We start from the raw sequence: 72,089 nt of genomic DNA, 5'->3' as shown, positions 1-72,089 counted from the left end.
TGGTTCTACCGAAGGTCCCTACAGCTTAAAAGTATGGGGGGGGGGCGTTTTCCACTTGGCGCTTCTATAATGGTTCTGCCGAAGGTCCCTACCGGGGGGGGGGGAGAGGGGACGGCATTTTCTGGGTCACGTTTTGAACGCGATACAGCCAAAGGTCCTAATCGATGAAAGACCATCGATAACAACTTTATTTAGCAAATTCATCAATGTCAGGATCTACAAAATCTTTATACCAATGACTAAAGCCAAATTGAAAGGCTATGCCTTGGCTGGCATGAAAAGGCATAATTGGATCCAAGGGTGATCCAATATAATTAGATGAAGTGGTAAACGAAGATGTAGCCAAGGCGCTCATGCTTTCGTCATGTCGTACTATTTGCGAAGGCCCTTGGCGGTAGCAAAATTGAAACTGATGGGGTAGAGATTCATGATTATCGTCTTCTGGCTCAGACTTCGGATCGACGAACATATGCAGAGGCTCAAACTCTTCGCGCACAATCCTGCGGCCTTGCGCTTAGCCCTTCGGGTCTCTAAAACCGAAGGGTTAAGCGACTTCCATAACACTTTGGAGCCAGCATTCCTTAAATCATAGGACATGCGCTTCGCTCTCCAGTACCTCTCGAAATCAATAGCTAGGTGGCGACGGTGAAAGGAGTCCCAGCACGACCAAGACATAAAAAAATTGTCCCGCATCACAGTGATAAGAACAACATCTTCAGCTACCTGTGTAGTGTTCGAAGCGAGGACCTGCATAGGGAGCGAAGGCGGTCAAAACAATTGACAATAAATAAAAGCGTATATATTACAATATGTTTTGATTGGTAACCAAACTTTCAAAACCAAAAACAACACTTCGTGCATTCTTCACACCTTCCCTTTCTCTTCGACCGCCTTGGTTGTCGCTTTGGTGGAAGGATCATCTTTTGATTTTGCCTGGAGGACAAAGCGTTCATGAATACGCGTGGCAAAATCTTGAAAGTAGAACCAAAAAAATACATACTCGTTAGTGGTTGATTTCCGCCTCCCGGAGGGTGAGTTTGCGGCCATGCTTACACCAATAGTTGGTGGTGAATGCTCATGCAGTGGCCTTCGATGCTCTTGACATAGCCGACGTTGACATATCCAAAGGATAGCAGAAGGTTGTTTTTTGGAGTGCGGCATGATGGTCACAGCTAGTCATCTCAATTGACTGGACTAAACTCCTTGCTGAGACCATGGTGCAGAAGTCATCGTATAGCTGAACCATGGGCAAAAGGATACCGCTGGTTTCGCAGATCCATCCAATAAGTCCACCCAACCCGACAAGGTCAAGCGCTGGAGGAGTGGCCGAACCACCGATTCCATTGAAGGTGTTGTTAATTGCTTTGCAAGCTGCAACGGCCTTCAGCTCCAGTTCTCCTAGCACAGAGAGGATGTCATCGGATAGCGCCTTCGCCTCGTCCAGCTCTTCCCACAGTCGCTGCATTTTAGTTTTTTTGCGGTGCAGTGGGCTTGTAGCTCTGAAACCTGAGCTTCGGACGCCATTAGATTCTGGCAAAGATAGGTGATCTCTTCTTCCATGCTCTATTTGCCTGAGCAAAGGGAGCTCACTTCTTTTTCAAGCTGCTGCAAGCGCAATTCTGCCTCCCTCGCTCATCGCGCAAACTCCCTTTTATGAGCCTCGGCCTTCTCCGCCCGGGCCTAAAACATGGCCCTTGTGCCTCCGCATTCTTCACGTGGGCCTCGGAGTGCTCTGCCTGCTTGCGCTACGCGCGCGAAATGAGCATAGCGTGCAATAGCTCATAGGTGTCAGCACAAGTAAGCAAAGAGAAGCTGAAGTCGTGATGCGAAATACCTTTGCATGGCCACATCGGAGGCATCGATGAGCTCAACAGCGGGCTTTCGCACTAGAGAAATCTCAAGCTCGGGGAGAACGAAGCTGCCAAACATCTTCGTTGCGTCATTGACTTGCCCCGAGCGTGTCTCAAATGAAGAACTTTTGAAGGCTTCAGTGTCAATAGCCTTCGCGTCGAGTAGGCTGCTGTGACTCATAAGCCCCTTTTCGCCATGATGCGTCAAGGGTGGCGAGGTATTTTCCTCTTCGATCTCTGTGGCCCTATGGCCTCCGGACGAGCTATCCTTAGATGAAGAGCTCGAAGATGAAGAAGAAGAGGTTGATTCAGCTCCAGCTTCTTCGACAATTTTTACTCCTTCGGCCCCCTCAGCTTCCCTTCCCCCCGCTATCTCGGCAGTAGTGCGCAGATTAGAAAGTTCGTCTTCCTCGTCACTAAGAATTAGCATGGCAAGGTCCACGCATGCAAAAAAGGCAGGCTTCGGCGAGGAGGGAGGATCCTGAATGCTCTTTGGAGGCTCCTGTCGAAGGGGCACAACTCGAATGGCAATTGAGCCTTCGGGGGTCATTTCCTCACCCAAGATGTCGAGGGCCATTTCACGAGATCTTTTCTTCAGGGCAAGCACCTTCTTCTTTTTACCCGCTTGCTACGAAGGGTTGGCGATTTTCCCCTTCCTTTGGCTGCCACCAGCAGACTCTCCACTGGCCTCAGCGTTCAGGGAGCCTTCTCCTTCGCCTTGACTTGAAGAGAGCATAGTCACCTTCGGCCTGTCTTTATAGGCAAGGCCTCGTGACTCGAAAATAGGCTTAAGTCACTGACCAAGCCCCTAATTAGCGCAAATTTGGGTTTCTCCCTGAGTAAATTTCCCAAGAAGAAGGGTGGCCTTAGTCTCCACTTCAGCCACCGTCAAGTCTGCCACAAAGTAAACAATGTAAGGAAATAACAGAACCTAAGTGCAGTTAACAACATGATAAAAGAGAATACCTGTGAAGCCTCATAACTATGGAAGGGGATAGTGGAGTCCCTCCGAGCCCTTGTCACCAAATTTTGGGATGATCCAGCCCCGTCTAAGGGGCCACACCCCGGACGCCACGAACTCTTCGACGAGATCGCGCGTGGTCAGAAGCTTCGCGCACCTGGTAAAGGCCTTAAATGCCGAGTTCTGGGAGGCCTTCAGCTGAACATCAGGGGCACAGTTCCCCTTCACCTCTTCGCACTTGGACACGAGAAACTCCTCTCGGTCCACCTTGTGGTAGAACCACCACTGCGTCTAATCCTTCGGCTATTTGTTTTTGTATGCCACGACTAGCGTGACCAGGCCAACACGAAAAGTGAAGTTCAGGCAGCCATAGTGGGCTTCACTTTGCACGTTACGCATGAAAACCTGCTTCGGTTGATGATGGAGCCTGTGGACTGCAACGAAGGCCCTGGCCAATGCTTTCATTCCTTTGGAATGTGCCACCCAAGCGAAAAGGTCGAGCCGAACGATGACATTCGGCGTCAGCTGATGGAGACAGATTTCAAAAAGCTTCAGAAACTTGGGCACCATTTCATCACAAGGAAAGCGAAGCCTTGCTCGAAAGTAGTCGACGAAGACAATGGCTTCGTCATGTTTAGGCTCCAGAGTCTCTTGGCCCTTCGGGAGCCTAACTTTCAAAACATCACTTATCAAACCCTCCTTCACTAGTCCCACAAGGACTTCTTCATTAACCTTGGATTTCCCAATCCAGTAGGTCTTCGGGCGACTTGTCTTGCATCTCGAAGCCATCCGCACTAGGCTTCAGAAAGAAGTGTGACTGCGAGGGTCTTCGTACGGGAGCTGCAACTTTAGCAGATTCAAGCGGTGAAAATTGAAGCAATTGGTGGAGCACTTTTATAGCGGTGAAAAAGCGTTAACGTTGGTTGAAACGAGATGGGTCAAAAATTGAACCATTGCCATAAAAGACGATTCAGCTTGAGACAAAGACACCTAGCGTCATCGAGCCCTGATCGTTGTTTGGGGGCATAATGGTCATAACCTCACATATATAAAATTAGTTAAATAATAATAAAAAATAAAAGGATGATGAGCATGCAGTGGCTATCTGCTAAAAGGTAAAATGAGCCCTCAGAGGTCTTTGATGGGCCAAAGGGGACGGCGTTCAACTATATTATTTGATTCACAGGTTCGGCCCATCAAAGATAAACCTTACTTGTAGGGGGCTACTGTTCGGGAATGATCTTACGCGCCCCTTCGGATCCTGAGGTGGAGTTCCCTGGTGGCTGTCCAATGATGAATAATACAGTTGTGTTTCAGGAAGTACAGGCGAAGCCTCTCGTGGGCTTTCACATGGAGACCGAAGGTCGACCCGTGGCACCAAGTATCAGTGTAGGTGCAGCCTCCGGTGGGACTTCGACGGAGATCGAAGGTCGACCAGCGATGCCAAGTATTAGTGCAAGCGAAGCCTCTAGTGGGCCTTCGGGCGGAGACCGAAGGGTTACTCGAGACGCAGCTCCGAGGCTGGTCGAAGGTGCCCTAAGAGCTTGTGTAGCGGTCTGGGTATAATTTTAAATGTGCAAATGTACCCGATGGTACCAAAACTGTTTCTGTTTACTTGAGCTAATTCTTTACCCCCCGAATATGCCGAGAATGTGGCAGTTAGAGGGGTAATGCTGTAAATTATGGCACAGAGTGGTTGAGTACGGGCTATAAATAGGCTAACACTGTAACTGATGGGATAGAGAACAATTAGTTTACTCATCTCCCCATAAATACGTGTTGCGTCTCGCCGCCTTCGGCTCCTTCTCTCTCTGGACCGAAGGCTTCCCCTGGTTTGGTGACTTCGACTACCAACAGCAGGTATCATGGACCATTTTGACTATATATGTGATATTCTTGGTAATGCCTCAACTAATATGGAATACAAGTATCAGTGTGTTAATTTTTTTATTGGTATTTTTTAAAACTAATGTTTTACTATCCTGTTCTTCGATTCACTATGATTGTAACTCTACCAACTGTAGTGGAAGTGCTTTGAGATGAATCTCTTGATTTTTTATGCAACTTTGTTTCTCACGTGAAGCTCCTTATCTAAATAAGCTTTATATTCTCAATAGTGAGGTGATGCAGATGTGGTGTCGGCTACTAGGACGGTTCTACAGGAACGTGAAGAAGCAACAGAAAAAGATGAGGAGTATAACTGATAATGGTAAGATCTCAAACTAAAAAAGATCTTTATGTCTCTTGAAATTTTTATTTGTCTTCTGTTCTTTCTGCGTTGAAAACTATATTAATCTCTTGGTTACTTGAATTCGATTGGTGGCGAGCAATAGCTATATCTAACTTTCCTCTATTCCTTCAGGTTCATGCATGAACCTTGTTATCTATGTTCAACTTATGGAAAGAGGAAAATTGTATTGGTTTGTGTAGCCTTATACTCTTTCTTGGTTTGTTCAAGGATTTTGTAATGAAGGTGCATTCTGTACTTAATATTGCAACCGTGTAGTGTTGATCCTTATTCAAGTAATTTGATTTTTTTTGCTTTACTCATGCATTTGTCAAATACATAGGATTGCTCATTATAAGAGCATTGACGATAGAGATTTTTCCACTGTACTAACACTCTACATATGGGGAACCATGTAAGACTTTACCCAGTTGCTGCTAACAGAGACAATTTAGTGTGCTATAGGATTTTTCTTTTCTTTCTTTTTTTGGCCTTTCATGACATTCAATTTGTTAGTTGTTGTTTTCAGCTCGAGAAGTAACTTCGTCTGAATAATTTCTCATAATGGGTTCTTCAAATGGCAACTTGAATTCTTGTTCCTGTGTATGTAACTTCAACGTGGATCCACAAATTTTGTCTAGTTACTCATGCTGTTTATTTTGTTGGAACGACTTCTTAGGATCGAGGAAGAGCTTGGCACAGCTGCTGTCTACGAGGTCCAATTTGTTCACATTTGGTCGAGCAGAGCTATGCATCCTGAGCCGTAAGGATTTGTTCTTGCAATCCTATAGTTTTGATCTTTCACACAGCTTGTTTATTTACCTTGCATAAGCATTTTTCAATATTGATTAAATGATTCAGGATTCTATTTCTTATTATGTTCCTCGCTGGGTCATTTTTAGGTGTTGGGGTATGGTATTAGGAGTCTTTTTTGTGTTCTATCAAGATCATTGCTCCCATCGTGGTTAACTTAATGACATTTCCGCCTTATTATGTTCAACACTAACCACTATTTAACCACTAATCAGAATCTCATATCAAAATGAATGAATCTAATACCACTGCGCTTAGCTAACGAGATAGGAACCTTTTTATTTGCTTGAGTACACAACAGGACCTCCTTTTCAAGCTTCAACACCCATCATGTACGTGCTTGACAAAGCGAGAATCATGCCGTGGTAGCAAGATGGCAACGGCTAGATTCTTGTGTGCTCCTTGGTCTCCTAGCGCAGAACCAAGATCAGGTCCAACCACCTTTGTTTAGAACACATCCTGTTGCAAAGTGCAGCAGCAAGGGTACATGCATGGGATTAAATTGTGGTGGTTGCGAGTTTGTGATCAATTTGTTGATATGGTACTGGCACTACGAGTGGGGGATGAGGTGAACACGTATGTTCCTAATAAGAATTGCTTTATTTAGAAATAGTGCTATTAATTTTGCTGTTCCTCAATCTTCAGAAGAAGCCAATATGAACAGTATGGATGGAGAATTGCAGCACATTGTTCAAACTCAGTGGTAGCTGTAGTCATCTCATCTGACTAGATTTGATGTGGCTTTAGGTTTCAATATTTTTGTGTCAGTTAAATCCAAATGGATGGCTGGCTGTTAAATCAAGTTAATTATATACAGTTGTATACCTCAAATTGTGCATAAAAAATCAGTTAGTTGAATTAAGGTATAATGTAGTATTTTATATATCAAGGCTCAGCTTGCAGTCAGCAGTCCCATTTTTTTATTTGAAGTAAATAGAACTTCCATTATTTGAAAAAGGTTTTGGAGGTTCAAGCTAATAATGGATTTAAAAAATTATATCAAGTGGTTTATTTCAAACAAAATGAGTGGTTACAGTTAGATGTTTGAGGAAGTGAATCGCTTCCCATATGGCCAATTGTATCCTTTTCCTTTTTCAAACATTATGGCGTTAAACCCAAGTTACACCATTCTGACCCGCCTTAAATCCAAGCTAGCTGTTAAATCAAGTTAATTATGATGCATGTGCATGATGGCCAAGCATTGAGGAGGCACTTTTTGATCGGCCTATTGACATATGATGGGAATTCACGTCGATATGTAATACCTGCAGATGTACGAGAATATCTTAGCTGCATCGTGGGCAAAACGATTTGAATGAGATAGTTGTGGAAATAAATATATTTCTATGGACTCATTTATTTGCACTCAAAGTTGAGTCGTAGTTGTATTTAGAATCCAAGTTGCAAGCTCTATTTGAAAGCGGTTTTGTTATTTGAGGAGGCACTTTTTGATCGGCCTATTAACATATGATGGGAATTCACGTCGATATGTAATACCTGCGGTGTACGAGAATACCTTAGCTACATCGTGGAAAAAACGATTTGAATGAGATAGTTGTGGAAATAAATATATTTCTATGGACTCATTTATTTGCACATAAAGTTGAGTCATAGTTGTATTTAGAATCCAAGTTGCAAGCTCTATTTGAAAGCGGTTTTGTTATTTTTTATGTGGCAATCCCCTGTGCAATGAGATGAGGACTAACGATGTTTCTTGAAAATTGGTGTGTTGTCGATGACTTGATGGGAGAGCGATTTGGTTGTTTCTGATAATGATCTGTAATAATACATGTATATGATGGGAATATACTGAGGGCTAAGTTATTGATAGATATATTAAAGTACAATGAAAATAAATTGTTTCTGATAATGATCTGTAATAATACATGTACATGTTTCTGGTAGGCCGCAGGCGTGCTACGCCTTGAATTATTTTATTTATATATTTTTTAATTTGCCTTGGCCTCACTCGCTATGACGCTCCCCAAGTCGCACAACTGGGCGGGAACTGAGCACGATTGGTTAGGAACTCAGGATTCTGCCCACCTGGGTTGAATCTCAGACTTAGATACGGGCGTTCATCTTTCTTCTGGAATTAAATATTAGATAGAAAATAATATATGGACATGCGAGTATGTTCAATGGTAATACGTGTGGCGTGATATTTGAGGGTAGATCTTTCGATCTTATTTAGATATATTCTAAAACGCACCCATACTAGTATATGTGGGCGTGCGTATAGTATTTGTGCGTATATATAACTTGTCTTTAAAAAAAAGTTGCACAGTTGGGGCTCCGTCCTCTGGCCTACAAGAAGCACCCACCTCCAACGACTGATTCGTCCGTGGAAATGAGTTAGGAGCGGATGGGCCTAGGCTTCAACAAAATCAGACCGGGTCTGCCACTAAGGTGGGTCACCTTGCTCGGTAGGCATCGGCCATTTGGTGCACGTAGACCTCGGCCCTCGGATGCGCGAGTGGGTATTTGGAAAATACAGTTATTTTGTATTCGATTTTTTCGGTTTATAAAAAATTTGATCTTCAAAAATTGAAAACCTATTTACCCCTTGAAATATAAGAATCTGAGCTTGTTAATCTATTTATTTTTTCAGTTATTACCAAAATCTTCATAGGGGAGGGGCGGAGGATTCGCCATGTAGCGAGGAGCCAGAAAACATGGATCACTTGGGCGAGAGGCAAGGGCAAAGGACAGTGCTTTGCAGGTAAGGGTGAAAACGACTTGGAATGGATTGGAAGAGGGCTTTATTGTATTTGAAACTATATTTTTGTCGAAAATGGATTTGAATATGAAGGTTTGGATATGAATATAATCACAGATAAAGCCAGAAACAAATACAAAATGAATATGGATTGAAAACGAATACGACCGATGAATATTTACCAGAATATGAAAGACTACTCAAATTGTATGAAAGATCATAACAAAAATAAAGAGCATATTTATACTAAAAAGTTACTACACAATAGCTGAGAAAATATAGTTTATACATTTAGTCACTTAGATAAAAAATAACACAATTTAGTTCATCACAACTTCACAAATTCATACGTTATGTTTGATACAAGTTTACACAGACACACAATACTTAGACTTAGTACATATATTTAAACTTAGTTCATCATAAACTCATAAAGTTAGTAAAAGACTAAAAATAACATATAAAAAATAGAAGAAAGGATCTTCTTTAGGTGAGCTTGCTGTCGTATGGACAGCACCCGAACACCAACGTCTAGTAGGATGAGAACCGATAGACAACCATGTCCATACCCTTATCTGCGTCCCATATGTTGGCTAACATCAAGATAAAAACATCCTGTTTAAAAAAGTAAACATGCTACCCTCTAATGGCGACACATTTAAACATAAAAAATATTTCATTTTCTTGACCTCAAAGTTCCAAACACTATCAAAATTATCATGAAAAATTCCGAACAACTTTGGTGATGTAGAGGATGCTATGATTTAGCTCTAAAAAATATTTCAGATAAAAATACGATATGTACAATGAGAAATAAAAAAGACAAATTTCATTATACACACACTACAATGAGAAAAAAAAGACAAATTTCATTATACACCCTGTGTGTATAGATCGTATTTGGAGTTGAAATTTTTAAGTTAGATTATAGGATCCTCTACAACATATATATATATATATATATATATTTTGTGATTATTATATATATATATATAAATATTTTTTGTGATTATTTTAATAAATTTTTGAATTTTTTTAGCATTAGAATGCTGTTTTAGCCCTAGGTTCGGATAATATCCGAACTCAGATAGTCTAGATATTTGATGCCAATACCGTTTCTGTCGGAAATTGCTACGTCAATTCCAAAAAAAAAAAAAAATCCAACATTGATTTTGAGCCAAAAATATTTGATGTCGATTCCGAAAAAACTATTTGCTTTCGGTTCCAACCCGGATCGGCAATAAACTATCCGAACTGTTTTCATCTCTAGTTGTACGCTATGGTGAAAGCAAAGTGGAAGGGGTCATAAAGATTTGGGTATAGCTATTACTTAGACTTATTAGGTTAGATTGAAGGAGTATTTTCTATGGTGCATACATTAACTTAGTTTAGTAGGTTAATTTGATTTTTAGAAATTAAAACTGAATTACCAACAAAAAATTGTTTAGCCTCATTTTAGAAACCGAACCAAAAACCTAATAAAACACAAAATCAGTTATTTCGGTTTTAGGATTATGGGCTTGTTTGGTTTGAGCTCTAATTGGCCCCACCAAAATTTCGAAGTCGCCAAAACGTGGTTGTGGGTGAAAAAAAAAAATGCTATTTGGATTGTGTCATTACTAAGTCACGGGCAATACCAAAACGCGAAGAAAAAATATTGTATGAATTTCAATCTTACCAATTCATGATATATGCGACTCACATGTCATTGTTATTTTCTAACGAAACATACACAAGTGAGATATTATTTTGTATATTTAATGATAAGAAATATAATAGTATAAATTGATCGTAATTTGGATATACTGTTTATTAGATATAACCATTTAAAAATTGTTAATATATGTTTTTAGAATCCGTGCAGCACTGTCTTCCATATGAGCTGCTGCCACTAGCTTTGCTTCCATCGGCTGGCCAGCCAATTCATTGGCATACGATTTCGGCGCCCACGTTTTCGTCGGCACCTGAATGGAAAATGAGCCGCACAAGCTAATTTTTAGTCTCCATCCAAACACACGTCAAAAAGCTTGAACATGACTAATATTTTGGTCAGGCTAGCATTGGCAACAATCCAGAACATGCTTTATTTGCCGATCCCTAGCGGGGGTCTCAACTTTTCCTATATATCGGTCGACTGACTGGGTGGCTCTACCCAGTGAGTGATGTGGAGCGCCATGATTGGTCCGTGAGGATGGCTGGTGAGGTGGTTGAATTGGATTTTGGGTAGTTTTATATTTCAAATGCATTTTTCTCTCAAATCAAAAGTCCATTTTGGAAACTGTTTGCATTATCTTGCTTGTAATTAATGCAACAAAACAAGGTTCAATATGAACATATTTTGATTTTTTTGAAAATTTCAACAATTTGAATGTACTAGATTGACAATTCAAATACACTGTTTCAACAAACCGCATATAAAATGTTGAACATATTATTGTGAATTGTTAAAATAGGTCTCACGAATTATTGAACATGGCTTTTGATAATATTGAATTAGGCCTTTACAATTGTTATATTATGTTTCACAAATTGTTGAACATGGCTTTGGATAATGTTGAATTAGGTCTTTACAAATCTTATATTAGATTTTGCAAATTGTTGACTCAAATCTTTTAAATTGTTAAATGTGTACCAAAATACTAAACTATTATAATTATAAATTATTGATATTAAATAATATATGAAATATGTGCATTCAAGAGATTAAATTATACATGAAATAAAAATGAAAAGGAAAATAGAAAAAAAACTGCTACATGGGTCTGTAGCTGACCGGCCTCCTTATAGGAGTCAGTCACCTGACAGATGGGTTTATTTGGATTACACGGCAGTTTTAAAAAATAACAGTAATAGGCTATCATCGTCCGTTCATCGAGCAGGAGCAAGGTCTCGCCTGTTGGTCTCTGGTTGGCTGGGAATTAAAAAACCGGTGAGTGACATGTGTCACTCGTTCATTGGGAGAGACCTTGTTGAACGGGCAACACCTTTGTCTCACCCGTTGAACTTATGACGGCAAGGTGTCACCCCATGAACGTGCTACACTTTGCTTTGGCTGAAATAATTTAATTTTCATAATAATTTTTTTTTGTTATTGAATCATCCAGTGTTATTAGATGTTTGTGCGATATTTTGGATACTCAGATTTGATGGAAACAAAAAGTTGAACACGATAATTTTAATGGAAAATGCGATATTCACTAGCATTGGCATATACGGTACACGATCATTATGACCTAAACGAGTACAACTCTAAACCTAACATATCTTAGGGAATGTAAACAACATAATTACAATATCTGGCCTACTGAGTGTAACATAAGTACTTTCCCTTCCTCGCCACTTCAGGTTCTGCATCACATGCCTGATGTGCCCTCTCCCGCTTTCTCTCCCTCTCCGCCTCACAGGCCTCCGCCATCATACGGTTATGCTCCTCCCTCATCTTCTGCTGCTTCTCCTGAATGCGCTTGTGCGTAGCCTCCCTCTTCTTGTCGGCTTCCATGTTATGGGATGCGATGCTTAGTATGAAGGAGGAACACATCTGCTTCCGACTACTCAGTATCCAGCCATTGTAAGAAATCACATAGTGGTGGCGGCAAATGCAATAAAGATCAAAATATTATGTGCTAAATCTTAGTTGTTTTTGTCATAGTTTGGCAAGAAGTTATTGCCGGGAGGTGCGAGCCAACATTGGTGCTTCCCTGGGGTGGATCGTACTCGTTGCGACACTTGAAGAACCTCCTTTCATAGCTGTAGGAGAACTCATGGACTTAATCACCCTACAAATATCTCCACACCAACACATGGGAACTTCAACCCCATCAGGCCGAGTATCCGGTATGTATTTCTAGGGGAAAGGATCATATGCCATTTTTGTTGGAGTTGTGGAGGTTGAGGCTAGTAGTTTGGTTGTACATGTGGGCATGAGATCATATATTTATACAACAGAATCGTGCTGGTGAATGGATTAAGTCCGAGAAAATAGTCCCTGGAAAGTGGTTGATTATGTAGTAAGGTGTGGTCATACCAACTGAAAATGCTACTTATGAAAAACCTACTTCTAAAAATCCTACATCTGAAAAGGCCATAGCTGAAAAGGCTAGATCTGAAAAGCCTACTTCTGAAAAACCTAGGTCTTAAAAAGGTGTTCTGAAAAGACTACTGATGAGAAAGCTAATTCCGAAAAGGCTAGGTCTGAAAAGGGTATGTATGAAAATGTAGCACATATTTAGTAATGTGATCAATTCTAATAGTAGCGGTCAATTTTATTATCACGGTTGGATGTGTGTGGGTAACACAAAGTTGACGGTAATATTACATTGGTGTGGATAGGAAAAGGCATCTACTGGATGGATCGGGGATGTCTCCCCCTTCGTTGATGTGCCGCTACACGCTCAGCCTCTTCCTATTGGTGCAGGAGTGCTTCGTACCTTTGTAGGTATTCCTCACGCCTTTGAAGTTCGGCCTCTTGCCTCCTTAGAATATCCTGTCGGAGATGATGTTCGTCCTCATGCCTCTGAAGTTCCTTAGCCTCTCGCTTGAGTTCTTATTCTCAGCATTGATGTTCTTGTTGGCGCTCATGCCTTGCCTCTTCCCGTAGTTGTGCTTTCTCTATCCTAATCTCGTACTCATGTTTTATTTCAGCCTATCTGATGTATCCCCCACAGTATGATGGCCTAACATGGTCGATCTATTCCTTTAAACAACAAGGCTTAGGATAATAAACCCGAAGTTAGAAGTGATTTACTCAAGGTATAATTAGGAGGTATGGACGAAAGCAAAGAGAGAGGCATACCATGAAATCATCGTTAATCTCTGGACACATAAAGAACCTCCTACAAAAAGTCTAGACCTCGAAGGACGTCGACATTCGAGCTCGATCGCCACACTTGCACAATGGATGCTCATGCTATTATGGCACTCCCATAGGGTGGTTCCTCTAGGAATCCATGATGACTTGTTTTGAGGCAGCAAGAAAAGACAATTATTATCACGGTCTGCAAAAGGCTAGGTCTGAAAATTGAGTACATGATTTATTATCATCATTGAATGTGTGCGGATAACACAAATTTGACGATAATATTACGTCGTGGTAAAATGACGTATGCTGCTACAACACATCTATAAAAGGCTCATGTATCTAGACATTGAAGCCACAATGATCAATGAAGCGTAGGAGTGAGAGGAGGCAAGGAAGAAGGGGTTGGGGAGCCCGACAGTGATATGGGAGGGTTCGTTTGTTTCAACTGAGTACGATGAGCCTCTCTACAACTTCCCTTTGCAGGATAGGAGTGATTTTTGTCTTCCAAGTCACCTAAGGATTTATGAGCACTCGAATGAGTGCTGGCCCAAGTGCTCCCATAGGTACGATTGTGTTGTTTAGATGTACGACGAGAGCATTTATAGGGTTCATTGGTTCTTCCAATGTCCTATTGGTAGCTGAGAACTATTCACCATTAACGTCTGTATCCTTTTTAGAAAATATTATACATTATGACCTCCACATTGCTATAGGCCTCCGACGATGACCCCGACAACTTCCAGTACACGAGATGGGTCGATCCTCCTATTTTGTAGCATATCCAAGATTACGTGCACCACCTATGAGACCAAATGTTTGATTTGCAGAGGGAGGTTGATAATATGCCAAGTTCTCCTATAATACACCTGGAGGACACTTTTGTATTGCATCGATCTGTGGTGCACCTGCCTGTGCCACAATAGGGATGTTCCTCGTCCGTCAGCACAATACAATGCTGGAGATTATTGGGACTCAGGAGCCTCATCACAGTTCACTCTAAGTTAGTACGATTAGAACCACTGTTGGGACAGTGTTGTAATTTGTGTATTGTCCCATTGATCTTTGCCCTTTTTACATTCCCTAAGGCATGTTAGGCGAAACTCCGGTACACCACTAGCGGTATCGTATATGCCATTGTACGTTTTGTCAACGTGTTTATTTGATTGTTATGGAATGCTCGTGGTACACCTCGATGGTCCGAATAGAACAACTGTAAGGGAACATATAGGCCATGCTATAGCCTAAAACAAAAAATTTCTACTATATTCACCTAGGAAACCATGTTAGTAGGTGATCATAGATCATTGTTACTAGATGCGCAGCATAGTGAAAGAAGAGTTGGAGTAGACCGATCAAACGTCATGCGCATCATGCTCCTCGACCAGCTCCTCGATCCGCTCCACGACCATCTCCACACTGGTGGTCATGCTCCTCGACCAACTCTGAGTAGGTGCGTCGAGTTCTTGACTAGTTCTGAGTGGTCATGTCGTGTTCCTCGACCAGTTCTGAGTGGTCACATTGTGTTCCTCGACCAGTTCCGAGTGGTCACATCATGCTTTGCGACCAGCACTAAGCAGGTATGTCGACCAACCGAACAAGTCCTCGACGAGCTGAGCAGCAGCGTCGCGATCTTTACGCCGAGGAAATCAGCACCACAATAGCGGCAATGCCTCTACGGTATCCACACATACTGGGCAGGATCACCGTGTGCTGGTGTGCTAGCACCGCACGCACGGCTAGGGATTTTGGAAGATTGTGTGAAGGGTTGCGGCTAGGGTTTTGGAGTGGCTCTCCCTAGCCTCATCCCACGCCTCACCTTATATAGAGCTCGCTAATGGGCTCCCACTTTGAAAGCCCTTTTGTCGAGGGTAAATCTCTGACAGTGATTCCGGGGTATGTCAGATGGTGGGTGCGTGAACGACGTTTCAGGGAGTGAATGTGTTTATGTGTGTAGATGAAGGATTCAGGGACACCGGGGGTTATACAGGTTCAGGTCTCCCAGAGGATAACAACTCTACATCCTGTGTTTTGTGTTATAGTAGATCTCACTTGGTTACAATGGTGTTCTAGTAGATTGCTAGAATTAATCTGTCCTGGTTACAACGGGGTCCTCATCCTTTTATATAGTAGGGAGATGGAGAACTAACATGTGGGCTCTACACAGACGACCTCTGCTTATTCTAATATCTAACTCAAATCATCATTACGGAGTACCATACATGCAACTTGCTCTGACAGCATTGTAAATCGTGTTGCTGCGCGCCATCTTTGTTTAGCCCGTAGAGCCTTATCCTGCTGTATTTAATGCGACAGGACGGAACGGTGCCCTTCTGTACCGTCCCCATATGCTTGCCTCTCCGTGCCGTCCCTGTCCACTTGCCTCTGTCCACCATCCCCATCCACTTGCCTCTGCGCCGTTCCCGTCCACTTGCCTCTCTGCGCCATCTCCATCCACTTTCCCTGCCGGATGGCTGACAACATCCCATCTGTCATGCGGTGCTGCACCGGCCTATAGAGTCTCACTCCGTAGCCTTTAATGCTACAGGATGGGACAACGCCCCCTTGCACCGCCCGCGACCTTATCCGTCGGGGCCGGTGCCTGGTGAAGAGAAACGTCCGAGCAAGTGTCCAATCCAGTCCCGCGACCAGGGGGCTGGTCGTGGGTTTGTGTGAAGGTGTAGCGAGATTGGTCGTTGGAGGCCTTGCACTGGTCAGGGTAGCTCATCGATCGATTAGATTTTTTAGGAGATGTTCCCTTGGCTGTTTGCACCCTTCGTGGGGCCTGTTAGCCGGGATACTCCTTTACTTGATACACCGACACCTTTAGGACTCTAACTCCTCATGGATCACAATCCAATTAAACTCATATACAAATCTAATACGTATGTTTTGTTCCAACCCATTTAGTGTTTGACCCTTTAGGTTCATGTACAAACAGCTACGACTCGGAAACCATTTCTGAATCGAAATCAATAGCGGTTCCTAATAGGACATATTGACTTCTAAATATACACAAAGATCATATCAGTTGAACCTTGACATATGCATGCATCGATCCCTTTGCCTCACGATATCAGTCGAGCTTAAGGCGAGACATGTGGCACCCTTAGGATAGCTCGACATTCACTCGATCAAGTAGTGGATTCATCGTGATTAACTCTTTAATTATATATTTGCATGACCATACACTTTCTCAATCCAACTACCCCCAGAGACATCTCTCCCGTTATCAAGGAGGGGCAAATTCCATCTTGATCGCTCACACCCTATGAACTATTTTATGACAAACCCAAAAACTACCTTTATGACTACCTACTTACAGAATAGCATTTGTCAGCCCCAAAGTATGTCACTACACATTCTGGGAATCAATTATGATCTCAGGTCTAAAGATTCTGCAGGTACACCATTTAAAATAACAACTAATGGCATATCATAAATAACAATTCTCACACTGTCTTAAGGTGGGTCTATCCAACATTATGTTCCCTAACATAAATATTCACATTATTGATTCGATATCTCTATACCTATGATCCGTGAAATATGATCATCAATCAATACATGTACTGACCTTATGAATCATCACAATGATATGTAACCAGGGATCAACTTAGAATAACATCATGTTACAAACTAAGATTTTCACAAACAAGTCACATACTTGCTAATAAATGTAAATAATAATGATTCTTAGGATAACACATTATTCAGAAGTACATAAACATAGACATGATACAATCATCTCTATGATTGTCTCTAGGGCATATCACCATCAAATCACAATACTAAAACACAGTACATGAAAGATATTATGACTAACAATAACATAGTAGCATTAAAAAAATATCATTACACTAATATTAATGTAGTACCATAACACCTACAATACCATAAGACCATGAAACTACCAATAACAGTGCAGTCTATAGGTTACATCCCCTCTTGGGGACGACCCCCTCATTGCATCCGCCCTTGGGACCCTCCACTTTTGTGCTCTCTCCTGGTCAACTAAGTACGTCAGTGGGTCTGTAGTCACGATCGTTCGCATAGGCCGTGCAGCGGGCGGTGGAGTGGTGTAGTTTTCTTAGGAGGGTTGTGTCCCCGTAAATGGCGTGCTAGGTAGCTGCAGTGCACTGAGCTCATCATTATATCTAAAGATGTATGGGTACCTAGGGACCTTACTATCGTCCCTGGTAAGCAACTTCATGTAGCTACCCTACGCCTCTACGTCCCGAAGATCATCAATCTCTGCACATGGAACAATGAAGAAACTATGTTAGCAACGATAAAATGTGACATATGTAACAATTGGTTATGCATGAAATGAGTGTCATAACTGAGCCGGGACGTAAGAACTCGAAGGACCTGGGTTCGCAAAGGAAGGGTGCGTGTCACACCCAGTTTTAACGGACAAAACCATGTGCAACTTATGTGTGTCTAAGAAGTTTAACACATATAAGGACATCACAAAGGAAGTAACAAAAGCAATACTTTAACTTACAACCGTTCAACTTTTACATTAAAGACTTAAACTAAACAAATTTCTTATCTAAACGATGGCAAACTAATCGATGATAGTGGAACAATAGCATCGGCGACCAAGAAACTGCACAGGCATCGACTGGAAGACACACCCCTAGATCACCAGCTCGTCGTCTTGAAAATCTTCAAAGTCCTCCACTAAGCAGTATATGTATTATGGGAGATAGCAAGGGTGAGCACATGGAGTACTCAGTAAGTATAGAAAAATTATGAATGTAGGCTTTCAACAAAAATATGCTAACACATGGTATATTTGTGTAAATACAAGTAAATAAACAGTAATGTAATTCAAAAGCATTAAGCAGTTATTAAATGAATGTAATTAAAAAGACCCAATAACCACCATCCAAAGCTAACCACCTTGTAACCCATAACCATTTAGTACCACCAGACCATAACCATTACCATAACCATAACCAACTAATCATGCGAGGATCCAAATTTCTCATGACCGTGCGCATGGCTGGTATATCATATTTTACACTCTACAAATGTTGTACAACTTTCCTATGAGTCGTAATTTTATCACCTGCAAGCAGATGACTAAAGTCTCCATGTTGTTGTGTCGGTCAAGCAGTTTAGACATTTTGAGGAGTGTTTCTAGGAGATCACTATGAAGCCTTTTTACAGAATCCTCCCAATATATGTCACCATCACTCTAGGTTTCACCATCAGGGTTTATGCGAGTCTAACTCCAACCCAGAAGCCCCCTCTTGTGCCTTTTGGATTATGAGAATTATCTTCTCTCATCCACACCTCTAATCTGGCCCACATAACACTGGGAGAATCCTAATTAATCGGCTAAGCCTACTCATATCAGTTTCACATTTGTACGTAACATCTTGGGTTGTCGCTCCATGAACCAGTCATTATTTAGGTCACTTGAGCAAAGACTAAAACAATGACATATCTATGATCACCGTCATAACCACCTATTTTCTCAAGGCCTAAGGTTCCATGTTGCTCTATCAAATTCATCATCATATTAATCATCATTGTTATATGTTCATTAGTCAAGTATGTGACACTTTCCAACATCTTGACAGCATGACTAATCAAATCTACCCAAAGAATCACACAAACCACCACTAAGGCTTCAAGGAATGTAAGGAAGATCTCGTTAAACCCTAACATAGGTGACTACCCATCAAGTTGACCATGCAATTTTGTAAAACAAAACATTTAAAAACATAGGTTCAATATGATCAAGGACACTTGTCTTCTCCTTGCTGCTACTCAGTGTACTCTAGCCTTTGGTGTTGATGTTCCTCAAACTGATCCGGTGTGTCATCGCACAATTACCAGCAAAGCATATAAACAAAACACACTAAGAACAGTACACAAAACAAGTGAACAACAAGATAAAACCTATCCAGAACGATAAAGCTCAGAAAAATGAATCTAACAACACAAGAATCGTAGAAAAAGGAGCTAGAACAAAAAAGTTATGAGGCTTTTACTAAAATAAGGGCTTTTCTGCAAAAAGGTTAGGGCTAAAATCTAATTTATTAAAGTCCAGGGAGTTTTCTGTAAAAAGGTAGGGCCTAAACTTAATTATTTGCAAGTCTAGGGTGCTTACTGCAAAATTTAGGACCTAGATCTAATTATTTAAACTAACTAGGGACCTATTTGTAAAACTAAGGCTGATTGGGCTCGGTTGTCTTGTGTGGCCCACATGTGGACGCTGACTGGGTTAAAGAGGTAGCACGTGGTGGCTTCTAATTGGCTACCAATGAGGTAAGTTATGGATCTAATGTGGACCACATGCTTAAGATCGGACGGCTCACCTGCTTCTTCTTCTCTTGAGCGAACCGAGCGGCAGTGGCGACTTCCTAGGCAACTGTGACTCGTTAGAGAATGGCTGAAATCGCGCTACAGCCCTAGATCTTCAACGGTGAGCGGCAGAATAGAGGCGCGGGAGCTTGGGAGACTTAGGCACGACGTCAACAGGGCAGCAGAGCACCCGAGAAATCTGGCGATGAGCAGCGGCGGGTTCGAGCATCGGAGCAACACAGAGAAGGCACTACGGTGTTGAAAGTGCATCTAGGCCCCTAAGTGGGTTTTGGTGATAATGACAAAAAAATTAAAGAGCTAATGAGTTTTATGAGTTATAAAAAGGACAGGTATTAGTTCTATCAAGTGAAAATTTGTCACACCCAGTTTTAACGGCCAAAACCAGATACAGCTTATGTGTGCCCAGAATGTTCAACACACATAAGGATATCACAGGTGAAGTATCAAAAGCAATACTCTTATTAAATAAACGTTAAACTCTTACAACAATTGACATATATTGTCTTCTATGAAGATATCTGCAGCGGAATAGATGCATTGGTATCCAACAACACCGCAGGCAACCGACCGGGAGACACGCGCCTAGAACGTCATAACCTCGTCTTGATAGTCTTCAACATCTTTACTTACTGAGCAGCAGCACACATGTCGCATGGTGTAGGGAAAATAGCAAGTGTGAGCACATAGAGTACTCAGCAAGTGGGAAAAAGTAATGATATGCAGGCTTATACCAAAAATAGGCTAACACATGGTATATTTGCATAAATGCGAGTAATGAAAACATATTTGGACTCAAAACCCTAAGCAATTATTGAGTGAATGTAACCATACAGTCCAACACCTAGCATACAAGGCTCCCCACCGTGCACACCAAAACCGTCTAGTACTCCCTGTACTATAACCAAAATCACAACCATCTAGTACTCCCAGTACCAGAACCATAACCACAACCATTTAGTACTCCCTGTACCAGAACCATAACCATAACCATAACCAAATCCCTAACCACAACCCATAATCACAACCCACTAATCATGTGAGGATCCAAGTCTCTCATAACCGTGAGCACGGCTGTTATAACAGTTTTACACTTTGCAGAGGTTTTTCAGCTTTCCCCACGAGTCAGTGAATTTTATGTTGCCGTGTTGCGCAAACACTTAACACACGCCAGTGATGTACCACCAAGAATCACTGTATGACACTTTCCACTAACCAGAGACTAATCCAGTATGTGTCTGCCCACTAGGTTTCACCGCCAGGCTTTACGCGAGTTCAACTTCTAGCCAGAAGCCCCCTTTTGCGCTGACACAACACACACTGGATAGACTCTAATCAGTATATCACGTCTTACCCATATTAGCCTCGTGGTTGGTACGTTACTTCTTGGGTTGTTGCTCCACGAACCAGTCCTTACTTAGGTTACTTGAGCAAACACTAAACCAACATCATAACCATGATAACTATCAAAACCACTTTGCTCAAGGCCTAAGATTCCATGTTGCTAGACCATTAACATATTAACGACCATTGTTGCATTGTTCATTAGTCAAGATTATGACACTTCTCAATATCCCAAAAGCATGGCTAAGCAATCTACCCATAAAAGACACCTAACCATAAACCATCTAGGTTACAATGGATGTTAAGGGAAAATCTAGGGAAAACCCTAACATAGGTGACTACCCATCATATTGACACTGCATACAATTTTGTAAAAAAAAACATTTAAAAACATAGGTTCAAGATGATCAAGGACACTTGCCTTTTTTCAATGCTGGTCAGTGTTGTCGAAATCTTGGTCTTGAAGTTTTTCGAACTGCTCCAGAACGTTATTACCTAATCGCGAGAACAACTGACAAACAAGACAAAGGAAAATACTAAGAACAACATACAAAACACCACCAAAACACTTTAAAAACACTATAGTTGGATAGGGATGATTTTAGAAATGTTTAGATGCAAGAATCGTCTAAATCGGAGTTAAGATGAAAAGAGAACAGCTTTCGAGAGATGGATTAGACTGAAAAGGAAATGCTGATTTTCCGGAACTATCTTATGGGAAAGACATTATTGCACGATCACTATGTCAGGCTTGACAACAATGTTGCGCAATATTCAAGAAGTGTAGGGCAGACTAGACTTCACTGACTAGGCTAAGGATACTGATGTTGTGCTGACTTGGCATGCTATGCAAGTACCATCTTGGATTAAAGAAGGGATACGTGGAGATCTAGTCTCGACCACCTAGGATGGATCAAAAAGGCCAAAGGTTACGCTTCTAGGTTAAGGATACTACTGGTGACTCTATGTAGCGGTGATGGTTCAGTTTTCGTCGAAGATAGCGGTTGGGCACGTGGCCACAAACATCGATGTCGGCTTCAGTGGTGTTTAAGTGAAACGAGGGAAGCATGAAGTAGAACGCGGAAAGACTAACTCAGCGGTTTGGTTGGTTTTTGGAAGGGGTCATCCGAGGTAGCGGCAAAACAGCGATGACTGCTTCTAGGTTTGGTGGTGACCGCGAACAGATTCAGGAACGAAGACGCTAGCGTTCCCAAAGATTGGCTATGAAATTTGAGAAAACGTTCTAACAGAGATGTTCATATAACCCAGGAACACAATGCTATGGCATAGTTTTGGGTAGATCATCCACTGAGAGGAAGCACGATCAACGGAGATGAGACGGGTGATGGCTGCGACATGCTGTGGTTGGCAATGGCGTCCTAGTCGTGTCGCTGCACAAACGGGGATGGGCTCCTAGGGTCACGTAGGAGACTCCATGGGACACGCCAGGGCTAGGGCTTAGCTAGGGACTTAGTATGATGCTAAAACAGTAGTAAGGGAGGAGAAGAAGGGGTCCTCACCTTGCTTTGATGGTCAGAGAAGGAGGATTCGCGGAGAAGACGGCATAGCACATCACGGGCGGCGATGGCTCCGGTGAACGGCGATGCTCCTGCAACACACGGATATGGCAGCAGTGACTTCTAGGGCTTGCGGGCGTGGAATAGAGGTAGGAGAGGGCGTGCAACTCATATTTATAGGGCTAGGGGTGGCTGGTTGAGGTGGAGTCCAAACCGAACACGAATTTGGTATCTCCATCGTCCGGACTTGAAATTGGACGTTTCTTCATTCTAAAATGTAGTACTCGAAAATACCTACAACTTCTGTTGTCATTGGAACTTCTGAAAATGCCATCTTGATTTCCAAAAATGCGCCACAAGATAAAATGTTTGAACTCGTACTTATCTGAGCAGCACTGATTTCGATGGCCATAACTCCTAGCTCCATTATCCAAAAGAGGACTTCCATAGGTTCAAATCAAAGCTCTCGACGAGACCTACAACTTTGGTATTTTCAAGATTTGCATTTGATGCCGTTTTAAATTCCGAAACGTTATGCGAAGATGAGGCTGTCCAGGACTCCGCGAAAATTTACAGATTTCATGGATCCTTTGTTGGACCATCTAGAGGACTTTGCTAAGGGTTTGGACTTGAGCAAGATTGAGCCCAAAGACACTTTAGTTATATCTAGGGTTTAGAAAAGAAACTTTTGCAGAGAAATTTGAATAGGGTTTGAATTTGAATTGAACTTGAAGTGAATTTAAGAGAAATGAAAAAGATGATATTGAACAAGAATAGGAGTTGATAAGGAGTTTGAATTTGGATTTGGATAGAATTTGAGAAAGAGAAGTGATTTGAATTGAACTAGAGAAGGATCAGGTATGATCACGGATTGAATAGATGACGAATTCAAAGATTTTGAATTCCAACCATTAAGATCCTTAACTTATTCACTACTGAGTTTTGTAAAAACTTTTTCAAAATCTTTTTCACTCAAAACAACAAAGAGAAAGAAAAAGAACTCTAATGCATTTACCTAGCTCCTAGCAAAACTCAGCATGCAATGCACACAAAATAATAATCTATATTGACTGATTGATTAAGAAAATAGGTTTTAAACCTATTCTACCGGTGAAGCTATTCAATAATCTTGGAAAATTTTAGAAATTTGAGAAATCTGAAAATCAGGGTGTTACAAAAATGTGACGCGTTGTGAACCCCCCAAAAATGGATAAAGGAAAGCGGCTTGGCTCCTATGCTTTTTAAATTCTTTTATACTTTATATTTGAGTTTAGGATGCCGTACTATAAAGGGGGATATGAAATCTCTTGGTTGTACAGAGATAGTGCTCAAAAGTCCAAACAAACCCATGAGAGTCTTAGAAAGTTAGCCCTAAAACCTTTGTTTAAGAAAAATACAGAAGGTCCGCACTTTTCTGCGGAGTATCCACACTTGTGCTGAAGGTCCGCACTTTTGTGCAGAGGGTCCGCACTTTAGTGTGTTCACGGCTAACTACGGAAGGTCCGCATAAGTGCGGAGGTTCCAGACTTGTGCGGAGGGTCTGCACTTTTCAGAGCATAACGGATAGTTTTTGAGTGTGGAGTATAAAAACCCCACACCCTTCAATGCAACAGCACCTGAGCCCTTTATTTCCGACCAGCTTTGAAACAAAAGGCTTATAGCACATTAAAAGCTTCTTTCCACTCCCCTTTTGTGATTCTTGTTGAGTTCTTTGCTAGGGTTGAGTGAATTTAAGCAAGAGTGCTAGTGAAGTACAAAGCCACCTTTTGAGCACTCGTTTCTTCGTCAAGCCAGTGATTTCAAGTTCTTTACTCTTGGTGGTTTTTCTACCTATACGGCAAGGCGTTGCCCGTTGAGCTCCCAAGATTGTGGTGCCCGACAAGTTGAGTAAGAAACCCGAAGCTCGATCTTTGTGGTCGCTTTGGTGAGGATAGGGTTAGAAAAGACCCGACTCTTTGTGAGCTCCTCAACGGAGATGTAGGCACTTCTTTGTGGAGTGGCCGAACTCCGGTAAACAAATTCCTCTGTCAACTTTGTTCAATTTCTAGCATTTGTTTATAATCTTTCGTTTGAATAAAATTCTAGGGTTTAAACCCGATCTATCTCGCTGCAAAGTTTGTGCTGCAGGTATTTGGTCTTATAGGGTGTTATACATCTACTGATGCTTGGTAACCCATAAACTTGTCACTCATTATCTTAGATTTTGCTCCAGTTCAAACTTTCTCAAAAGTCCGGAGTATCCGCACTTTTCTTCGGAACCTCCGGACAAGTGCGGAGGTTTCGAACAGAAGTACGGAAGCTCTGAACTTTTTTAATCCACTGTTTTTGTTTGCAGAATTTTAGATTTTGCCTATTCACCCCCCCTAGGCGACATTTCAGGCGTCGAACTCGAGTCAACGAGTTGGGGAAAAGTTGTGGCGTGCTTCTGGGAGGGCGTATGGGAACATATATATAGGCGGGGAGGCACAAGAAGGCCAGGGTCAATTCGATTAGGACTCATGGTGGCAGCGGCTCAAATCCAAGTCGAACTCCCTCCTTTGAACCCGACTTGTTGGAGATAGGGCCGACATAAGATAGAGGGGTCCATGGGGACAAGCTTTGGCGAGCTTCTAGAAGAGTTCCCATCCGGGTTGGCGTGGATTCGAGTCAGACTCTAGTGGCGCGATGAAGAAACCGGCTCACAGATGAAGGCGCTAGCGAAGGCGAAAACACACAGGACGTGTTTGGCTGTGGGTGCTTGCGTGGGCTGGCGACCGGGTGTTCGGCCAAAGCGGCTAAGGGGCGGCAACATGCCGGCTCGGGTTAGCGGCCCAAGCTGAGGAAAGAGCTGGTGAGGGAGGGAAGAGAGGGCCGCTGGTGGGTTGGGCCAAAAGGAAGAGAGGGGAGAGAGCCGGCCCGAGTTAGCTTAGATTTCCTTTTTCTTTTCCTTTTTATTCTATTTCTATTCTAAAGCAAAACAAATCACACAAATTGAAATAAAATCCAAATAAACCCTACATGCCTATTAACAGCATGGATGCATTCAAACAAATAATAATAACCTTATTCAAATTTGAATTTTAATTTAGAAAATAGGCCTTTTCTATTCTAATTATTCAACCTATAATCTACTCTTGGAAAATTTTAGAAATTTGCAAAAATTAAAAATCAGGGTGTGACAAATCTACCCCCCTTAATGGAATCTCGCCCTCGAGATTCGGAAGGATTAGAGAAGACGTAGGTGAACTCGGTCTTTAAATTTTTTTTCTCGCTTTCCATATCACTTTTTCTTCTTCTGGGTGGTGACCTTATTGTATTGGCGTTCTTTGATCACTTCTGTTTTGATGGCTTTCTCATCCATCTCAACAAATTTTGATTGATTTATCTAAGTATGTAAGATCTTTCCTGAATATTCCATTTCTAATATCCTCAATGGTTGTAGCTGTCTCCGATGTACTGCTTTGATCTTTTGGCATGTATCACACAAAATCGCATATTCTGCAACATCTCTCTTCATTCCATACCACCGACAACAATCCTTGAGATCTTGATACATCTTTGTGCTTCCTGAACTATCTCCTAAGATTCCGTAACTTTAGCACTCCTGATATTTTCTTCATCTTTAACAATCTTCTCATATGTTAATTGACCTTGGCGGACCTTCTTATCCTTGAAGATTTAATAAGGCCTATCTTAATTCCAAGGAAATGGTACTTGTTCTTGATAGCCATTTGTGATATTGGAGTGTAACTTCTGAGTACTATCTTTTCTTTGGCACACCTTAATTACTCCATTAAACTTGCTGACTAGCCGTTTCCAATATCTGTCTTTGGGTTCCATAACCAAGAGATTGGCTAGAAAGTCTACCCCTTAATTTAAGACTCATTCTATCACACATATACTATGCCATCAGTTCTCCTCCAGGAGAGCTAATAAGTATAGGTTGTTTTATCATAACTTGAGCACCTTGAGCCTCTTCTGTGGTAACATGGTTGACCTTCCCACGGACAAAATTCTGCTGTCCATGATTGTTCTGAATAGAGGGTCTAATTTCTATTACGTGCTTGGGATTGAAACTGAGTAGGCTTCAGAGTGTTGATGTTGACCAGTCTTGGATACTTCTTAGGACACATATTCACATAGTGTCCTACCTCTCCAAAATAGAAACATCCTTTGTTTGCTTGAGGCGGAAGTAGCTGGGTTGTTCTTGGCTTGAGGAGTGGCTGGTGGAGTTGAGCGAGGTGTCTGATAGCTAGGGCGCTGAACAAGTGTTTGAAATTGAGGCCCATACTTATTGATGGAAGGCAACATGGGTCCTTGTTGAGGTGTTTGAGGAACCACACGGGGACGTGCGTTGCTTCCTTGTTCCTAGAATGACATCTTCCTCTTCTTTTCATCCAGCTAACAATGCTTGTATTCAACCACTAGGGCTTTATTTACCATAGCTTGAAAATTGGTGAACTCTTTGGGAAGTAGGGCATACTCAATGGCATCATTTAGACCTTCCAAAAAGCATTCCTCCTTTTTTGCATCCGTATCCACTTCGCCTGGTGCATACCTAGACAACCGAGTAAACTTGGCCACATACTCTCTTACTGTCATTGATCCTGCTTTAGGCTCATGAATTCTTTCTTCTTCAGACGAATTTCTCCTGATGACGTATGGTGAGTGTGGAAACTTTCTTCTTCAGACGAATGTCTCCTCATGACACATGGTGAGTGCGGAAACTGATTTTGAACTCCACCCAGGTGATAGCTGATGGGTTTTCATGTGCAACATAGTATGCTTCCCACCAGTCCAAAGCTTGACCGACGAGTTGGTCCGAAGTATAGAGAACCATCTCTCTGTTAGTGCACTGTGCAACCTGTAGCTTCCTTTCTATAATCCTTCTGCCAATCATCTGCATCCATAGGCTCCACTGCATGACTGAAGACTGGGGGTTGAGTTCTCTTGAATTCTCCAAGTCTTGATGCTTGATGGGGAGGTGGAGGGACATAAGCTGACAGCTGCTGTTGCATCTGCACCATAGTTTGAGCTAAGGCTTGAAAGATCTGAGTTTGCATAGGCATCTGTTGTTCTAAGTTCATTGGAGGAGGCGATGGTGGATTTTGGTTGTTGTTGTTGTCAGCCTAATTGTTGCCACTGGTACTCCTTGTGTTAACCATCTGATTTTGGTTGAGAAGAGAAATAGGAAAGATAAGCGGAATAGAAAAAAGATCTTCCTAAGGGAAAACCCCAGCTATACTATATATTATATATAGTAAGTACTAAAGATGCGACTGTGGACAAGGTGTTAAGGCATTGCACAACACACACCGACACTAAGAAAAAGATCCCAATCACACACTTACCACCATAATAATTCTCACACTATCATTAATTTCCTTAAAAATTACAACAAACGCTCGACTCTAACGTTTTTGAAGAAAAAGGGAAATTCCTCCTATAACTTGAAAAACTAAAAACTGAGAGTAGCACGGAGGTAGATCTTCTTGTATTCAGTGTTGTGGTAGATGATTCTTCCTTGCAGCGAAGGGTCTTCAATTTCGTCATTAGAATCTTCATACGAGGCAGAAGCGTCAAGTCTGATCTTCAAGTGCATCCTTCTCAAACGAAGTAACTGGGATGGTTCAACGGCTAAACTTTTGGAAAGGGGGAGTGTTAAAAATTCATTTTGCTCAATAGATTGGAATAGGAAAGTAGAGAGAGAAAATGAGAGGTCAGAGAAGCATGGGATGAGTTTTTCAAAATAGGCCTTTTAAAATATGACCTTATGACATGACCATTCTATCTAGGTTTACGGTCCTACAGTCAGTATGGCTTTGATACCACCTCTGTCACACTCGATTTTAACGGACAAAACCAAGTACGACTTATATATGTCTAGGAAGTTTAACACACATCAGGACATCACAGGTGTAGTAACAAAAGCAATACTTTAACATATAACTGTTCAACTTTTACATTAAAGACTTAAACTAAACAACTTTATTATCTAAACAATGACAACTAATCAACGACAGTGGAACGGAAGGATCAACGACCAAGAAACTCCACACACACCGACCTGGAAGACACGTTGGTGATCGTCATCTTGAAAATCTTCAAAGTTCTCCACTGAGCAACATATGTATTGTGGGAGATAGAAAAGGTGAATACATGGAGTACTCAGCAAGTGTGGGAAAATAATGAAATGTAGACTTTCAACAAGAATAGGCTAACACATGGTATATTTGTGTAAATACAAGTAAAGAAACAGTAATGTAATTCAAAAGCATTAAGCAGTTATTAAATGAATGTAACCCAAAATACCCAATAACCACCTTCCAAAGCTAACCACGTGATAACCCATAACCATTTAATACCACCAGACCATAACTATAACCATAACCATAACTATAACTATAACCAACTAATCATGTGAGCATCCAAGTCTCTCATGACTGTGAGCATGACTGATATATCAGATTTGACACTCTGTAGAGGTTGTACAACTTTTCCACGAGTCATGATTTCATCACCTGCAAGCAGATGACTAAAGTCTCCACGTTGCAATGCTGGCCAAACACCTTACACATTTTCTAGGTGTGTTGCTAGGAGATCACTACGAAGCCTTTACAAAGAATCCTCCCAGTCTGTGTCACCATCACTCCAGCTATCAACGCCAGGGTTTACGTAAGTTTAACTCCTACCTAGAAGCCCCCTCTTGTGCCTTGTGGATTATGAGAATCATCTTCCCTCATCCACGCCTCCTATTTGGCCCACACAACACTGGAAGAACCCTAATTAATCAGCTAAGCCTACCCATATCAGTCTTGTGTTTGTACGAAATATCTTGAATTGTCGCTCCATAAACCGGTCCTTATTTAGGTCAATTGAGTAAAACTAAACCAACAACATATCTATGATCACCTTTATAACTATCTATTTTCTCAAAGCCTAAGGTTCCATGTTGCTATATCAAATTCATCATCATATTAACCATCATTGTTATATGTTCATTAGTCAAGTATATGATACTTTCCAACATCCCGACAGCATGGCTAAGAAAATCTACCCAAAGACTCATACCAACCACCACTTACGCTTCAAGGAATGTAAAGGAAGATCTAGGTAAACCCTAACATAGGTGATGACAAATCAAGTTGATAGACATTGTATGCAATTTTGTAAAACAAAACATTTAAAAATATAGGTTCAATATGATCAATAACACTTGCCTTCTCCTTGTTGCTGCTCAGTGTACTCTAGCTCTTGGTGTTGATGTTCCTCAAATTGATCCGGGTGTTGACGTCTAATCGCATAATTACTGACAAAGCACATAAATAAAACACACTAAGAATAGTACATAAACCAAGAGAACAACAATATAAACCTATCTATAACGATAGAGCTCGGAAAAATGAATCTAACGGCACAAGAATCACTGAAAAAGGAGCTAGAAAGAAAACGTTATGTGGCTTTTACTAAACAAGGGCTTTTCTGCAAAAAGGTCAGGGCTAAAATCTATTTTATTAAAGTTCAGGGAGTTTTCTGTAAAAAGATAGGGCTTAAACTTAATTATTTGCAAGTCTAGGGTGCTTACTGCAAAATTTAGGACCTAGATCTAATTATTTAAACTAACTAGGGACCTATTTGTAAAACTAAGGTTGACTGGGCTCAGTTGGCTTGCGCGGCGCACACGTGGACGCTGACTAGGTTAAAGAGGTAACACGTGGTGGTTTCTAATTGGCTACCGAAGGGGTAAGTTATAGATCTAATCTGGACCACATGCTCCAGATTGGACGGCTCACCAGCTTCTTCTTCTCTCGAGCGAACCGAGCAACAACGGCAGCTTCTCAGGCTGCGGTGACTCGTTGGAGAACGACCGGAATCGCACTGCAGCCCTGGATCTTCAACGGTGAGTGGCGGAACAGAGGTGTGGGAGCTCAGGAGGGGTGGCAGAGCACCAGAGAAATCTGACTATGAGCGGCGGTGGGTTCGAGTGGTGGAGCAACACGGAGAAGGCACTACGACGTCGAACTCGAGTCGGTTAGTTGGGGAAAAGTTGTGGCATGCTTCGGGAGGGTGTAGGGGCACATATATATAGGTGGGGAGGCACGGGAAGGCCGGGGTCGAGTTCGAGTAGGACTCATGGCCGTGGTGGCTCAAATCTGAGTTGAACTCCCTCATTTGAACCTGACTTGTTGAAGATAGGGCCGGCAAAAGATAGAGGGGTTCATGGGGACAAGCTTTGGCGAGCTTCTAGAAGAGTTCCCATCCGGGTTGGCACGAATTTGAGTCGGACTATGGCGGCGCGATGACGAAATTGACTCGGAGATGAAGGCACTGGCGAAGGCAGAAACACGCGGGGCACATTCAGCTATGGGCGCTTGCATGGGATGGCAACCGGGTGTTGGGCCAAAGCAGCTAAGGGGTAGTAGCAGGCTGACTCGAGCTGGCGGCCCAAGCTAAGGAAAGAGCAGGTGAGGGGGGAAGAGAGGGCTAGCTGGTGGGTTGGGCTGGAAGGAAGAGAGGGGAGAGAGTAGGCCCGGGTTAGGTTAGATTTCCTTTTTGTTTTCTATTTTATTCTATTTCTATTCTAAAGCGAAACCAAATCACACAAAGCCAAAAAAATATCCAAACAAAAAAATCCAAATAAACCCTACATACCTATTAACAGTATGGATACATTCAAACAAATAATAATAACCTTATTCAAATTTGAATTTGAATTTAGAAAAATAGGCTTTTCCTATTCTAATTATTCAACCTATAATCTACTCTTGGAAAATTCTAGAAATTTGCAAAAATTGAAAATCAGGGTGTAAACAGTGCCATGTTCGATCTGTACCTTGGTCGCGTGTGCCTCAACCTCAACCTGGTACAGTATGCCTCAACCCCATCAATTGTAGAAAATGATGAGTAGCATGCTATTATTCGTACCTCAAATGAATGCACCTGGTCCCTGTGCATCGGATACGTGTCGCGAACATCCGGTGCGTGCCGCGAAACATCGATCGATGTGTACGTCACCCGGATCAACGTCCGAGCCACAAACCAGGAGATGTACTCCGCGCAAGCCTCCTCAGAGTGTGGTCGATCCACGCCCATGACGTGCTCGATAGCTTTGTCCACTTTGGCAACCCACGTGTGCACAAAAGAGGCAAACATGCTAGTGATATGAGCCCCTTTGCATGTCAACCTACAAAAACATAAAGATATAAAAAAAGGTGCAGCAACATCTCATATGGAAAATGTAATTACAATGTTACGCACCTGTGTATGTTGGTAGACACCGTCCTAGTCACATGTAGCGGAGACACCTGTAACTTCCTGAACTGCCACATCATGTGATGGAGTGAGTACTGCTCGACGTAGATGTCGCAGATGAGGCCGCACCGCATGAGCCAGTACTCCTAGTCCCGTAATCAGAGCACCAAAAGTCCAAGGGGAGCGCAAGGGGAGCGTGTCAAAGTACCTCATCTTCCGTGTACGGCCTCCAATGGACGACGTTTACCATCAGCTCATCAAACTAGTGAACGAAGTCTGGGTATGCGTGGTGTGTCTACACGCTGGACCAGCTCGGTTGTGCAACCAAACTAAGTTAGAGAAAAAAGAATAAGTGATGAACATATACGTACACAAATACCATAGCACTTACCCTACATCTGCACAACGACCCCATGGTCAGGCCGTCGATGCCATTCGCAGGGAACTAGTATGCGCTATGGTTGACAATGGGCCGGCCGATGGAAGCGCTTGTATGGCTACATCTGAGTCAACAAGGGACACCCGGTGAGGATCGTGTTATTTTTGATCTTCGTGTAGGCAGCGCACATGCCATGGTACATCGCAGCCATCACAGTAGATGCCTAGCTGTACCGTGAGACATTTCCCGGGTCGGCGTCTGCAACCTCTCTGGCGTAGGGGATCATGCTCCTCGAGACCATGTTGCTGTGGGTCTCGATGAACATGACTCACCCCAACAACTACATGAGGTGCGCCTCCAAGTGGTGGGACGCGTCCTCATTGCCTGCTAGTGGGTGGATGTTGTTCGCCTGTCAAAAAAGGAACAATTACAAATATCTTCATCCACTAGTAACGTAAAGGAGATGACAAAACAATACATAATACAAGGTATACGTACCACAAACTGAACAAGAAAGGCCTTCATCGGGCCGTGCTTCTCGGTCCCTGGGAAAGCCCTAAACAGGGCTAGACCTCCCTTCCGTTGAACGACAAAGAAGCGTCCCAGCAGCTCATCGTGCCACACCACGGCCACATCCTTAGCCCCAACAGCGGCACCCACACACAGCAGTCCCATTAGGAGCGAGACATCCTCAAGCGTGGGTTCCATCTTGCTGCACGAGAGGAGGAACATGTGTGTCTTGGGATGCCACCTGGCGACAAGTGCCACGAGCAGGGTCCTGTCATAGCTGAACCACGTGGGCACCTCCAAGTCCCCTCCTATGCGTCCACCTCTACCAGCTGACACAACAGAAGTAGCCCAGCAGCACGCAACCTGCAAATATAATACAATTAGCGATGAATACTGATAACGAGCTGTATAAAATGTTAAATTCAAATTGTACAAACCTCGAGATCCAGCGCATGTCAACCCTCATGAGCTCATCCAGCACACGGGATCATAATTGCGGGAGGAGCTCCTTAGCCTACACGATGATGTGGTACAAATGGTGTCTAACGTCGAGCTGAGGGTCAAGCAGCTCCAGCTGCGCCATACCTACATGTTCATAATTTATTTACATATTTATAAGCAAAACAAACATAGAGTAAGAAGTAAGTTTCCAACATATAACATAACATAATAGATTGTTCAAAGCATACACAAATATGTTAACGAATCCTAACTTAACACATTACAACCTGAAACATGGTCACAATCTCACTACCTCAGCAGTAAACTACAATGTTCTGGACATGAATATTAATCACACCATGAATTACAACATTAATCGAACTCAATGACTCGACAAAGTTGACGATCGACGACCACGAGGACGTCTCCCGTTTTCAGCTGAGCCGGAAGGACCTGCTTCCATGGGGTTCACACTTGGGACACCAACGATGTATTTCTTTTAAGTGTGTCATGTTCTATTGCACTTGCTGCACCATTTCACGTGACGCCCAGCTTCTTCTTCGTCTATGTCATTATGGAGCCACGTAGTCCTGCGCCGTCCCTTCTTCTGCTTCATCTTCTCAGGATCAGGGATGAAAACACAATCGGGCCCAGGTTCCTTTGTGAAAGATCTATAAATCCCGAAACCATAGACCTCGTGGTTCTAGGTGTTGAATAGAGCTTCCTTCTGGAAGTAGTCAGAGACGTACCTCTGAGTCCTCATCCCCATCACAGCACATGTGACAATCACATGTGAGCATGGCTTTTGTAGTAGCATCAGCTTGTAGCAAGTGCAAACACACCTATCATCGAAGATGGTGCACTCTTGGATAACTCTCTAACGCTTGCACCCCCTACTTCCATTGTCCCGCATAGAACTTTGTATCTGTGCTGTGCAGTTCCCATGATACTCACCGGTGTATCTTTACCTTCTCCATCTTATCTTTCATGTACTTAGTCATTTTCATCCTATAAATCAGTTGGGCATCATTCAATGCCATAAGCGCTATTCCATAGTGCTCCCTAAAATACCTGCACGCCCCTTGAAGTATGAACTCTACAATCCCCACAAGCGACAACCCTCACTCCTTTCATCACCCACATGTAAACCTATGCTAAATTTATAATCATAATACCGTAGCTAGCCCCGTTTGTGTCATAGAGCAATACCCACTTCTCATTCGGCTCATTCTCAATGCACTCGCTAAATGACCTGGTATATGATTTGGTCCTCTACATTATGCCAGCTTCATGGTATAGGAATCAGTACCAACTGTTGGTGTTCTCACTCTCTACAAATGCAAAGGCCAACGGTAGAACTTGGTTGTACCCATGAACCCCAATAGCAGTCAGGATCTGTCTCTTGTACATACCGATAAGGAAAGTTCCGTCGATGCACAAGATAGGCCGACAATGGTCAAAAGCTTTGATACATGCTCCTAATGCGAAGAATTATTGCTTTAGGACATACTTTCTAGGTTTGGACAACATTGCGTACTTATCAGTGTCGTCCTCTAGTTCCTTCGAGGAATGGTCTGCAAAAAATGTGGCAGATTGTCATATGACGCTTCATAGGTCTCGAACCTCATCTCAATTGCCTTCATCTTTACCCTCCATGCATTTTTATAGCTGATAGTGTACTTCTACTCCTCCTCAATTTGCCTGATTATGGACCCTGGTTCGTAGTTCAGATTGTTCATAATATGGACGCATATCACATTGGCGGCAAATGCTAAGGTGATGTTCCTGTGGCTAGGCTCAAGTTCGTCCATCATGAAAGTATGGTCGACCACAATCGATACCTCCTAATAGTCAACCTGCTTCCCCTTGAAGCCGTGCACCCGCCACAGGCAATCCTTCTTCACGCACTTCACATCATAGGAGGCCATCCTCTGTGCACAACATCCTATAGTACCTCCTCTAGATGTTTTCCTATAATACTAATGGTCATCTCTTGATCCTCCGGGTCTATTTTGAAACCCGGCATCAACCAAGCGTACAAGTGTCTAATACTTTTGTGCATAGTTCTGGAGATATCCTTGTCCATTGACTGAAATACGAATAGTACTACCCCTTTTAGACCATATAATATTTCACTATCTGCATAAAAAAAAATCCTAAAGTGCTACTGATCTGACATACCTAGCAACCATCGATAAAAACCATAAGATTATTGTGACCAAGCATACAAATTTACTTAAACCTATACCTATAATAATGCAAAATTCATAAAAATATCCTGTGTCGCTATATCAAACATCTCTAAATCCTACATCTACTACCTCAGTTATGCCTACAGTATGTCTAAATCCTAAATTTAATATCTAACATATATTAAAATACTACATCTAATTACTAAAATACATACAAATAGGATGTAGTTTCTAAACTATGTCTAACCGTAATTCTAAGCCTAGATCTACATTCAACCTACGTCTAGTGGTTATCCTACTGGGTTTCTTAAAAAAATTATAGATCTAACCTCTAAGTTATATCAAAACATAGCACTAGTGGCTATCCTATCGAGTTTGTAGAAAAAATAGAGAAAAAAAACATACATCTTTCCTCCGGTAGGGCTTTGTCGCAAAATTTCTCCTCCCCTCCCCCTCTCCTCTCCTCCCTCTCCTCCTCTCCTTCCTCTCTCGGCTTGAGTTGGAAGATGTGAGAAATCTTCCAACTAGTATTCTAATTAATCATCAAGATGATCATTTGCTTAATCACGACTACGATAATTAACCGAAATACCATCTCGGTAGTCCCAACATGTGTTTTGTGCTCAAGATCGGAACACATACCTTTCCAACATATAGAATCACAACAAAGCTTAAGAAAAACCAAGTAATTAAATTATATTGCAAGTTCTTAAGTATTTAACTATTTACAATAATTTACATCAAAAGGAAGCTAGAATGATAAAGAACAGACCACCTCCTAACTAAAACTAGAAACTATGCAGCGGAAGATTAACATCTATGAACCAATAAAGCTAGGTGAAACCATATGCTATTAGGCTCCACCCAAAAGCCTTGCCACACAAGTAGTTTCCACTACTCATTCCCGTCACCGACATCGGCGGGTGTGGAGTAGCCAAACATTAGCTTATCCTCACCGGCAAAACCTGAAAGAGCAGCGTAAGTACGAAGGTACTCGCAAGACTTAATCCATAATGGGTACATATAATAACACGACTCCAAGGATTATGCATTTAAGTCATTAGCAAGGAATAGGCCACAAGGTTAAGTAAATTCATATACGTAAGCAACCTAGATTTCTATGTATGAGCATCTATACTTAATTCAAGACATATCTACCCTGTAACATCAACCTACACATAATTGTAAAATGAACTATCTCATGTAATCAATAACCCTCAACAACCACACCCGACCTACCATACCAATCAACCCAAATCTAGAAACTCTATGACTGATGTGGATGGACAAAAGCGTGGTAATTTAAATTATTTTTACACCCTGCAGAGGGTACAACTTTACCCACACGACTCGGGTTCATCCTCTTGGCCCCCGAGATAACCTTTCTCATACCCAAAACTACCCACTTGCATATACCCATATGGCACCAGGGTTACCGCGAGCGTATCCCGGCCACCTCCGACTCCCCGCCACCTTGCTTCTCCTTTATTTTCTTATGCGTTATAGGGCCACAAGGCAAGCGTCAACGCGACATATGATACTCAGCTCATTCATCCATTATCCGACTATGGGTTGTACAGAAAGTGTTAAAGCCAATAGCACCGACAGACAGTGCTTAAACAATGCAAGCGGTCTATGGCATCCGGACTCCTCTCCTGATCTACCCATAGCACCGCCCACATCTGGCGTCATCCTCACATCTCATACCACCCACATCATTCACGTTGTATTTTGTAAACAATAAGTAAGCCATAATCTCGTGAACACCGACCGAGCCATTGCTCGTCTTCTACTGAGAACCTAAACATTGCTAAGTATTTTGAATAACTCATAAGTTAGACATCAACAATGTTATCAAGGCTACAAGGATATGGATAATCAACAAGTCAAGGTAGAGGTAATCCAAAACAATATAGACTCTACCCATATAAACCCGACATCGACATCACTAAACACGCAAACATACATAAGCGGCAACTTATCAGTTCAGACTCCATTCAATTCAATCTAAAGGGTGCAATATGCTTAGATGCTTACCTTGCTGCTTTGGCAATTACCTGATACTCTCGGCGCAACACTCACAGAACTCCGGTAGATTGGCGTCATCTTCGCTCGCTTGGATCGCTAGCGTAACGCTCTCTAAATAAATTAAGAATGCATTGCATAAATAGTCAAATTGTGAAAAAAGTGTGCATACGATGCATGCTTGAATATTAATAGAAGCCGTGTTTCAAAAAAACATTTATAAAAGACCACCAAATGATTAGAGTTCCAAAGTTTAAAACCCCGAGCAAGGTAACCTAAGTACATACAACCTTGAAGGACTAACGGTCAGACCGACGTGGAGGTGGCGGTCTAATCGTCGGCCTGTAGAAGGTTTTGGTGCCTGGCGGTTAGACCGACGGTATGTCGGCGGTCAGACTGGCCCTAGTGGCAGTCAGATCGCGAGACCCTGCTGGCGCCACTTTGTGAGGCTGCCGACGAAGGGTACCAAAATACTCTATGGGAATAGTAGAGTATTTTTAAAGTGATTTGGATAACATTCACCGAGCTAAACTAAAAATACCCCATGGATAAGCCCTAAGCTCTAGTTAGACTTGGGTCTAAATGGAATGGGGATTAATTAGGGCTCGGGAACAATAGAAAATTGATAGGGGACGTCTCATCTTAGCATAGGGAAACCTTTTATTGGAGGGGATCACTTCGGGGAAGCTCCGATTTGGAGATCGGGCTCCAGGGTGGTTTAGGACTTGAGGTGAAAGAAACGCATATAGGAACTCCCCCGATGAAGAGGATGAAGGGGATGAGCTCGAGGAAGCCTTCGGAGAGCTCGAGTAAGTTCCATCCATCAATCTCCAGTCATCGTGGACATTGAGGTGGTTTCTCCCTCTCTCTTGGTGTGGGTGAATGAGTTAGTAAGAGTGAGAGTGTGTGTGAGAGAGAGTGTGAGAGAGTTGGCTAATTTTCTTAAGTGGAGTCGATCTCTATGTTGTGGTGGTTAGACGCAGGAAGGGTCGATCAGACCGCGGAAAGCTCACATAGCTAGCCTACGTGGCTGCCCCCTGGCGGTTAGATCGTAGGGAATCTTGGCCAGACCGCGAGAGCGGTCTTGCACTGAAAACTTAATTTTATTCCCCCTTTTCTATTCTTCTTCATCTCCGAGACATTTAAGGTTTTTCTAAAAGGCTCTAAACTACCTCCAAGTACTTTTAAAATATGTTTACACTCAAGTTATCAAACGAATACTTATAAACATAATACCATGATAATTATGAAGGCTTAATCACGCGATTAGCATTTTAGGACGTAACAGAAGAAAATAGCCTGTGACGTCGGCAGAGCCACAGCTGACTATTTATATATCTAAAAGGTCTAGCCCACTGTTCGAGTGATACCTTTTGGGTGGGCCCTCCCGGCATCGTAGCGAGAAAATATCACCCGTTTAGCGGGCGAGATCATAATCTGCCAGTCAAGCGAGACCTCAGGGAAAAACATTTAACATGCCCTGCCATTCGAAATCTACAAGGTCTTATCCGTTTATCAGGCAAGATCTTACTCTCGTTAGATGAACATACAACGATAACCTATTACTAATATTTTTTAAAACGATCGTATAATTTTACAAACATTAAAAAACATAAAGACTAAATTCCGAATGCTGGCTATGCATGCACGTCGGAACATAAAGACTAAATTCCGAACGTGCTGGCTATGCATGCACGTCGGATCCGCCGTCCGTTCCGCATCGAATGTTCAGACGGCAGTGCGCCGTTCCACATAGGCGGTCCACATGACATCACAATAGTATTTTTCTCCCCTTCTCTCTATCTCTCTCTCATCAACCACCTTAGATCCACCGAGATGCCACCGGGGCTTTTGAGGCAACAATGACGACGAGGCCTTGGATGCATCTCTGAGGCATAACCTCCGCCCCCACTCCAGGCCGAAGCCATGGAGCAGCCACCTCCCATCATTGACCAAGGCGAGGTACTCTAGGCACCAGCCACATACTCCGTCGTTGTAGCCGTAAAATCCGTGGAGGACAGAAAAGCAGCAGTGTATATGCCGCCATGGCTGCGACACACATGGAGGATCGAGCACCAGTAGGAGACACCGCAACGGTCATAGAGTAGAGGATGCAGCCATGTCCTCCTTGACCACATATGCTCCCTGCCTCCCTCAACACCGCGGTTATCCAGCCGGCTCCACCACGTTCAACTTTCATGTCCTTTGTGGCTCCTCCTCTGCGCCCTCCGCGGCGCACCTCTGCGGCATCCCACATCGCCGGGGGCATCCTTCCAAGTGCCAAACCAAGCAGGCGAGAGGTTGGTGACTCCAGGAGAGCCACAAGGCGGGGTGCTTGAACTGAGTCATGAGCATCTGTTGGTGCTCTCGTGCTGAGCATCAATGTGGAGATGAAATTTGCTTATGGATTGATACCAATTTGGTTAGCAAATGCCTCAAATTGCCTTTATTTTTTCCCCGGCTATCCTAATTAATTTGCTTTCCCGAATTGCCCTTTTTGCCTACAAATTTCCTTTATTTTGCCTTTTTTTCATTTCCGAGTTAGTCAATTTGCCTCCCCAAATAATCCTTTTTTACTTACTGATTTTGCTTTTTTCGCTTTTTTTTGTTGCGTTGATTTGCTTTTCAACCTTAAATTCTAAACTCCGAGTTACCAAGATTTTTGCTCCAAAATTTGCAATTTTCTATTGAATTCGTGATGGTATGCTTCGGAATTGTCTGGTTTTGTTATTTTTCGGATCTTTTGACTTTGCTTTTGAAATGTGTCCAATTTGCTTTCATTTTTACCAATTTTTTGCTTTTTAACATAATGTTAATTTGGCATGCGATTGGAAGGGCGTATTCTGAGGATTTGCATTATCTGACTTCAATAGATAAAACTAGAGAAGAATATGGAATGGGGGAGACAAGAAGCAAGTGTGACCATGTGAGGCGTGCTAAGTTACATAACGAAGCGCGGAGGTTGGAAGTGGAGAGCGCTGATTGTCATTGTTTTTTCTAATTTGGGTGAGCTTTTCCCGCTGGATAACTAACGCATGCACGGTCGGAGTGTAGTCACGTCCTATATAAAAGAAAATTCCAGATGGGTGCCTCTGTGCGGGTGAGCATTGGTCGCTCGTATCTGGGCCTGGGCCTCAGCCTCACGCAGGCCGTCTCGTCCCTGAGGATTTCTCTATGAATTTTAAGGATTTAAATTAAATATGTCTAGTTCTAAGATGACTTAAAATTTGCAAATCACTAAGTCACCCATTCTGAAACATTTTGGGTCTAAAATCCAATTGTCGAGATCAACCCCACCACTCACACCTCTGCCTCTCTCCTTAACATTTCTCCTAATTTTGTCAGATTTAAGTCATCTTAGCAAATTTGTTTAAATTAACCGTGAACTGAATCCTAAATGTTTGGATCGATATCATCCTTGACCCTAAACGATTTCTAAGGCACATATCCAAATCAAGACTCAAGAGTAGAATCTTTTTGAAGACATGGACATATACATCCTTGAACAATTACCCATACACTATGTGCTAGTACTACAGAGTTCGTTAAATCTCGGCAATTTTATGGTATGAAAAAAAGACAACGTCATCTAAGTACAGCTATTCCATCGATCCCAACCCGGCCCTTGTAGCTGGAGATCGAGATCGAAGCACACTCTAAGCTACTTGAAGCTTGTGTCCTTGGCGTCCTCGTCGCCATTCCCATTGCCATGGAAGAGCTCGACCTCCTTGTGGCCCCAGACCGTCTCCAATGGCTTGAAGGTGTAGTACTTGACGCAGACGAAGTAGTAAACGAGATTGAGCACCTGCAGCGCCACGACGAGCCAGTAGTAGTTGCCCAGCTTCCTTCGGTTGAGGTTGTCCTGGAGCCACTGGCCGTTCCGCCGCGTCTTGTCGTGCACGATGGTCACCAGCAGCGTGCCGAGGTAGCTCCCCATTGAATTGGTCTGCCAGTATAGCGCCGCCGCAGTGCTCCGCAGGCTCTCCGGAGCCTGGTCATAGAGGAACTCCGTGCGGCCGACGTCCATGAAGGCGTCGGCCACACCGTGGATGGCGTACTGCGGCACCAACCAGAAGACGCTCATTGGCACGGTGGCCTTGGGGTCGTCCAGCAGCCCGCTCGCAGCGGCAACAGACCTGCGCCTCCGCTCGACGACCGCGGCAACCGCGTTGGCCAGCATGGCGAGGGTCATGCCGACGCCCGTGCGCTGGAGGTGGGTGATGCCGTTCGGCCGGCCAGTGAAGCGGCGGAGCACGGGGACGAGCACGCGGTCGTAGAAGGTGAGGGTGAGCAGCATCGCGAGGTTGGTGAAGATGAGTATGGAGGCCGGCGGGATCTTGAAATGCGGCGTGATGTGGAGTCCACTACCGGAAACTATGTATATACCGAGTGCCTATGTGTATACCGAGTGCATTATATTGGGCACTCGGCAAACAACCACTTACGCCGAGTGCCCGACTAAAGCACTCGGTAAACAACTAAGCACTCGATAAATACCTAAAAAACACTTGGCAAATAATAGCACTCGGCAAAATAGAGAAAAAACACTCGGCGAATTCGGGCACTCGGCAAACAACGCGTCACGTGTCCCTCCGTCGGCGGCTGACGGCGAGTCTCCCTTTTGCCGAGTGTCATCTAACGGACACTCGGCAAACATAAATGTTTGCCGAGTGCGCGATATGAAACACTCGGCAAACTATTTTTTTTCTTTATTTTCTTTTTGGTTTCCTTTTGTTCTCTTTTCTTTCTCATAATAACAACCAACCAAAGGCCACCACACATCGATTCCGGTACTACTACAGTATGGTTTAAGGATGATATTGTTATGAACTTGGAGTTAGAATTCAGTCGTGCTTCAAGATTGAAGATGGAGGGCCGCCGCCCCTTCGTCGCCGCGCCCCTCCGCCGCCTCGGCCCGCCGCCGCCTCAGCCCGCGGCCCAGCGCCGCCGCCCCCCCTCCGCCGCCGCCTCGGCCCTCCGCCGCCGCTGTCGCGCGTTGCCCGACGCCGCCTCCCCCGCGCCGGCCAGCGCCACCCCGCGCCGCCCCCCTCCGACGCCCGGGTATAAGGTACCGCCACACGCCATGCGCCGTTGAAATCATGTGCTCCTCCCTCCTCCGGCCAACCCCTCCTCCGGAGAGTATTGCCATGAGGACTTCATATGTGACTCATGTAATTGTGAGCATATGGGGTCCTCGTGGCAATACTATCTGGGGAATGGGTTGTGAAAGTTGATTCATATTTCAGTCTGGGTTGTCATCTAATTAGTCTTTAGATGGTTGTATCATCCATATTTGTCATGCCTGTGTTGTTGTGTTGGTATGCCTGTGTTGTTATGCCGGTTTTGCTATTTATTACAAAGGAGGTGCCGTCGAAATTTTGAATTTTGGCTAATTTAGGCTTTAGGATGTGCATGTCGCGTAACCTATGCGTCTCCCATTTGAAAGAGTTATGATTACAAATATGCAAGTCTTTGCATATCTATAACCGTAACTGTTTCGAATTGTCCACATTTTTTGGACAGCCCGAGGATGTGTAGATTGGGTTCGTTTCAATGCTCTACTTCGATCCGAGACAGAGTTTTGGCAGCGTCTCCCCGTTGTTCTCCAGATACACATTCTCTTGGCTTTGTTGCCGAGACGTGTATTTGGAGAACAGCGGGGAGGTGCTGCCGAAATTCTGTCTCGGATCGGAGTAGAGCATGAAAACAGCCCAATCTACACATCGTCGGGTGGGATTAGGACCTATCTTTACCTATTAGATAGTTTGATGCATGCCGATTCCCTCTTATGGTAAAACACAAATATTTGATTTTTATATTACTTGCTGAATAAAAAAATATTATATGTGTATGTTTCCCAATATGTTAGAGGATGGATGATCGTGAGTGGCTGTACACTGGCCGCTCTAGTCAGGGTTTTTTGACCGATGAATGGATCCAGAAGACCGACGCGTTCTTGGAATTAGCATTTGCTAGGCCTAAGGGACCTCATGGAACTTGGTGCCCCTGCAGTATTTGTGCAAACGCGCGTCAACAAACAAAGGAGGTCATGGGTCAACACCTTTGTAAGAATGGGTTTATGCCACACTATACCCGGTGGACCTACCATGGTGAGTCCGAACGTGCCAGAGAGGAGGTGGTGCGTCAACGCACCAACGACTATGTCGGGGTCGGAGACATGCTAGATGACTTCCATGACGCACATTTTAATGAAGCACGTATGGAGGAAGTGTCGGAGTCAACCGCAAAGGCCTTTTATGATATGTTGTCTACGGCTCAGCAACCCCTTCACGGGCATTCCAAGGTTTCTCAACTGGATGCTATCGGACGCCTAATGGCTATCAAGTCCCAGTTTAGCTGCAGCCGAGAATCCTTCGATGCAATGCTGACAGTTGTTGGTAGTCTTCTCCCGGAAGGTCACATTCTGCCAAAGAGCATGTACGAGTCGAAGAAAGTCCTCCGTGCACTTAAGATGCCATATGAGCAGATACATGCTTGTCCAAAGGGATGCATCTTATTTAGGAAAGAACACGCGGACGCAAAGTACTGTGTGAAGTGCAATTCCTCTAGGTATCTTGAGGTAGACTCTGGTGATGGTCAGAAGAGGCAGCTCGCAATCCCCGTGAAGATCCTTCGGTATCTTCCATTCGTACCGAGAATCCAACGACTGTATATGACTGTGGGATCTGCTAAACAGATGACATGGCACAAAGATGGGCGTTGATACAATCCTGACAAGCTGGTACATCCATCGGATGGTGAAGCATGGAAGAGGTTCGATCTGATTCATCGTGAAAAAGCTCTAGAGGCTCGTAATGTATGAATTGCGCTCGCAACTGATGGGCTCAATCCATATGGTATGACTTGTGCCTCATACAGCTGTTGGCCCATGTTTGTTATTCCCCTCAATCTCCCCCCCCCCCGGCGTCATCTTTCAACGACAGAACATATTCCTGTCGCTGATAATTCCGGGGCCTGAATACCCGGGGAAGAATATGAGTGTGTACATGGAGCCGCTGATGGATGATTTGGTCCGTGCTTGGGAGGATGGGGTCTGGACATACGACCGAGCTACAAAGACAAACTTCAAAATGCATGTTTGGTACCAGTACTCCCTGCATGACCTACCGGCGTATGGGATATTCTGTGGCTGGTGTGTGCATGAGAAGTTCCCATGCCCAGTATGCAGGGCGGCTCTGATGTTCATTTGGTTGACAAAGGGTGGCAAATATTCTTCCTTCGACAAGCATCGACAATTCCTTCCTCTTGACCATCCATTCAGACAAGACGTGCAGAACTTTATGAAAGATGTAGTTGCCGAAGGCTCAGCACCACCTAAGATGACCGGTGCCACGGTTCGTGCTCAGTTAGACGCTCTCGAGGCCAATGCCCAAGGAGATGGATTTCTGGGATATGGTGAGCAACACGCCTGGACTCACAAGCCATGCTTGTGGAATCTCTCCTACTTCGATGATCTCCTTCTTCCACATTGATGTAATGCACACTGAAAAGAATGTCGCTGAGGCCATTTTTGGCACAATCATGGACATTCCTGAGAAGACGAAGGATAACGTTAAGGCTAGAGTCGATCAAACGAGATTATGCAATAGACCACAGCTAGACATGGCTCCTCCCAGAGACGGGAAATCGTGGACGAAGCCAAAGGCCAATTTTGTTCTTATAAGGGCCCAAAGGAGGGAAGTACTTGAGTGGTTTCAAACCTTGATGTTCCCTGATGGGTATGCAGCGAATCTGAAGAGGGGAGTGAATTTAGCTACTTTGCGAATCAACGGGCTCAAGAGTCATGACTATCACATATGGCTTGAGCGGCTACTGCCGGTGATGATTCGAGGCTATGTCCCCGAGGATGTTTGGCTAGTGCTTGCGGAGTTGAGCAATTTCTTCCGCCAGCTTTGTGCTAAAGAGTTATCTGATACCGTGGTAGCAGACATGGAAAGACTGGCGCCTGTGTTGCTCTGCAAGTTGGAGAAGATCTTTCCACCCGGCTTCTTTAATCCGATGCAACATATGATTTTGCACCTCCCGTATGAGGCACGAATGGGGGGGGCCCGTGCAGGGCCGTTGGTGCTACTCAATTGAGAGATTCCAAAAGCTTCTTCGAAAAATATGTAAAAATAAATGCAAAATTGAAGCATCCATAGCCGAGGCATACATCCTGGAGGAGGTGTCAAACTTCACAACAAAATACTATGCTGACAATCTTCCCAGTGTGCATAATCCACCCCCTCGTTACAATGCTGGAAACTCCGAAGATGAATCAAAGCTTAGCATCTTTAGAGGGCAACTTGGCAGTGCAAGTGGTGCGACTAACAAGACCTTGCAACATGAAGAGTGGCGCACTATTATGTTGTATGTCTTGACCAACCTATCCGAAGTGGAGCCGTACATGCAGTAAGTGCTCAATACATTATTTCTCAACTAGTCACAAGTTTGTGTCCAACTCCGCTTCTTCTCATTGCTATAGGGAATTCAATGAGCAATTCTGGCATGAATCAATGGAACCTACCCTCGAGGAAGCTTCAGCCCTTCTTAGAGATGGTGTGGGAAATGACATGCCCGATTTCATTTCTTGGTTCAAACAGAAAGTACTTTCTAACTTGGCTATTACACCAACTTGATTTCATTTCTTACATGCGACTAATACACCAAGCTATCCCGCTTAAACTTGTAGGGAACAACCCACGAGTCTATGAGTGCCGACTTGAGACAAGTTGCGGATGGTTGTGCTTATAGGGTCAGGTCATTTAAGGCTTACGACGTGAATGGATATCGCTTCCACATAGCAAGCCACGAGCAGAGTCGGCCCAATCGTAGAACAACAAATACCAGAGTTTTTACTCCAGGCTTAGATGGGGCTGAGTACTACGGAAGAATTAAAGAAATATACGAACTGAATTTTGATGGGAGCAAACCTCTGAATCCCGTCATATTCAAATGCCATTGGTTCGATCCAGAAGTAGTGAGACGAACCCCTAATCTTGGGCTAGTCGAAATTCGACAATCAACCATCTTACCAGGAGACGATGTCTATATTGTGGCTCAACAGGCCACGCAAGTTTATTATCTCTCGTACCCGTGCAAAATCGTTGAGCGTCTTAAGGGTTGGGATGTTGTGTACAAGGTACCGCCACACGGTAAACTACCAGTCCCAAACAATGAAGATTACAACATAGACCCCAACACATATGATGGAGAATTCTTTCAAGAAGATGGGCTCGCAGGGAATTTTGAGATCGACTTGACGGAAGCTCAGGGCATGGAAGTAGACAATGAAACTGGTGCTGACGAGGATGAAGAAGATGAGGTTGAGAATACGAGGGACTTGGAATTACTTGAGCGGTTACATTTAGACAATGACAGTGATGACGCCATTCCTCCTCCCGAGCATCAGGATGATTATTTCAACACGCGTGATAATGATGATGAGACTTATGATCCAGCTGATCCCGATGATGATGATTATTTCTAATAACTGTATGTTTATTTGTAATAACTATATGATTTATTCTTTCTCATAGCATGTTTTTTTTAGTATGCTTCATTTATTTACATCAAGTTGTAACATCCGTACTAATTGGTTTACTCGTTCTCATAGCATGGTGGGCGGTATGAGGAAGTTAACATCGCTATACAAAAAGGCGACGGGGAAAGCCACGGATGCAGGTGACGGGTCCGGAAAGAGACCCCAGGGAAGACCTCCAGGAAGGCCGAGAGGCGGAGGTAGGGGTGGAGGAGGTGCTTCTATACCTGCTGTTGAGGAGGAGACTGAGTCGCCTCTAGGTGCGGCTGAGTCTGAGTCTGACTCGCCTATACCTACGGCTGCGACTCAGTCTGGGGATGAGGAGGAGCAGGTAGAGGAGGAGCAGGTTGACCAGGGGGGTAGCTCTAGCTCTACTTCTTCTCGTGTGTGGCTGCGTGGTCCTTCTAGCCTCCCGAGGCAACCGGTGTCAATGGCTAGACGCCCGCTCATTCGACCAGATGGAGAGAAGTAAATGGCTCTCTCTACTCTCACTATTTTTTTGCCTTTGTATCTTCAATATTTCAACACATACTAATAAATTGCCTTTACACTTGTGCAGGAACTGGCTGAGGGTTGGAGAGGGTGACCACTCACGCCATGTAAACGGCATCCTTGGACTTTTGATCAAGGAGAAGTTCCCTGGCATGGTTACTTTGGGCAGAGTAACCGAGCCGGCATACACATGGGCCCACTATGCAGCCGCGCTGGACGCCTGTGACCGGGAGGGAAGGGTGTTTCCTAATAGAGCCGAGCGGGTGAAGGCCGAGCTGTGGGTAAGTTTCGTTCGCACTACATTAGTCAATACTAATCGCATGGAAATTATTTAACTAATGACTGGATCCGTCGCGTCTATATGCAGGATTTTTTTAGATGCGAGCTGGGCTTGGAGGTTAGGGCAGCTGCTGTCATCGACAAAGCTGCCAAGAAGCTTATTAAGGATATGCACTATGAGGCGCGCGTCCAGGCCGTGATCAAATTTCACGCGGAACACCTTGGAGCGAAGGTGACAAAAAAAGACGCTAGGACCATATCTCTGACCCGGGAGCAGTACCTGCAGGTAAAGTATATTAAAGCTTATTGTTCCTTAGATTACTAACACTTAATTTCTTCTTCTTATATATCATGTACTTGATTATTTAGGTGCCTCCGGGGTGGTGCGCCGGAGACCTTCCGTGCTGGACGGTGATCGTGGACAAGTGGTGTGCTCCCGAGTGGGAGGAGAGTCACAATGCTTGCCGGGAAAGGCGATTGTTGATGCCTGGCGTGCCACACCATCAAGGCAACCTCAGCCTGACTGGTTTCGCGGCTAGATGGGTATGCAATAGCATCTGTTGTTCCCAAGCTCAGTTCTCCTTAATTTCTGTGCGGGCGTCCCCTTTATGAATGTTATTGCTTTTCTGTTGCAGTCGGCAAAAAATGATGGTCAGCCTCTCTCCCAGTTCAAGGCTTATGCTTTGGCCCATAAGTCAAAGGCGATGCACATTGCTTATGACCCGAATGACCCGGCCTCAGCGTACACCAACGAGAACGCCAAGGCTCGCCTGGATGGATACACATCGATGGCAAAGGAGGTCCATGGCCCAGACTTTGATCCGAGCGAGCAGGATCGTGATGGGGAAGTGGTTATGAGGGCGGGAGGAGGCAAGAAACATGGCCGGTTTTGGATTGGCGACGGCACACTCGATACGGCCACCACTCCCTCTCTCTCTCAGCTTAGAGCTCAGAGCACGAGCTCAGGTCCAGGTATACGCCCTCGCCCAGAGCCTACACGGATTGCGATGAACGAAATCCAGGTTAGTTCTGTTTCATTCATCCTCCACGATCTTTACATGCTTTGCATTGGAACGATGATGAGATTGCGATGACATACTGTAGGCCCAGCTGGATAAAGAAATGAGGCTCCGACACGAATTAGAGAGATCGTTCGAGGAGAGGATGGCGGCAGAACGATCCCAGTGGTATGCGATGATGATGCCCCTTTATGCTGCAATAGGCCAAACTCCGCCACCGATGCCAACCCCTTCTCGTCCACTTGCTCCACAGGCTCCACACACTCCTGTGAGTTAGTTTATAACCTTGTAATCACAATTATTGCCATTCCTACAACCATAGAGTGTTGTGCTAACTATCTCCTTTGTGCAGTATCCATCAGAGGGATCGAATACGCCTGGAGCTGGAGGTTCGCACTTTGGTACTCCACCTCACTTTGGTTCGTTCTTCTCACTTTGAAAACTTACTTTTGTAACCCCTCAGCTTGACTTAGCATTTCTGTTTACTTTCAAATGCATACTTCTTACTTAGTGTTTCTGCTCCTTGATTGATGCAGGTTAAGGTGGTAATCAAGTGTGGAGTCAGTTACGGCCTGTAACATTTTCTTTTTGTTTGGACTATGTTTTGCTATCTTGTCACGACAATTTGTGATGTTTGTGTCACTTGCGATGTTTATGCGACGGTTTATGTGATATTTGTGGCATATGTGATGCGACGGTTTATGTGATGTTTGTGTAATATGCGATGTTTATGTGAAGGTGGTAATCTGTGAAATATGTATAAATTGTTTTGAATTGCAGCGACAGTTTTGAATCTGGTATGGATCAATTGTTGATCTGTTAAATAACAGTTTGCCGAGTGTTACACTCGGCAAACAAGGCTATGCCGAGTGTAACACTCGGCAAACCTGACACATGTCGCAAAGCTGTTCAATCTGGCATTTTGGATGCCAGTTTGCCGAGTGTGCTCCAATACACTCGGCAAAGAGCGGCACGTGTCGTCAAACTGTGCTATTTGGGTGCTATTCTGTGCTCACTTTGCCGAGTACCCTCCAATACACTCGGCAAACGTGCCGTGATTTGCCGAGTGTATTCCACGGACACTCGGCAAAGTGTCCTCGTGTTTGCCGAGTGTATCCCTGAGACACTCGGCAAAGAGGCCGTTAACGCCTTGGCACCGTTAGGTCACTTTTTTTTGCCGACTGTCGTATTTGGCTCTCGGCTAATATGTTTGCCGAGTGCCCGATATAAAACACTCGGTAAACAGTGGTTTATCGGCACTGTGTATGCCGACCGTGGTATGCCGAGTGTTTTTAGACCGTGTAATCCGGTAGTGGTCCATGGTGCGCGCCTGCTGGATGGCGAAGCTGCTGTTGTGCGACCCTGAGGTCAGCAGGAGGATGCCAGCCGCCCAGATGGGCAGCATGCGCATGATCGACTTGAGGTCCTCGACACGGTGCACAGTCGACAGCTGTGACAGCTTCGGTTCGACGGACGGCAGCACGTCGCCGTTTGTCACTATGGCCACCTAGTAAAGGAATCTAGCAGGTAGTTAGTTCGTTCTGCCAAAATTACCAAACATTTCATCGGCGTCGCCACCGGTACTACTGTACTAGGACCTGTGCCAGCCGGACCAGGAGGCTTCCGCCGGGTGGCATCTTGACGTACAGCGAGTACCCGGACACGAAGGCGATCACCGCGGCGAGCATGGTGATGATGGGGATGCCAAGCCCCCACCCCCACCCGACGTTATCCTGGACGTAAACGACGGCAGTCACGGCCGTGAGCTTCGCGAGCTCTATGCCGAAGAAGTAGAGGTTGAAAAAGCTCCACTTGGGCTTGGTACCCCGGGGCCCGCCGTGCGCGTCCAACTCGAGCTGGTCGGCGCCGAACGCCATGATGCAGGGGCGCGTGCCCCCGGTGCCAATCGACGTGCAGAGCAGCGACAGATAGAGCATGACGATCTGGGAGGACGAGGCGCGCTGGCAGTCGGCGGCGTTTTTGGCGCAGGGCGGCGGGCGGAGAGACGGGAGAACGGCGGATGTTGGGTTAATCTTGTTGTTTACGTGTTTGTGTGAGTTGTAGTCGGTCTGTGCGTGTGTAGGAGAGCAGGTCAGCACATGCATGCGTAAATTAGTTTGGTTAGAGAAGGTCATGATCTGCATGTAAGTGGTTGCATGCAGGTGCACGTTGGCTTGGATGTGTGGCCGAGTCAAGTGAAGTGTGGAGTCATGGCGTGAAGAGTGGATCAGATAGCTCACTGCATGCTGTGTTGGTCAATGGTGCTCTGCATGCTGGTGGTTGTGGCTTGCATGCAGGGAGTTGGTTTAGCTTGGCGAGTCGTGCGGTCAAACGAGGTTGAACTAGGAGTGTGATTATTTAAGCATGTAATCAGTTTGTTTAAGGGAGCAGAAGAAAAGTGAAAAGGGTGCCGGTGTGCGGTGCCGCAAAACTTCTGTGTGCGTGTGTGTTCCTCTTCGTAGTGCTCAACTGTTAGCTTTTGTCTTGCTTTTCCATCGTGTGCCAAACACCGTGTGGGTGTTAGTGTGTGTGATTTTGTGAGCTGGGCCAACAGCAGGGAGGGTGAGGAAGACCATGGCGAGCTGGTAGATGATGGAGCCGAACGTGATGGTCTAGAAACGGCCGGCCCAGGAGTCAGCGATGAGACCGCCGATGAGCGGGGTGAGGTTGGCGACTTGGCGGTGCCATTGAAGTTGGTGATGGTGTTGGAGGCCTCGACGAGCGGCAGATGCAGCTGGAGGGTGTGGTAGGAGATTAGGTTCAAGCTGAACCCAACATTCGCGAGCCGGTCGCAGAAGTCGTTCGCTGTCGTCGTGTACAGACATGGCGGGAAATGTTACCAATATCCATTGATGTTGATGGGAGTTTGCAAGATAGTTGGTTTGATTTTGGGAACTGGATCTTTATTTCGTTTTATGGCAAAGTTGCCTCTCTTTTTTTCCCCAAAGTATAACACGATTTTTCTATTTTGTCTCCTCAAGTGAAATGCAGAGCTCGTGCCTATGGTTAATCAAATACATTTTTTCTTAATATTGGATTATCTTTCAAATTGTGTGTGCCTTAGTGTAGTCTTGATCTAGAAGCTCAAAACTGCTACTTTAAGTTAGAAAAAAACGGTACAGTAAATAGATAACCTCCTGCTTTGGATACATGCGTCTTGGGCAGATTAGGCTTGGTGAAGAAATCCCGTGCTAACTTTGGTCGAATCCAGTAGGATCGATCCATGGCTAAATGTCCCGTGGAAACCACCAATTCGGCGCAATATTGTAAACCTCCAAACAAACATGTTTGGAAGTTTAAAAAACGCTCCGAAAAACCATGTCTGTTGGGGAGGTGATGCAAGCATGTAAAATTTCAGGATCATACTAATTTTCATTGTAAGACATGAATTTAACAAACATCGAATGAATAGTGATGAAATAGCACAACAATATTCATCTTGATTCTGTTGTCCTTTTGTTTTCTATCTGTCAATTTCATACATCACATAAAAAACATTGAGTATGACCTCAATACTTTTACATGATTCTATAATATCACCTCCTCAACCACCGAGTAAGGCTTCAAGGCATAATCTATTTTGGGGCTCCTGTCTTTCGAAGCTACCCTATTCTCATTATTTGGTCTTGCAACCAAATTATTTTTATAATAAAAACTTCATTGAATCTCACCATTATATCAAGATGGTACAAAAGTATAAAAGTTCACTCTCAACTTCTGCATGGCTCGGTTGCACATAACAAAAAAGAAGAAGAGAAAAGGAAACAAGAATGTGTGAGACAAAGTCAAAAAAGAGTAAAAAGATCCGATACAAGGGCTATGGAGGAGGGGGCATTAATCTAAGGCCTAGGCTCTCATCAGAACTGGGTAAAAAACTTCTTGACCACCCGCTCTAAAAACGCACATGCTGCTATCACAATCTCTCGATACTCCTGCCGTTGTAACACATACCACTTACGGAGTCAGCACGTACATATATAAATAACCAAATGGACAGCCGTAAAAATTCATGGACAAGTGCGGCGGTTTGTTGGAAGCGACCACTGCCACATTAGCCATAACATCCAAATTCCTTGTTGTGGCCCATCGCATCACCCATGTCCTGGAGTCCACGTCAACCAGGATCGAAACCCTCTGATTTCACCATGGTGAAGTGAGAGAAGAACAGTAAAATATGAGATAGTGAAGATTACCATGATTTCGAATACTATATTAAAAGAACTGGATCGATGACTGTAGCAATCCCGTCAGTACTTTGCTGATTTTACTGTTCACATTACACTATATCATAAAATCCGATTGGTCCACAACAATCCAACACTGTAGCAATTCCTCCAGCTACTATGTTACATTTACTGTTCGCATTCCCCCTATAGCATAGGATCCGATTCATCCGCATGTGATCCACTACTGTAGTAAGTACGTCGGTTTGCTGTGTCAGTTTTACTGTTCATGTTACACTGTTGTATAAAATCCTATCCATCCATTTGCAATTCAATAGTCCACATCGATTTGAAGTCACCTGACTTCACCGGTTAATGAAGTTAGAGGATCCCTTCCCGTCAGCCGCTAGGGCCCCATCCTCCTTAGACAACACCTGGAGGTGACCGCTTCATTGGCTACCATTGAAAGTCACACCGTCTAGAAACTGAGCTATAGGGTCACTGGGTTCGATCCTCCCAATCTAGGTTTGGTGCCTGATTTCTGGATTTTCTACTCGGTTGATTCAAAGGTGGAATCAGCCTATTTATGGTTCCAATGAAGACCAAGGCAATGACAAATTAAATAGGCCCTTTTTTTAAAAAAAATAGCCACACCGGCTTGGGCCGAGGTCACACCAGCTTGAGTCAAGGCCGCACCAGCCCGAGCAAGGGACATGGGCATGCCAGCCTAAGGTGAGGCCGCACTGTCCCGAGTAGCGCTTTCGCGGTCACCAGCCAGCCCCTACGGCTTGGCCACATCCGGTTGTTCAGCAGCTGGCTGTGCGGCCAAAGCCCCCAACAACCAAAACTGTGCCCACCATGCCTGGCGCTGCTAACGACTATGCACCACTCGCCGTCATTTGGGATGCCATCGCCTACGCCCCACCTGCCTGCGTCTGGGACGACGTCGCCTGGGCCGTCATCGCCAGCGCGTCATCGACCAGGTTGGGGGCTATCTACGCACCACCCACCAGCCTGGGAGTCGATGCCCATAATTCTGGGAGCCACTGGCCCCTGCGTGCCACCCACCGGACATACGTGAGATCGCCATTAGCCGTGACGCTTACTAAATGCACGTGTCATCGAGCGCCACCTGAGGGGAAGCCGTGGGCCACAGGGTAGCAGGCCACACCTGTGGAGCAGTACCCGATTGCTGCAGCAGTGGCGACAGTGTCGCCTGTGTGCCGGCTATAGGGAGCGGGACTTTCGGTTATGTCTGCGTGGAAGAACATGATGCCGACCTGGGCTATAGAGTCCCAGGCACCGACCTAGCAGATGTCAAGCCAGGCGTAAACCGAGCACCAGGCCGAACTTGTGCCACCAGTGGCTGTAGCAAACGCTGAGGGTTTAAGGGGGTGACCATGATGCAATGCAGTGTCATAATCGGGCCATCGATGACTGGAGGTGCCGTCCACCCCCTCGCCCAAGTTGTAGAAAGTACCGTGGATGTCATGTCGACCTGCATAGAATCAGAGCTTTGGGTTTTTTTTTTCCATTAGTGTTAGATGACCCGTTTTTTGGTATTTTGTTAGCTTGTTCAAAGTGACCCTATTGATTGTCTTCAGCATCAAGGAGGTCATCATCGTCGTATTTATTCATTGGGGGGGGGGGGGTGTTAGTCGGCCCAACTTCGGCTTGGAAACTTTTTTTTTCGAAAAGGAACGGCAAGAGGCTTGCTGATCATATATTAGGAAGGAAAAAACCCAAAAGGAATAAAAAGGTCTTAGGACAACACACACGGCATGGAAGAAACAAACAAAGTCAGAGAGGCCCACACTCGCCCCCCCCCCCCCCCACAGCTAGAAGGGAGGCTAGGAACGCTTCAAACAGCGAAACCGCTCATCCACGACCGAGCACCTTTAAAGGAAGCACAAATAACCACCTACACTAAGAGGAAGAGGCGAGAGCTATCCGATGTTGATCAATCTGTTCCTTGAGCCTAAACGCCACGTCTATCACCGATAGCTGCTTGTTTTCAAAGGTTCTCCGATTCCTTTCCTTCCAAATATTCCACCAAAAAAAGATGACAACGCCGTCGAATAACGTACGGTGAGTTCGTGCCACCTTCCTACGAACCAATTGCCACCATCTGTTGATTGATAAATGCTCATCCATGTCCGAAAAATCTTGAAGGTTCAACCAAGAGGTGATCATCTTCCACACCTCTTGAGTAAACGGGCAATCTTTGCAGAGATGCTGCGGAGTCTCATTTTCTATTCGGCAAAGCTTACATATTGGGTCATGGGGCCATCCCCTCTTTGCAAGGTTGTTTGCTGTTAGAACTTTTTGATGTAGGAGTAGCCACGCGAAAACTTTGCATTTGGGCTCCGTTTTTGCCTTCCAAATTTGCATCAACACCGGCTTCCTTCTGCTACCTTCAAACTGGATTTTGTAGGCGCTTTGTGCTGTGTATTCACCGTCGACTGTCCATCTCCAAGAGATTGCGTCTTGCACTTCAGGGTCGAGCACGACATTCTGAAGTTTTCCCCACAGAAGCACAAATTGATAGAGCTCCTCCGTTGTTGTAAGATGACCAAGGTTTGCAATCCAGACTTGGTTTGTCAAGGCCTTAAACACAGAAAAGTTTTTCCTTTTTGATTTGTCGAATAATGCCGGTGCAATATTTCTAGGGGCCTGCCCCTCTAACCAAGATGAAAACCAGAACAAAGCCTTTCTTCCGTTGCCCACCGTAACCCTTGTCGAGGCATGGAATAGCTCTTTCTCCACTCTGTCACATGGGACATCCATTGTTGCCCACGGCCTATCTTCTTGTTTCCACCTGAACCACATCCATCGGAGACGGAGGGTTGTGGCAAACCTTTCCAAATCAGAAATCCCTAGGCCTCCCAGGTCTTTTGGACGACAAACCGTGGACCAGTTAACTAGGCAGTGGCCTCCATTGACGCTCTCAGGCTCACCACCACGCCAAAGAAAGGATCTTCGAATCCTATCAATCCTTTTTGTTAACCATTTTTGCAAAGGGAAAACTGTCAGGTGGTACGTTAGTTGGGAAGAGAGGACCGATTTCACTAGAATCTCTCTTCCCGCTCTTGAGAAAAAATTTCCTTTCCAACCCGGGAGTTGTGCTCCAAGCTTATCAAGCAAAGGTTGAACATCCACCTTTCTAAGTTTTCGAGTGTGCAGAGGAAGGCCAAGGTAGGATCCAGGGAAAGAACTCATCTTTCCTGGAAAATCAAGGAGAATCTGATCCAAAGGCAACTCTTCACATCTGATAGGGAAAACCTCTATTTTTGCTAGATTTGTAACCAATCCAGAACACTTTGCAAAGACTTGCAGGATCTCGTAAAACATGATCAGATCAGACCTGCAAGGTTTTGCAAACACAGCAGTGTCGTCCGCATATAACGAGCATCTCAAGCGTGCCGCTCTCGGAAGAATTGGGTGCAAAAAATTATTCTGAGCTGCCAAGTCTATGATGCGTTGTAGGGGATCAATGGCCATGATGAAGAGCATTGGTGAAAGGGGGTCTCCTTGGCGGAGACCCCGAGCATGTTTAAACTCTTTCCCCGGAGTTCCATTAAGCAGCACTCTGGAGGTAGCAGTGGCCAGCAGCGAAGCAACCCAATTACGCCATCTGATGCCGAACCCTAGAGTTTGCAGGACCTCTAGAAGATAGGCCCAATGTATGGAGTCAAAAGCTTTTGAGATGTCCAGCTTGATAAAAAGCGCCGGCTGTTTCCTTCTGTGGAGCTCTTTGATCACATTTTGCACATATAAGAAGTTTTCATGGATGCATCTTCGTTTGATAAACGCACTTTGGCTCATGGACACTAGATCATTTAGTCTCGGGGCCAATCTGTTTGCCATCATCTTCGTGATGAGTTTTATAAAGCTATTGATCAAACTGATGGGTCTATAATCTCCCACAGATGCAACCGCCATTTTCTTTGGAAGCAAGAGGATATTTGCATTATTCAAAAGACCCAATCTTCTAGTTTTAAGGTTGTAGAAGTCCATGATTGCTGCTATGAGATCCACTTTGATTGTGTTCCAGCAAGCCTTGTAGAAGAGACCAATGAAGCCGTCCGGTCCCGGGGCTTTTTCTGCTGGCAACTTTTTTATAGTCTCATGGATTTCTTGTTCCTCAAACGGTACTTCCAACTCCGAGAGGTCTGTCGGTTGGTAGCCTAGGCTTTCCCAGTTTATTGCAAGCTCTCTTGGCTTAATTGTTCCAAGGTGCTCCACAAAGTGTTTGAGAACCTCTGCTTCTTTTTGTTCCTGAGCAAATACCATTCCTGCGTCCGTTTGCAAAGACTGGATGAAGTGTTTCTTTTTTCGCGCACTCGCTTTAATATGGAAGAATTTCATGCTCGTGTCTCCTTTACGGATCCAGGTTAGTCTCGAGTGCTGCCTCGCTCTTGTCTTTTGAATAACCGCTAGACCAAGAGCTTTATCTTTAAGAAATTTCCTGAAATTGAGCTCCTCTACTGAGAGTAATCTTGTCTCCTGAGCCGTATCGAGCTTAAGAATTACCTCCTGGGTAATAGCAAGGCGAAGCTGAACGTCGCCAATTGTCCGGATTCTCCAAAGTTTGATAGCCTTTGCTACTCGCAAGAGCTTGACATGGAAATGCAGGATGGTGTCCTGAGTATTTACAGCTTTTTCCCAAGTCAATTGCACTACCTCATGGAAACCTAGCATAGTTGTCCAGAAGGATTCAAAGCGAAAACCTCTATAGGTGTCTTGCAAAAGTTCACCCTGAAGGAAAAGGGGAGCATGGTCTGACTTCATGGTAGCCATGGCTTGCAGGTCAGCATTCGGAAACATTATTTCCCATTCTGTCGAGCAGAAGAAACGATCAATCCGCGTCATTGTGGGGTTAGCTTGTTCATTCGACCAAGTGAAACGTCGACCGCGAAGCTTTACCTCCTTAATCTGCATCACATCTATAGATGTCTTGAAAGCAAGCATCATATGTCGATTAAGTCTATCGTTGTTCTTATCTTCCGCTTTATATATCATGTTGAAATCACCAACAATAAACCATTCCTTTGTCATATGCTGTTTCAGATTTGCAAGCTCTTGGAGGAAGGAAAGTTTGTCCGCCTCCAATTGCGGCCCGTAGACCCCCGTCAAAGACCAAACACTGTTTTCATTAAGCATCGTAACTAATGCGGAAATTGTGTGTCTCGTTGTTTGCAAGAGGGAAAGCGAGAAAAAGCTGTCTGAGCAAGCCAACAGGATGCCTCCACAGGTGCCATCTGCAGGAAGAACAACATAATTGTTGATGAAAGGTTGGCCAATGGTTTCCGAGATCAGAGGTTGAGTCCAGGACTGAATTTTCGTCTCTTGCAACCAAACAATTGTGGCACCAGATGAGAGCACCAAGTTCCTCACACATGCCCTCTTTGCTGGACTATTTAGACCTCTCACATTCCAGGAAAAAAGTTTACAGTCACGTTGAGCCATGGGAAACAAACCAAGTGACCACACAAAGCCTTTCTGGCTGGAGCACGGAAACAGGGGAGCTTGGACTCTGCAAAACAGGAGCCTGTCCCAGAACAAAAGGAAAACAGGCAGGACGCTGCTCTTTCACAACGGTCTGGCTGCTGGGAGACCTTACAGAGACATACCATGGAACAACCTGGGGCTGTTAACGTCCCCCCATGAACTGCGGCAGGAGGCCCCTGAAGGAAATCAGGGAACAACACTGATGCTCAGCGCGTCGGCTGGATACAAAGCATCAAACAACTGAGGCAAAGAACAGGGCTAAGACTGTTACAATTGAGAGGAAACATCATCCAGGTAGAGACGCCACTGGAACTAGCAGAAACTAGAAGCCACCTCCCCCAATAGCAGGGCCTCAGCCATTCACGGATGAAGCGCCAGGACCCAACACCGAAGAGACCTTGGATGCCCTCTTCCTCTGCTGATGCCCTTCATTCTGAACCAGCGCCTTGATCGCCGCCATCACCTCTTGTGTAAGGGGCTTCTCGAAGCGCTGCATATAGAAATTCATTAGATCCTCTGGATGGGAAAGTCCCGGGGAGAGCTCCCCAAGCTTCTTAGCAAGGACCTCTTGAGCCATCTGCAAGGAACCCCTGCCGGGCGAAAATTTCGTCTTGCGCGCAAGACGCACGCTCCGGCGATGGGTTGAAAGCTGCTTTGCTGAAACAAGCGGCAAATCAATCGGGGGCTGGGGCACCGGGATCAAAGGGGAATCAATCGGCTTAGTCACGAAATTGACAAATTGCACCATGTTTTGTACCTCAGCTATGTCTGATCTGGGCGTAATGACCGAGTCTTTTGTTGTCGATTCCTTCTCCTTCTGAAGCTGATTTTCTTCTTCCACCCTATCTGTGTTGTCCTTCGTGAGCAGCTGGAGCACCGGAGACGCGGGCGGTTGAGAAGTAAACTCGACGCTTTGCGCCCTGGGGCTCTGGACACCTGCATACATATGGTTAGAAGCCGCCTCATGCATCATGGGATCCATGTGGCAGGCTAAAATCTATAGAACTTCGGCCTTAGGAGTCATGGCTGACAAGAGTTCGGCGCTGTGATCAGGGATGGGCTGCTGTGGGCAAAGAGGATCCTTCAAACTCAACACCCAATCCTTTGAAGCCTGGAGAGGGATATACACTGGTGAGATTTCCGGGGAGAACGATCCCATAACCATTTAGGGGCTGCCATCTTTTATCACAACCGCCGCTGGAGAAGCAAAGCAGACCCTTTTTTCTCTGTTACAGGTGGGCACAGGAGTTGGAGCTGGTGGATGTTTTTGCTGGGATGAGGGAGAGAACCCCTCCTTCGGTTTTCTTGCTTTCGGGCTTTGGTCTGATGGTGGGCTCTCCAGGAAAACCTTCCGCCCATAAGATCTCCTTGATGGCCTTCCCCTCTCTTCTCTACCTCCTCTGTAGAACTGCACGCCCACATCCCGGACCTCTCTGCAGGGGTTCGAGACCCGGGACCAGACGGACTGGCTTCCGTGCCTTCTAGCTCCACGGCGCCCCTGGTCACCGTCTTCATCTTCTCTGGGGTCCCTTCTTAGAGACCTGTTTCCATTGCAGTTGAAAGGAGGATCTTGTCGGGCTTCATGTCCACCGTCCGGCACCCCGTAGTCCCATTCCAGCCTTCTCTCCCTACGCCTGCTTGGGTCCGGTTGCGCACCTGGTGGCAGGTTAAGGAACAACAAATCCTGCACCACTACCAGGTGGACCAGAATCTTGTAGGACAGAGCCCCCTTGAGACCCACAGGTTCTTCACGATGAATCTGCAGATGGTGAAGAGGCACCGATGTCGGAGTGGGATCAGCATCCGACGAGGCAATGGAAAGCCAAACAATGCGCGGGATCTCATTAGGGTCCGAGCACCAAGCCCAGAGGTCAAAAGTGCGCGTGCGTTCCCGCCTCCTCGAGTGCTCCTCGACGAAATGAATGGCACAGGCCCGGTCGATCACCTTTGCAGCAGTGTCTTCACTCCAAGCATGAACAGGCATGCCTTCTAAGCGAAGGTAAACCCGGAAAGCCATCTTGTCTGCTTCAACATACTTCCTCTCTGTCCATTTCTCGAAGCGGAAGTCCCGGCCGCCGTAAGGAATCCTGTGGAGCGAAATAACCGCGTCCCTGTGCATCGGGTTGGAGAAGATGACCAGGAAATCTTCTGGGTAATGCTTGACGATTTGGCATTCATCCACTCGGAAGCCAAGTTCAACCATCAGAGCATCAAGGACATGATGCTCCTCCGTGCGGGGCCTGCTGCCCGCCACCCAGCAAACCACCGCTCGGCTCAGGAGGTGATCCCTCTCACCCTGGATCGCCCCAGACACTGAGACCGCTCTGAAAGCATGAAGTGGGCGTGCTTTGGGGTCACCGGGGAAAGACATCTTTACTTGAGCTTGGGGGGCCTCTTGTTGCTTCAGACCTGACGTTAGAACTTGCAGATACGAAGAAGGTGCAGCACTCCGGTGACGTGTGATGGGAGATTGGTGTGTGCTCACTTGACTGAAGCTCTCTACATTTCCCACTGAACTGAGGTTCTTCTCTCTTTTTTGTGGGCAAGAAGGGGCGATATGCCCAGATCGCCTACACACCCAGCATTTCGGAGGATCTCTACAAACTCCGACCCTGTGGTCAGAAGCGAGACAATTGAAGCACTTACCCTTCATCCTCCTAAAATAGAGATCACTATTCTTGCTCGCGCGCACAGTTTGGTGAGGTTGTAAATGTTGCTTTGAAAGCCTCCTCTCCTTTCTCCACCAAAATCTGGCTTTCACCTCTTCCCAGCCATCAATGCTGTCTATCTCACGATGCCCTCGAGCCCCGAGTAGCCCAGGCGCCGGCAAACTTGCTGACTGCTGCACGTCTTCGCGCCACTGAAGTGAAGCAGCCGGGCATCCCTCCCCGGCCTGGAAATTCTGCTCCTTTTGCTCGCCGGGAGGAACCAATAAATTGGGCCTGAGATGGGAAGTAGACCGTAGCTGGCATGAAGGAGCAGAGGCTTGAGAGCGGGAAGCCTGCCACAAAATTTGCTTGCCTTGGAATTGAAGTGCTGATGCCCCCGATGAAATCCCAGCACCAGAGGGTGCAGCCGGAACTTCTGAGATCAAATCTGCAGGCTGGATACGCTGGGCTGGCAATTCAAGCTCACTCTCTTGGATGCTACTCAACCATAACTCTCGCTGATGGTGTTCCTCCATAGCCTTTTCACTTAGAAACTTCCTGCGAAAGAGATCCACACATAGGGGATCTGAGGTAGGAGGGGGGAAGGAGCTCACCATAACTGCTGAAACTCCCCAGACTTGCTGTTGTAACTCCTCCTGGCTTGTCTTGTCCGAAGTATGCGCGGTCTCCGAGACCATCTCCTACCCGGGAATTGCTGGATCTTGCCTTGGATTCTTTGGATATGCCGCAACGCTGCGATCCCAGATCTGAGGAACCGGATCCGCAACATCAGGCTGGGACTCCTTCTGAATGAAACGAAATTGCGAGGGCGCTGAATCTGCTGGGGACGGGGAAGCGGGAGACGAGAAGACTTTGATCTGGGAGGGAATGGGGGGATTTGGAAGGTGGATTTGTGGATTTTGGAGAGAGTGGGGGTGGAGACGTGTGGATGTCGCCTGTTCGCGAGAGCTGCCTAACGGCTGCATCTTTACCATAGTATTTAGAGCCGGAGATTTAGGTACTTCGGCTTGGAAACTAGGGTCCTCAATATCGTGCCTCGCTAAACCGAAGACAATGTCTGTTTTGAGTGGTAATATTTTCACGTATAGCATTGCCAAAGATGCACAAACCTTTCCACAAGAGGTAGTACATGTCAATTTCCTGAGGGGCACCAATTACCATGGCAATTGCCTAGATGCCCAGGTAATGGCAGAACACAGACGAGATACTCGAGACATGCACCCATACCTTGTCGAGGTGGTAGGCAGGTATCAACACCTTAGCCGGTCTCCACTCGCCGATAGCTAGATTAACCCCATGGGCTTTGAAACGAAATTCGACGTCCACCATACCACAAGAAAGGCACCATCCCTAGTGAAACAGTTTTCTAGTTCCAGTCAGAACGGATGAGCGGTCGAAGTTCTTTTTGTACCTCGTCTGCCATCAGTTATCTACATTTTTGTCCCATGTGACTAACCTCCCTTTATGTCAGAGGAATAGTTTTGAAAAAAATCCCAACTTGCTAGCACCAAAGTTGAATAACGTAGCATTTGGTTTGGGAAGCTTGAGCACATGACATTTGGCTATCAAGTGGTCTTTACTTTTGTCTCAGATGACGCAGTACAAAACTGCATCGCATTGGTCCGAGGAGTGACCCTTGGTCTTGCACAAGAAGCAGAGTGGCGGACGGGCCTTCTTGGCCTTCGCTTTGTCGTTCTTGGGGCTAGCTACAGGCAGCGAGGTAGGAGGGATCGCTGCAGTAGCAGCCCTAACAGCTAACGTAGTATCCAGCTGGGCCATTGGCACTTCGGCGTGTTGATTGCGTACGTGCCCTTGACTGGGAAAGCATGGCGGCCACCGCCACCCGGTATGCATCTGGAATTGCTTGATGTTCCGAACGAGTACATGTCGACGCTGAAAGAGCCTGGGCTGACCGCCACCGAAGCGGCCCTAGACGTCGATGGCACTTGTTGATGAGAGCAATGTGAAGATAGGCACCGGTGCCCGCCACTACTACAGAAAGGGTCAATAGTAGCGCCTTATCAGTGTCAATTCAGCAGTAATCGCGACTGAAGATACATCAATGCTGGTTCTTAAACTCCCACGTACGAACTATGATGAAATCACTAAGAACCAACACTGATACCTGACTATCAGTGTTAGTTCGTGTTACAAAACCGGCACTGATATATCTGTTTGTAACACGAACCGACACTGATACGAACGGATCTGAATTTCTATTTCAATTCACTTTTGCTCGCGTCTGGCTCGTGTCCATTGGCCGGTGATATTTTCTAGCCTCTCTCATCCACTCGTCTCTCATCCACTCCACTCCTCTCTCATCCACTTATCATTCTGCTCGTCTCTTATCCACTCTGCTCCTCTGCTCCCTTTGGCTTCGATCCTTTTCTCGATGGATGCTCGGGCTCTAGTTGAGCTTGGGAAGGACGGCCTGAGTGGGTGGTTGGCATCAGGACCGGCAAAGGGCGGATGGCCGGTGGCCGGAGTCAGAGCATAGGTAGGGCGGATGGGTAGCGATCGGATTTTCTGTTTGGCTTGTCTACAGGAACGCATTGATAGGTAGTAGCACAAGGTCTTTGATGCCATCATTGTGTTTGTTAGTCTGTAACCCCAGTGTTGGTCTGAAATGAGGCACTTGTAGATAAGTTAGGCGTGGCCCTTTGTGGTAAAGTTGTAGCGAGCGATTCAAGTGGAGGCTTTGTGTTTGCAGTTGTGTCCTGTTCTATGAGTTTTTTCACTATAGCTTGGCCATTATTTGCTTCTGGCAAGTTGCTTCTTTGTTGCATAAGCAACCACATGTGGTGTCCTAGCTTGTTTCCCCCCATTTCTTGAAGAAACTGTTCAAGGAGAAGGTGTAGTATGTGTAATGCATTACGTACTAATCTCTCCCAAATGAAAGAAGCATCGGCAATAAGACTGCAATCATGTTTGTATGATGAGATGAGTTGATTTGTGTATGCTGCGATGGTGGCGGCGGTAGGATCACCACGACGGTGGCAGCGGCAGCCGAGCCAGCTCGAAAGAGTTGGGCTCGTTTATTTTTTTTGGCTCAGAAAATATTTTCAGTGCTGGCTGGAGGTACGAACCGGTACTGAAAAGAATTTTCTGTGCCAATTCTAGACCTAAAAAACCAGCAATGAAGCCATTTTTCAACCGGCACTAATCTACCTTTTTGTAGTGGTGCGCGAGACCTTAGCCTGTCTGCTCTTCTAGTCCAGAGGAAACTGGCCATGGAGCCTAAAGCCACCGGTGTTGCCCGAGTTGTCGCCTCTCGTGTTGGAGCCTGGAGTGTATCCGCTGTCCCAACCCACCAGAACCACCTACGCATACATGGGATTGCCGCTAGGGTGTAGCGCTACCAGGCCACTTGAGGGAGAGTTGATGCAACACTGCCAGTGGATGGATTTAGCGATATGGAACCACTGCTTTCAAGTCTAGGCGAGCTATCACGTCGAAGCGGACTGTTGTATTGCAAGGCCAAGAAGCGCCTCAGGATGTCGCGAGGCCAGCTTTTCGTGCTCGATGCTAGGTGTCGTGGTGTCACATCCCAAATTTTGTAATCTCGTGGTTAAGCTTAATCATGTGTCATTAACATCATAATTAAATTGGAGGGAAATTTTTTTGGCACTTTAGAGCAATTTGTTTAAAATTATTTGAATAAGAGAAAGAAAATTGGGAGATAAAAGAATAGAAATTGTATTGAAAATACATCCTTTCTCTAACATGTGGGCCCCACCATCCCAACCACTCATGTGGGCAGTCCCATCTGCCCTCTCTCTCCTCCCTCACTCCCCACGCCCCCACCATGCAGCCAGCAGCTGCAGCCACCCCCTCCCCCTCACTCCCCTCTCAAGCTCTCTCACTCCCCCTTGGATTTCTCTCTCTACGAGCAAGGCCAAGGTATGCATGTGGTACCATTATATTCTCTAGCTCATGAGCTACTTATCTACCCAATTCATTTTCATTTTTTGTGGAAGAATCGAGTAGTTCTTGAAGTTCTTAGTGTTCTTAAGCTTTTTAGAGCAAAAATGGAGTTTTGGACGAATATGAGCTCTAGAGTCATGTTGCTAGTTGATGAGTAAGTTTCATACCCTTGGACTATCCCTAACATGTTCCCTTTAGGCTTGGAAAAGATCGCAACTTGAATGGACCCAAAAAATCCACTCGAGAGCAGTTTTCTAGGTTGACACGGATATTCCGGCCTCACCCGGATACTCCGGGTTCAGCAGAAATTGTCTGTCGAATTGTGTTCAAAATTGGTTAGGGTTTATAGTGCAAGATGGGTTTAAAATCATTTGGATAGGGCATATACACATTTGTGTAGCACATATTGTAAAATGAGTCAAATCGCCCGAGGGGAAAAGTTGTGGAAGAACCCAAGTCTGTATCACCTGGTTAATCCGGGAGCCCGGAGACTACGGGTAGCTGCGTTAACGAATAACCGAGAGCCTCTCTCGGAGCCTCACCTGGAGTGTTCAGCACATCCCGGATAGTCCGAACCAGCTCGGAAGTTCCGGGTTAAGTTAGAATAGTGGCTAACCGAGCGCCTTCACTGGACGATGGCCCGGAGGCTCCGGAACCCGGATATTCCGGATTCACCCGGATACTCTGAGTCAGACAAGAAAAGGTAGTAACCGAGTGCCTCTTCCGGAGGTTCACCCGGAGGATCCAAACCCGGACACTCCGAACCAACCCGGATACTCCGGATGGCTGTTATTTTCCATATTTTGTTTAGATCATTTAGTATTGCATTGATTCGCATGTCTTATACTTCTAGCATGTTGTTTAGCATTGTGGCATACCTTGTTGCATTCATTCATGCTCATCATTTCACGTGTTCTTGTTTAGCGAACAAGGAGCCGGAGCAAGAGACGACCCTGGTTGAAGACGACTCCAATCTTTTGGATTTCTGCGAGTGCTGCGTGGGTAACTATAGGCAGCCACCTAAGCAGCAAGGCAAGAAACTAAGCCTATTGCACCCTTGTTCAATTGAATAAAGTTTAAAATTGATAAATTTTACTTATGTATGTTTGCATGTGTCGAGTCAAGATCGGGTACAAATGGGTAGATCCTATGTTGAATGCATTACTTCTACCTTGAATTGTTGTTCATCCTTTCCTTATCGCCTTAAGTACGTTGTTGGTGTCTAGATTACAAGTTAAAATCAAAATTCTTAGCAATGCATAGGTCATTCGGTAGAAGTCGAGCGGTAAATTGTTTCATCGTTCAAGAGCATAGGCGTTATTTACTTTCATAATGATCACAATATTGGTTATGGGTTGATGATGTTAGACGAGTGGTGAGTATGAGACGAGATGCTGGCGGTGCTAGGGGTGTTATCTGCTCCGGAGGAAAGTCCTGGGGGCAGGCTGGGAGAGGACCCCGAACACCGTAGACCGTTTACGTCGTTTAAGCACTGATCGTCGGTGTAGTCGGCTTTAGCACTTACCTTACTCACCACATGCTGATCTAATGGTAAGGTGAGCTGAATACCTCTGTAGTTATGATCATTTGGGCGTGAACATCAACGGTATGAGCGGGCAGGCTTGTAAGAGCTTCTAGTTTGTTTCTGGAGTAGTTCTAGTACCTCTGCGTCGAGCGATGTATGATCCAAAGGGTTATGGCTTATTGGGAAATGTTGACATGAGTACCCCCTTGTATGGATCTGTGTGGTCATGCAAGTCGTATGGTCCTCAAGTTGTGTGGGTCCAGGAGTATCCCCTGCAGGGTGTAAAAACATTTTGAAATGTCGCGCTCTCAGTTATGAACATGTTTCTGTCCATCTGCATCGTTCGTAGAGTTTTCGCTTGTGGTTGATGGTTGGATATGTGGGAGATGGTTGAGTTGGTCTTTGTTACATGTATGTTCTTATGGTTCTAGTTATGTATGTTCAGTTGGTTATGGCAGGGTAAAATTTATATTTTGTTGGTTAAGTTAGTTGCTCACACATATATGTCTAGATTACTTACCGCTTATGTTTCACTTAACCATGTGGCTTTTTCTTGCTAATGGCTCAATGCATAATCCTTGGAATCGAGCTATGCATGTGTGCTCTATATGGTTTACGTCTTGTGAGTACCTTCGTACTCACGCCTACGTTTTTAGGTGCTGCTGGTGAGGAAGAGTCGGTGTTTGGCTACTTCGTGCCTGTCGATCAGGGTGGTGGGCAAGAGTAGTGCATTCTACTCTCGGAGGTTGTGATTTTGGGGTGGAGCCTAAGGGTATGTGGTTCCACTCTCTTTTGTTGTATAGGTTTATGTTTCCGCTGCGTAGTTGTTGTTATTATCTTTTGATGTAAATTGTCGAAATGGTTGCATGTTAAAGACTTGTAATATAAAGGTTAATTACTTGCTCTTTCTTAAGCTATGTTGTGATGCTAAATGTTAGAAGGCACGTGTTCTGATCTTGGACACATAACACGTGCCGAGACTACCTGGATGATATTCTATTTAATCATCAAGGTTGTGATTATAAATAATAATCCTCCTGGTGATTAATTAGAATATTATTTCGACGGTTCCCCACACGTGGCGAGAAGCGTGACCTCCCAATGGAGCCGCTCTTCCTCTGCTCTTGCATATTCCTCGAATTTGCACATGAGGGTTCTCACCGAGTGCACCGGGCGTTGATGTAGCTGATTGAAGAGACGTACAGAGGCCAAGCCTTGGGTTGCCATATTGATGGCTGACGATTATGAAATGCTCTTTACCTGAGCCTTGGTTTGGGTGAACCTCCGGAAGTAGTGCCAGAGGGTCTTGCCAGGCTGTTGCTTAATCACATGCAGGCTCCCCGAGGTCACTAGCTCGACGAAGGTACTCTGGAAGTTGTTGCAGTAGGAGTCTATAAGTTGGGCCCAAGTATAGATGGACCCAGGCTCAAGCGCCCAGAACCACTGGAGGGCTACCCCCTCCAGAGCATGAGTTAAACACTTAGCCATGGTGGCGTGCCCACCTCCGTTGGCCTTGATGGCGAGGGTGTATGCGCGAGGGAACTCCTCTGAATCCAAATCACCCTTGGATTTATGTAGCTTGGGGGTCCAAAACCCGTTTGAGAAGGGTATGGCATGTAGGTCCGCCTAAAGGAGAGAGTCGGAGTAGACGAGAAGGGCCTCACACCAATGGGCCGAAAGCCCCGCTACCTGTTGGTCGACCGTGGACATCGTGTGGTGATGATGCGTCATGATGACAAGGCCTTCATTGGCCCCTAGAGCCTAGGCCGACGCAGCGTTGACTGCTATGGGTACCACAACAACCATGTAGATAAGTGGTTGGGTCACCCGCAGGGCCACTTGTAGCTCCTCCAGTTGGTCCATGAGAGATGCTATGTGTGCCTGCTGGTCGGGTGCGGCGACTTGTGCAGTCGTTGCCTGAGTCGTAACCCCCCAGGATGCCCTGAGGTCTGCACCTTGTTGCCGCCACGGGCCCCCTGGACCGACGGGGTCCCTGGTGTCAATCATGGCCAAGGTCACGTCCGAACCGCCTTGGCCTCGGGGTTCTTGTTTTGGCCCATGGAGAGGCTAGCGTTGGAGAAGTGTGAGTTTGGGTGTGGCGATCGCGTGGACCTCCGCACGGGTGTGGCCAGGAAATCGGCTGCCTGGGCTGTCACCCCGGTTGTCTTCTTCTTTGGTGGCATCCTACCTCTTCTAGTGTTTCTACACTTATTCTCTCCCGACGGACGGCACCACTGTTGGTGAAAGAAGTTGTCTTCCACAAACAAAGTGTGGCGAGAGCCAAGTCACAAGAATGACTCAAGCTTGAAGAAGAGGTGGAGAATAAGGAGACACCAAAGTTGTTTGGACAATCTCCCCCCTTGGCTTGATGGCCAAGGGTCTATATTTATACTAATATACATAGTGTGAATATACAAACGTGCCCCTAGGAGGTAGGTAGAGGTATTTGTCGTATACTATACAACCAGAGAGTGATCTAACCCAGTAATTTGTTGGTGATATGCCCTAGAGGCGATCGAGTTTGCGGATTGGATCTGCTAATGGGCTTTAATGTTGATTAAAGGCTCATTAGCGTGCTCTATATAAGAATAGGCAGGGGCCAAGGCACATTGAGTTTTTCCAAAAAACAGATCTTGCCACCAAAAACCCTGGCCGCCTCCTATTCCCGAACTCCCTTCAAAACCCTAGCCGGGCGCGCGGTGCTAGCACACCGGCGCACGGCGATTCCATCCTTGTACGTGTGGATACCGTAGAGGCGCTGCTACTATTGCGGTGCTGATCAGCTCGGGAGTACTCGGGACGTGCTCGGGGGTACTCGGGACGTTCTCGGGGTACTTGGGACGTGCTCGGGGGTACTCGGGACATGCTCGGGGTACTCGGGACGTGCTCGGGGGTGCTCAGGTCGTGCTCGGGGGTACTAGGGACGTGCTCGGGGGTACTCGGGTCCTGCTCGGGGGGTACTCGGGACGTGCTCGGAGGTACTCGGGTTGTGCTCGGGAGTACTCGGGACGTACTCGCGAGTACTCGGAAGGTGCTCGGGACGTGCTCGGGACGAGGTTGACGATCGACTACTTGACGCACAACGTTGGATTGGTCTGCTCCAACTCTTCTTCCGCTGCACTGCTCGTCAAGTGGTAACGATTCATGATCCCCTAATCGCATGGCTTCCTGGTTGAATGCGGTAGAGAAAATTTATTTTGTGCTAGCGTAGCCTACCCGTTACCCAACAGTGGTATCAGAGCCATCCTGCGTAGTTTTCGATCTGGATCAGTCACATATAGAAGATATGTGATAGAAATAGATTAGATCTATTGTTTTTCTGATCAGCATATGATGGATTGATCAATGCACGGTTGGTTAGGTGAATTAGAGATCGGATGAGATGCCAGTCGATGAAACCACATAGCCAAAAAGATTAGCTCGATCTCCCACCTGGTTTTGCGTGCGACTTGCCCTTACCGGCTGGAATCACAATCGGGGCTAACTGCGTGCATCGCGACATGGTCAGGAGAACAACAGATCGAGGTCGTGTGTGCTGTCATCGTTTCTGGAAAAACCTCACGCGATGATCAATGGGATTGATCTAATGGAAATTGAGGCATTATGAATGACTCGGAATTGGCTCGATACGATCGATCCGATGAGATTTTCATAGCGATTTCATAGATGCGATCTATGTATTTCCGAGAGGTTTTCAGGGCGCTGCCCTGAAACCCGCGGGGGGCGGCTCACCCCTCGACCCCCCGCCCGCTGACCGACCAGCGGGACCGTTGTCGTGTACACGTATAGATTGTTGTAATAACATGATCCCATCACGACATTAGAATTCGATTCTACGCTTAACTCGTTTTTGCAGAGAATGTTGTGACTGGTATAGCCTTGTGATATGTGATGCATGTGTGTAATTTTCATGTCCTGCGTGTCATGGTTAATTGCAGCCCAAGGTTGTCAGGTTATTGTATAACGGCCTGCGTGTCGACTTGTGATGCTTCTTCTCATGTAATTTATCTAGTGCTATTAGGTGTAATAGACTAGAACAAGATCATGGAGATTTGAAGCATGATGACCCGGAGGATAGGAACCGTGGCGATGGAGATCACCATGTGAAGGGGCCATACTATGTCACAATTAATATGATTGCCTGTGATGTTTTTATGTTCCTGTCATACTATTCTTTCATGTTTTATATGTGGTGGATATGATTTTCATGACAGAGTAGTTTCCCTCAGAAAAATCAAGAGTAATTGATGCCCTTCCAATAGCTGCACCTACAAAGGTTTTGATCATTGTGTGGTAGGTCTGCCAAAGCAGTGTGCCATCATTTATCTTAACCAGTTAGAGTGGATGTCAGACATCCACACGCATAGTATTGATTTACTTGATAAAGCTATCAAAACGGTTTTGGGCTTTGGGGCATGGTGTTGGGCGCCGGGGCATTTGATGCCACCCAACAAACAAGAGTCACATAGGGATGTGATTAGCAAGGCGTTGCTTACCTATGTCACCAAGTTTCTAGCAGTGATGCCAAAGCTCACTAGAACTTAGTTGAATATGGATCTTGATCCTCTATATGTTGTTAGAGGGAAAACACATATAGTGGAGTATCTTTTGTTAAATTGTTTAATAGAAGATTCACATAGGCATAGTGCTGAACCTGCATTTTCTGTTGTAGATTATGGCACCGGCCTCTAGTAACACTTCCAGTTTTAATTTGCGATCGATTCTTGAAAAAGAGAAGCTTTCTGGAACAAACTTTATCGATTGGTATAGAAATCTGAGAATTGTTCTCAAACAAGAGAAAAAGGAATATGTTCTAGAGATCCCCTATCCTGATGAACCAGCTGATAATGCACCTGCCGCGGATCGGAGGGCTTATGAGAAGCACACCAACGATTCACTGGATGTTAGCTGCCTCATGCTTGCCTGTATGTCCTCTGAGCTTCAGAAGCAATATGAGAACAGGGATGCCCATGATATGATTGTGGGACTCCGAGGCATGTTTGAGAACCAATCTCGGGCCGAGAGGTACAACACCTCAAAGTCCTTGTTTGCGTGCAGGTTAACAGAAGGCAGTCCAGTCAGTCCTCATGTGATCAAAATGATTGGTTACATTGAGAGCCTGGAAAAACTTGGTTTTCCCCTTAGCCCTGAGTTGTCTACGGATGTAATTCTCCAGTCGCTCTCTGCGAGCTTCGAGCCGTTCATTTTGAACTTTCATATGAACATCATGGAGAAAAGCATGGCTGAATTGTATGGGATGCTAAAAACTGCTGAGGAAAGCATTAAGAAGAGCTCTAGTCATGTGATGATGGTTCAAAAGGATAGCAAGAAGAGAAAGCGCAAGGGCAAGGCTAAAACTTCGGATGAGATCTCGAGTTCTAAGCCTAAACATGTTGGAAAGTACAAGGCTAGCCCTGCCGCTTTTGACACTTGCCACCACTGCCATAAGATTGGTCATTGGCGGAGGAACTGCAAATTGTACTTGGAAGAACTCAAAAGGAAGAAGGGAAGTAAGACTTCCTCTTCAGGTATAAATGTTATTGAAATTAATCTTGCTACTCGTCCTGATGATTCATGGGTATTTGATACCGGATCAATGATTCATACTTGCAAATCGTTGCAG

General features: G+C 45.2%; 1 protein-coding gene and 1 pseudogene across 2 annotated transcripts; both read right to left on the bottom strand.

Annotated features, from left to right (window-relative positions):
• Positions 1-40,906: 40,906 nt before the first annotated feature.
• LOC133928089 (protein NRT1/ PTR FAMILY 3.1-like) lies at positions 40,907-58,000 on the bottom strand (annotated as a pseudogene).
• Positions 58,001-58,712: 712 nt separating this feature from the next.
• On the bottom strand, positions 58,713-61,976 carry LOC133928882 (uncharacterized). Of its 2 annotated transcripts, none has more exons than XM_062375389.1 (2): positions 59,106-61,976; positions 58,713-58,838 (listed from the first exon to the last, which is right to left on the bottom strand). In XM_062375389.1, the coding sequence occupies exon 1, from the start codon at positions 61,692-61,694 to the stop codon at positions 59,514-59,516; it is 2,181 nt and encodes a 726-aa protein (XP_062231373.1). In that variant the 5' UTR covers positions 61,695-61,976; the 3' UTR covers positions 58,713-58,838; positions 59,106-59,513. The 2 variants fall into 2 exon arrangements, with proteins under 2 accessions (XP_062231373.1, XP_062231372.1); XM_062375388.1 differs by lacking the exon at positions 58,713-58,838 and adding an exon at positions 58,910-59,005.
• Between the last annotated feature and the right edge of the window lie 10,113 nt (positions 61,977-72,089).

The sequence above is a fragment of the Phragmites australis genome, chromosome 9 (assembly GCF_958298935.1).
Source record: "Phragmites australis chromosome 9, lpPhrAust1.1, whole genome shotgun sequence".
NCBI lineage: Eukaryota > Viridiplantae > Streptophyta > Magnoliopsida > Poales > Poaceae > Phragmites > Phragmites australis.
Note: the sequence above shows the minus strand (reverse complement) of the source record. Positions and strands in the feature narration are given on the sequence as shown.

Coding starts and splice junctions, on each gene's coding strand:
- LOC133928882 (XM_062375389.1), bottom strand. CDS start 61,694: ATGGTCTCGGAGACCGCGCATACTTCGGACAAGACAAGCCAGGAGGAG.